Here is a 72,089-nt window from a genome sequence, read left to right on the forward strand (position 1 = left end):
TTCTTGACGCCGGCCGTCGGACGTTCGCCGCCCGACGAAGTTCTTCGCTCGGGCGCCGGTTATTCGCTTCATGTATTCCGGCCTTAACGCGCACCGACAGTGAACGCTTCGGTGGTCTCAGCACTACGACGCCTCGATGCCAGCATTCGAAGGGACGCTGGCATCAAGAAGCACTACCAACGCCACCTAGGTGGCGTTCACCGTACTCAGCACAGCGGAGCGTGGCCTCCGCAATTAGCTCTGAAAATGTTTCTGAAGTTGATCGCGGAGGCTGCAATTACGACGCGCTGTACGCGCTGATTTGACTCGGTGACGATTCAGTTACGTGCTTTGTCTTGCGCGTTGTATTAGTGTGTCAGTTACGTGCTTCGTCTTTCGCGTTGTGCTAGCGTGTGCAGCGTAGTGCAGCTTCCATATGCACGACGGTTGCTCATGGTCATCGACGTTGGTAGTCGTGATGGAGGAGACGTGCCACCAGGCGTCAGCGTGGGTGCATCAACGCCTAAGGGCGCTTTAGCCACAAAACAGCAATAGACATTATATATCAATGTGCAATAAACATTACACTACTTCTGTGAAGACACGTTTCACTTTCGTGTTCTATACCGATTCCTATATAAGAGGGATCAACCACATTTTAACACGAAAGTGTTTTATTCCGGGGTCCACCAAGACTTCACTGACGTATTTCCGTCACGGAAATACGTCATAGAACATAATACAAAGAAAGAAACCAGAAGAAAAAGTTCCACAAACATGCAAAATTTAGGAATCGAACCCACGACCTCTCGGTCCGCGACGATAGATCGCCGAGCGTTTAACCCATTGCGCCACAAACGCATTTGCAGAGAGCTACACAGACGCGCCTTATATATCTAACACTCCTCCGTGTACCCGCGCTCTTGCTCGGGGCGGTGCCGCCGCCTACGAGCAGAAAAGAGAAGTACTGCATTATGACACTAAAGCCCGGGATACATGGAGCGAACTTTCTCGACGAACTTCACGCGTCAAGTAACGACGCGGCGACACGACGCAGGATGTTTGCTGTGTTGCAATACATGCGGCGAACGCCGCCGCGCGTTGGCCGCCGTGTTGGCGGCGGTCCCGGCCGCCCGCTTCGAACTGAATTTGGCGTTGTCCTTGTAGAATTCACTTAGTTGGAAGCAAATGACTGCGTAAACGGCTTTCGCTTAGTCTCAGGCCGCTTCGACGACAGAGTATTATGGATAACCTTGAGTAGTTTTCGAGATCGCTTCTCGTTTCGAACGCGTCTAAGCCTAGCGAAAGAAATATCCGATGCCAGCGCCATCTATCGGGGAAGTCGGGAGATAGGCATGACGACAGCATGTGGCCTCTGAGATCAGAAGATTTCTGTTGAAGGTTGTTGTAGAGAGCTTGCACTGCTTGTCTGTTTCCTCGCAGATCAGCGGATATGGGATGTACAAATACAACGCGATTCCTGAGAGATCATACTAGGAACTACTCAATCGGTGCAGAGACATGCAGACACGGCAACACCAACGCGATTGCAGACGACGCGAAAAGGCGCGCGCGCGCGAAACACCAGCATGCATTGCGACCGGAACTAGTGCCTCCTGATTGGCTGTCGTCCACCGCTGCGCGCTAGACGCTTCCGGCGGCGGCGTTCACCCGACGAAAATGTTTGGACAGGCAGATCGGCTGCGGACGGCAAATTTCTTGACGCCGGCCGTCGGACGTTCGCCGCCCGACGAAGTTCTTCGCTCGGACGCCGGTTATTCGCTTCATGTATTCCGGCCTTAACGCGCACCGACAGTGAACGCTTCGGTGGTCTCAGCACTACGACGCCTCGATGCCAGCATTCGAAGGGACGCTGGCATCAAGAAGCACTACCAACGCCACCTAGGTGGCGTTCACCGTACTCAGCACAGCGGAGCGTGGCCTCCGCAATTAGCTCTGAAAATGTTTCTGAAGTTGATCGCGGAGGCTGCAATTACGACGCGCTGTACGCGCTGATTTGACTCGGTGACGATTCAGTTACGTGCTTTGTCTTGCGCGTTGTATTAGTGTGTCAGTTACGTGCTTCGTCTTTCGCGTTGTGCTAGCGTGTGCAGCGTAGTGCAGCTTCCATATGCACGACGGTTGCTCATGGTCATCGACGTTGGTAGTCGTGATGGAGGAGACGTGCCACCAGGCGTCAGCGTGGGTGCATCAACGCCTAAGGGCGCTTTAGCCACAAAACAGCAATAGACATTATATATCAATGTGCAATAAACATTACACTACTTCTGTGAAGACACGTTTCACTTTCGTGTTCTATACCGATTCCTATATAAGAGGGATCAACCACATTTTTTGTCTACCTTCGCGGTAGTGCGTAGTAATTTCGTGGAAAGTCACCATGCAATCCCTCGCTGAACCCAGGTCGAGGCCTCCCACCGCCAGGCTGACGAAACCTCGGGCATAATTGTGGGCAGCCTCATTTCCTGGGTGCGAGGAATGTGCCTTGACCCAGATGATTTTGAATCTGGCGATCAGGTGATGGATATTTGTTTAGAATTTGCAAGGCCGGTTTCTGGATTTTGTCACTGGCAAAGTTTCTAACTGCGGTTTTGGAATAGCTAAAAATGATTTCCGTGGTGGTGCCATTTAAAGCCACAGCTATAGCTGCCTCTTCTGCTTCCTCTGCATGCATGCAACAAATTGTAGCTCCGGAGTGGGCCTGACCTTGATTGTTGACTATGCCTATAGAGAAGGCATCTCGACTTGGGTATTCCGCAACGTCGACGTGGACTATATCCTGCAGACCCGAGTAGTGCTTATGTAGAGCTTTAGCTCTTGCTCTCCTTCCGTCTTTGTGATGTTCAGGATACATGTTTTTTGGTGCTGGGTCTACCCTTAAATTTCTGTTGTACATTAGGGGAAGTTTACATATTGAGGTGTGTGTGGACCCATATCGGATCCCCAGGTCCTCCAGTATGTGTCTTCCTACTTGAGTTTTGGATAGCCCCTCCAGTTGTGCTAGCCTGTGTGCCTCGACCAGCTCCTCTAGGGTATTGTGAATTCCCAATTCAAGGAGCTTATAATTGGCCGTGTATCTAGGGAAGTGAAGGGCTGATTTGTATGATTGTCTAATTAAGCAATCGATTTTCTTCTTTTCAGCCGGGTAGAGGTGCAGGTAAGGAAGGGAATATACTATGCGACTCAGGACAAAGGCTTGGACAAGTTGCCTGAGATCAGCTTCCTTCATGCCTTTATGCTTGTTTGCTACTCGCCTAATTAGCCTGTTTGTTTGGCTAACGCATCCTATAATTTTGCTCAGGGTGAATGCGTTCTTTCCGTTGTTTTGTACGCGCATCCCCAGGATTCTAAGGGTCTGCACCTCTTGTACGTACGTGCCATCTACCTTGTACGTACTGCCTTGATGTCCGGGTGAGGTGTCTTTGCTCGTGGTTGAGCCCTTATAATCACAAGTTCTCACTTTTGGGGGGAGCCTGACAGACCTATTTGAATCGCATGATATGACACTCGGTCTGCTTCTGCTTGTAGTGTTCCCTCTATCTCACTATCACTTCCGGTATCAGCCCAGAGGGTCATATCGTCAGCGTATAGTGAGTGTCTCAAACCACGGATTGTGCTAGGTGCAGTAGCTAGCGCTACAAGAGAGATGTTAAATAGGAAAGGGGATAGTACTGATCCCTGTGGAGTTCCTTTGCTGCCAAGTTGCAATATGGAAGATGCGACGGAGCCTAGCTTGTGTTCGGCAGCCCTGTAGGAAAGGAAGGCTTTGATATAGTTGTATGTTTTGTGTCTGACATTGAGTTTCTCCAACGCAAGCATGATTGCCTCATGCTTAGTGTTGTCAAAGGCTTTTGTTAGATCTAGGGCTAAGACAGCTTTAGTTCTTTTTCTGTGAATAGGGTGTAAGACCTCTTCTGAGAGTGTTAGCATGATGTCTTTTGTTGATAGATTTCTTCTAAAGCTTATCATCGTGTGCGGGAAGTAATTCTTGTCATCCATGTGGCTCTGTAGCCTGTTTAAAATTACGTGCTCGAGCACTTTGCCTAAGCAGGAGGTGAGAGATATGGGCCTGAGGTTCTGCAAACAGAAGAAGAGAAAAAACAACTATACGACACTATTTCCACAACGCTGGCTCCTACCAGAGATCTTGGTTTTAAAAACGATATTCGAGCTTCACGCGTAGAAATTAAATTAAGTTTTATTAAAGCGTAAACTTTCTTAGGTGAGCTTTCCAGCCCGGTCTCTCGAAACGCGTATTGCCATCTATCTGCACAAAAATGCGCAATTTACAAAGTTAACACATTTAGTCGTTATGATAGTGTAAATCTAGATGATTGGTAGCTTTTTTAAGCGATAAGGAGCAAGTTAAAGCAAGAAAATAAAATGAAAACAATCCTGGCTCTTCCGTAATCGAGAGTAGATTTAAGCATTAAATTGCTACCAAGTGGCGTGTTTTGCTGTCTGTGGTGCCGCCGCCTTCAACAGCTGTTCTTCTTCCAACAGCGCAGTGCGCTCAGCGTCTGTCGCTACTTTTGAAGCAAAGCTTTTTAGGGCTAGGCGAAAAAAAAAATCACAGCATATCCACGGGGTGAATGATGATGAGTGGGCGAAGCTCCGGAGGGAATGATCGGATCTCCCGCTTAAGGGGACGCTAGCACAAACGCGTTAGAAACGTGCAGTACTCTCTAGTAAGGGGGAGAGGCCACAGCGTCTTACGCAGCCGTTTACACATGCCGGAACGTGCACCGCGTTTGCCGACGCCATCACATGACTGCTGAGAGAGTATACCCCCCGTATTCATAAACGCTCTTCTTCTTCTTCTTTCTGGGGTTTTACGTGCCAAAACCAGTTCTGATTATGAGGCACGCCGTAGTGGAGGGCTCCGGATTAATTTTTGACCACCTGGGGTTCTTTAACGTGCACTACAACGCAAGCACACGGGCGTTTTTGCATTTCGCCTCCATCGAAATGCGGCCGCCGCGGCCGGGATTCGATCCCGCGATCTCGAGCTCAGCAGCGCAACGCCTTAGCTGACTGAGCTACCCCGGCGGGTCCATAAACGCTCCTCGACTTGAACTTGACTTGCCACCGCCTTGAGCAGCGCGTTCGAAACGCGTTGAAGGTAAGGCGGAGAGGCCACAGCGTCTTACACCAGCTTCTTACACGGGCCGTAACGCGCTAGCACAAACGCGTTAGAAACGCGCTAGAAACGCGGCCTTTCGTTAATGTTGGGTATTTATTGCCATCGTGGTGCGTGCGTCCATGTCCGCTTCGTGGCGTAGTGGGCTAACGCCGCGCGCTCGGAAGCGAGGGGTCCCTGGTTCGATTCCGCGCTACGGACACAACTTCGGAATTTTTTTTCTCATTTTTCTCAGACTGGTTACACACTACTACTACGACGAGGGACGAACGGGTGCCGCCTTAAGGAGCTTCGTACCTAAATAGCGTCTGTGCATCGCCTGTCCACAGAAAGCTATCGTCATCAGGATTTACTCGAGCGTCGTCGTCTTCTTCAGCAGCTGGCTCATTGGCGCCCCTCAGGTTGCGCTCGTGCTCGTGTTTGGCACGCGCTCTTGCCACTGCTCTCACGTTCATCAGCCTCCTCCTCTTCCACAGCCAGCTGTGTTTCCGCTCATCATTCCAGCGCAGAATTTCACTTCTATGCTGTCGTCGTAATGGGGAGGACGCGTGTATGGAGGTATGAGCCATTGCCCAAGGGGGTATGAGCCATTCATTGTCTTACCGTAACGGACAGAGTTAATTGTGAAGCAATTTATTTAGAAAGAATCGCAAGATGGCAGTGGCCGGCGAATGCTGCTAGCCAGGTCGCCGAACAAACGCCAGACATCGAACGCAAGCTACAGCGGCGGACTGCAGGCATACCGTCAGTCACGTCATCCTCTCCGTCGCAGCCTAAAGTCCCTAGATATTTTTTTTTTGTTGCTTTCTTGAGGCAGCGAGAAGCTTTCAAGCACCGCCGACGAATCTCATTGGTCGGCGCTCATTTCGCCAGACATGTTCTTCCTAATGCTGTTCCTCCGCAGTTACTTGCACGCTTCTGCGAGCAAAGTTGAAGGCAGGCTGAAGACGCATTATAGTGAGCAGTGTCTCTGTGCACGTTTCTCCTTTTTGCTTTTCCTTGTGCGAAGGATTTTATGCGGCCGGCGCGACCACAGCTAGAAACGCAACAGGCATCGTATTGCGCTACCGCAATACAACGCGGCAGGCGTCGCCATAAAGACAAATTTTGCGTTTGGCCTCAAGAGTGCAGTTATAATCCGTTTCTTGTGTTCATATTTGATAGTCTGGCCCAATGCCTGAAACTTATATTTGACTCATGCTGTGCAGCAGTGGCCGTTGGCGGGTGGATGCTATCTACGCTGATACGCCGCTTCAGGAGGTTTGGAAGAACATGGTGGTCGACGGAGGTAGAGATCGCTACTTAAGAAAGAGCAGGAAATCTACGGACTTTATCGCAGCCGAAAATGTGCGTAACCTCATTAAGAAACACAAAGACGTAACCAATAATTGAGAAATACTTTAACCAACCATCCGGATTAACCCAGTGATAAAAACCGGGGCCGCACGTTTCAGCTGCGCTGGTTAACCATCTGTATGGAGTGCTTGGGCAGGGATTTTTTAGGGGCGAAGCACCTTAGGGTCGAGCCTTGTCCCTCCCTCGTCGCTCGTCATCCGTAGCTCTGGTTTGCATGGAGTCCGCTAGGGGCGCTGCGATACACAAGGGCGTTCGTTGCCGACGCGCTCTCTCTTTCTCTCTCGTTCCCGACGCGCGCTCTCTTTCTCTCTTTTCCGTAGCTCTGTTTTGCATGGAGTCCGCATGGGGCGCTGCGGTACACAAGGGCGTTCGTTCCCGACGCGCGCTCTCTTTCTTTCTTCAGCCATGGATGATAACGGTGTCTTCTGATAACGGCGCGCCCGCTATGGATGAAAAGGCGAGAGTGGCGGCTCAACTACAAGCGGAGTCGAGGGCTCGCAAAGCTGCTGCAGCACGGCGACGCAGACAACAAGCGGACCTGGAGCCTAAGGCGCTGGAAGCTGCAGCAGTACGGGAATGCCGGCAAGCGGACCTGGAGCTGAGGGCTCGCGAAGCTCGCGCTTGAACCGAGCATCGGCGCCACCAACCTCAGGTAGAGAACGCTTCCGGCGTTTTGCCGACGCCTCCCGCGCTCTCGCCGCCTCTGGGTTCGCTTGCCGGCGTCGCCATGCTGCTGCACTGATCACAAGGCAACGTACGGAGGACCCACGGTTACCCGAATGATCCCCCGGTGCTTCGCCCACTCATCATCATTCACTTCGTGGATATGGTATGGTATGATAAAACTTGATTATCGTCCCTTGGAACGCGCGTCAGCACGTAGCGGGCCGCTCCCACGTCGGTACAGAAAGGCCTCTCTGCTGCGTCGCGGGCCCACTGCATATCTGTGCTTCGCGGATATGCAGTGATTTTTTTCTTGTCGAGGACCACTCACCAATCATGGACCGCTGGAGTTCAAAAGAGCGCAGGCAACCCTGTCTCGGCGTCAAAAAATCACCACCAAGTGTCATCATCATCATCATCAGCCTATATTTTATGTCTACTGCAGGACGAAGGCCTCTCCCTGCGATCTCCAATTACCCCTGTCTTGCGCTAGCGTATTCCAGCTTGCGCCTGCAAATTTCCTAACTTCATCATCCCATCTGGTTTTCTGCCGACCTCGACCGCGCTTCCCTTCTCTTTGTATCCATTCTGTAACCCTAATGGTCCACCGGTTATCCATCCTACGCATTACATGGCCTGCCCAGCTCCATTTCTTCCGCTTAATGTCAACTAGAATATCGGCTATCCCCGTTTGTTCTCTGATCCACACAGCTCTCTTCCTGTCTCTTACCGTTAGTCCTAAGATTTTTCGTTCCATCGCTCTTTGTGCGGTCCTTAACTTGTTCTCGAGCTTCTTTGTTAACCTCCAAGTTTCTGCCCCATATGTTAGCACCGGTAGAATGCAATGATTGTACACTTTTCTTTTCAACGACAGTGGTAAGCTCCCAGTCAGGATTTGGTAATGCCTACCGTATGCACTCCAACCCAATTTTATTCTTCTGTAAATTTCTTTCTCGTGATCAGGGTCCCCTGTGAGTAATTGACCTAGATAAACGTACTCCTTTACAGACTCTAGAGGCTGACTGGTGATCCTGAATTCTTGTTCCCTTGCCAGGCTATCGAACATTTTGTCTTCTGCATATTCATCTTCAACCCAATTCTTACACTTTCTCGGTTAAGGTCCTCAATCATTTGTTGTAATTCGTCTCCATTGTTGCTGAATAGGACAATGTCATCTGCAAACCGAAGGTTTCTGAGATATTCGCCGTTGATCCTCACTCCTAAGCCTTCCCAGTCTAAGAGTTTGAATACTTCTTCTATACATGCAGTGAATAGCATTGGAGAGATTGTGTCTCCTTGCCCGACCATTTTATTGATAGGTAACTCTCTACTTTTCTTGTGGAGAACCAAGGTTGCTGTGCAATCCTTGTAGATATTTGCCAAGGTATTCACGTATGCCTCCTGTACTCCTTGATTATGCAGGGCCTCTATGACTGTTGGTATCTCTATTGAATCAAATGCGTTTTCATAATCTATGAAAGCCCTATGGAGAGGTTGATTGTACTGCACAGATTTCTCGACTACCTGATTGATGACGTGGATATGATCCATCGTAGAATATCCCTTCCTGAAGCCAGCCTGTTCTCTTGGTTGGCTGAAGTCAAGTGTTGCCCTGATTCCATTGGAAATTATCTTGGTGAATATTTTATACAATACTGAAAGCAAGCTAATGGGTCTATAATTCTTCAGTTCTTTAACGTCTCCCTTCTTATGGATTAGTATAATGTTGGCGTTCTTCCAGCTCTCTGGTACATATGAAGTTGTGAGGCATTGCGCATAAAGGGCCGCAAGCGTTTCCAGCATGATATCTCCTCCATCTTTGATTAAATCTACTGTTATTCCATCTTCTCCAGCAGCTTTTCCCCTGGTCATGTCTTTCAAGGCCCTTCTAACTTCAGCGCTAGTTATAGAAGGAGCCTCTGTATCCGGTTCATCACTATTTCTAATGAAAGTAGCTTGGCTGTTTTGGGCACTGTACAAGTGAGTATAGAATTCTTCCGCTGCAATATACACCACCAAGTGTATATTGCCCTATATCAGCCTTTTGAGCTCCGCTATTCGAAATGACAAATAAAATTTCAGCGTACTAGCAGTTACAGCTTGAGACACATTGTGAACAAACATGCGAAAGAAATCGGTACCAATATTTTTGGTAACATGTTTGGGCAGTAACTAGCGCGTGTAATGCGGTCCTGTATAAAGGGTTGGGGGCCAGAGACCGCATTTTCTTATCTTTTGACTGGTTGCCCGGATGATATCGTTTTATTCTCGCAATGATGCCCGGATTTATCGTTTGAGTGCCTGGATATTCTCGTTTTACTGCCCGGATAACGGCACTGGCTTTTGGCTCAAGTTCACTTGAAGGTTTCGGGCAACGGGAGCTAAAACATTTCATGCGTATAAGAGAATACATATAGAGGTACATAGGCTCCTTAGAAAATGCATGGGGAAGCTTATAGTAGGGGTGGACCAACTAAAATTTGGGCGGGGTCAACTTGAAATTTGTGGGTAGGCTAACTTGAAATATGGGGTAGCGATATTTAAATTAGTGGGTGGGCCAACTTGAAATGTGGGTGTGGGCCTACTTGAGATTTTGAAGTGGCCCAATGTTCAACTGAGCGCTGCAGAGAATTCTTCAAGTTATCGATGGATTGGAAAACTCTATTGATTAATCAAGGGAGGGCAAAAGGCGAAAAGGGAGCGTTGAGTGGGAGGGAGCGTGTGGGTGGGTCCTTACTCCAAGACATCAGTGATCCTGGCTACCCTCTGCGCCTGGTCCAAGAGGCCCCTTTCAGCCTCCCACTCCGGCCGGGCGAGGAGGATCTCCCACGGCTCCCTACTGTAGGTATGTATCTGAGGCGAGTTTGCTTCCTGTGGGTGCATTGCCACGTCACATGTGGTAGTGACGACGGCCATGCACCACGCCATGGACAAGCGTCGGCATGTTTTGTGGGATTCATGTGGTATGCTCTTCCTAATGGGGATAGGTGTGTGTTTGTATTCTTCTGTATGCGCGGGCTTCTTGTACCCCCAGCTGCCGGTACGGCTGGGGAAGGCGCTCTCTTGTGCGACATTGGTGTTCGAGGGTGTCTCGCGTCGTAAGGGGACTATCTTGGCAAGGGCTGTAGTTGCCTGCTCGGTTTGCTAGTTCTCGAGCTAGGGTGTGTGCCCTCTCATTTCCTGGGTTGCCCTCGTGTCCAGCTGGACACCATATGATTGCATGTTCTTGGAGTGTGTCGCCTATGAAGCTGAGCGCGATTCGTGGCAATCTGCCTTGAGAGTCGGAGATAACCAGTGCTGAGTTTCCGGCGCTGTCGCTGTGTTTGATTGCCATCGCAATTGCTGAGGCTTCGGCAGTGGCTGTGCTTGTTGTGTTTATTGAGGCCGTTATCTCAGTTCTTTTTCGTTGCGTGTTGCGAACTGATACTATGACATGTCCTCTGGTGGTCCGAGCGGCTTCCGTGTATTGCACTTGTTGATTGTTCCCAAAGCTTTCGATAAGTTGGCTCGGGCTTGTCTTCTGCCTTTGTGGTATTCGGGATTCATCTTCTTTGGTATCGGTGTGGCTTGTATTTGCTTTTTGATGTGGCTTGGAATCTGGTGCATTTGTTCGCTGCAATATTGTGGTCTTACAGGGTATCTTAGTTCAATCAGTAGTTGTCCTGCTTGTGTGAGACATAATCGTTCCGTCTGATTTATCAGAACTGCTGCCTTGAGCTCTTCAAGTGTGTTGTAAACTCCTGTGTCGTGTAGGCTTTCATTTGAGGTGTTCCCCGCTAATCCTAGGGCCGCTTTGTACGCGCTGTACCGCTTTGTATGATCTGGTACACCATCTTGGGTTCTGTGCGATTTAGGTTTTGATAGGGTAGAGCGTATGTTATCCTGCTGTTAAAACCTTGAACGAGTCGTATTGTTTCGCTTTCTTGCAGGCCTCTCCCCTTCTTTGTTATTCTTCCAATTAGTTTCTTCCAACTATTTGCTTCATTGTCATTTTCAGAGTCGCGATAGTGTGATCCACTCGCCTGTCACTTTGGATCCAGAGACTCAAGACACAAATCTTGGTCCTTTCTGGAAGCGTGCTGTTTTCTAGTTGGAGGTGTAGGTTTGGCCTGTTACGGTAGTTTTGTCCATGGGCTCTGATCCATTCGGACTTTTCTGGTGCACAGGCCATGCCATATTCTGCCACGAAGTGTTGGACACTGTTGATGGCTTCTTTCTGGGTGCTGTCTTTGTGGCCTAACGAGCCTTTAGGCGTTCATAAGATATCATCCGCGTAGAGCGCGAATTTGAGGTCTTGGATTCGATGTAACTTTCTTGCTAATTTGTCCATGCCAATGTTAAACAATAACGGCGAGAGTATGGCTCCCTGTGGAGCTCCCTTGTTCCTTAGCTTGGGTGATCGTATATCTTCCAATCCTATCGTAGCAGTCCTGCCAGTTAGGAAGGATTTGACGCAGTCAAAAATTTTCTTCCCGCACCCCGTTTTTTCTAATTCCTCCATGATCAGATTATGATACATAGTGTTGAATGCGCTCTTTAGGTCTGACGCCACCACTGTTTTCTTCTCCAGTCGCGACGTTGTTAATTTCTTCGTCTCCGGGTCTGAGGAAAACATCAGTGTGTCGCAAGATGTTTACGGAAGCCATGCATGTACAGAGACAGGAGGTTGGGACTTTCGATATAATCGGTTAACCCGATGAGTATCACTTTTTCAAACAGCTTCCCGAGATATGACGTAAGTGAGATTGGCCTCAGGGTTTCAATGGTTTTCTGTTTTCCCGGTTTAGGGATAAGGGCTATGGTTGCTTCCTTCCATTGTTGTGGAATCATACCAGTTTCCCATATGTCCATGTTGAAGTAGTCGACTAGTCGTCCGAGTTGCTCATGGATGAGGTTGCGCAGCATTGCGTCGGTGATTCCGTCCTCTCCGGGCGCTGTGTTTTGTATGATGTCCTGTGCCGCTGCGTATTGTTCCGCAACCGTAACGGGTGCATCTAGAGGGTCGCTTTGTAGCTGAAAGATTCGACGCTATCACCCCCTGTTTTGATGCATTTGTCCCTGAGGGCTTGGATCAGTGCATCGGTGTTACATTTGTATTCCCCTACTAGGGTGTGTATTGTTCTCGCTGTCGTCAATTTTGGAGAGTTCATGTATATTATGCTACATATGATAGCCCATGTTTTAGCGGTGAACGCTAAACATGGTAGTGAATCCCAAAACTGAAGTCAATTTTCTGCTTGCAGCTGTCTGACATACACATTTGCTTGATCCGTTACGGTTGCTATTTTTGCCCTAAGTTTTCTGTTCATCCTCTGTGTAGTGGGGATGAAGCAACGGACGCAGCAGTGGGACTCTGTCTTGGCTGGAGGTGCGAGCATAGATCACGAGCTGCTGACGCCGGCTGAGACTTTGTGCCCGTGGTGCAATACTTCCGCCTGCCGTCCGACGTTAATAAGCCCCCTTCCAAAGTAGTGGAGGTGCTGGGTCTGCAAACCTGGAACACCGAAGTCGGCTGCTACCACCTGTCCCGATAATGTCTGAGGAAATCACCCAACAAGGAAGGGGGTTTATTAACGTCGGACGGCAGGCGGAAGGATTGCACCACGGGCACAAAGACAGTCTCAGCAGGTGTCAGCAGCTCGAGATCTACCCTCGTACCTCTAGCCAAGACAGCTGAGTCTGTTGCTTCATCCCCACTACATCTGGTTTTTCCAGCGCTTGGTTAAGCTGCGCCGTCCCTCCCACAGGTGGAGCAGGTGTGAGTCGTCTACAGAGGTTTTCACGTCAATTGATATGTTTCTTGTTGTGGCTTTGTGAGCCACATTGAGTTCCTTTGCCCAGTCCTCGGCTGTGTTGGGGGGTGTTGTGGACATTGAATATTTTCTGTACGCCGTCCAGTTTGTGACTTTCGCCTGCTTTGGTGGGCGTTTTAGCCGGGGTGTCATTGAATGGCTAATAACATAGTGGTCACTACCGACATTTCGTCTGAATTCCTCGATCGTCCATTCCGCTATGTTTAGTGTGAAGGTTAGGTAGGGGTAGGTGCCCCCGCACATGCCATTTCCTAGTCTAGTGGGTGTTAGTGGGAGGGTTACTGGTTCTAGATTATATAGGTCTGTTTTTATACAGACATATTTCTACAGACTCTTCTACCACGGCCGAAGGCAGCTGCCGTAGACCACGGCAGTATACTGTGAAAACTTTTGCCGAAACGTTCACCTTCACCTATCGCACCTCAGCTTCAACGAGTCAGCTATTTCGCGAGAAACAAAATCAATGCATTCGCACGTGCTACAATTTCACAAGATTGACAACCCATACATTGTGCTAGCGAATAATTCTGGGCTACGAGAATTGCATGTTTACAAAACCATGTTATTTTAAAAATGTACCAGATCTGGAAGAAAAATGGTCTGAAACAAATAAAGAAGTCAAAGTGCTGTCGCAGTTGATATCGGCTTCAGCGCATAAATAAATTGAAACACACAGCAGCTCACCCAAAGCGTCAACGTACAGTGTATTAATTCGAAGCTGACATTTCATTGTGCGCTGCAGGAGGTCGCGGGTTCGTTTCTTGGCTGCAGTGATCGCATCCAAAAATCAATAGCCTGTGATGGAAATGTTCTACTGACCTTTTCGCACACAATGTAGTGCATTCTGCATTCATGTGCTACCATATTTATTACTTTGTTGTGGTAGCATGATCTACAATGCTCAATATTTTGGTGGTATTGCTTAAACAGTTGTCAAGCAACCAGTAGAACTGTAAACCAACTTGGTGTGACAAAGAATGTTCTGAATGAAACAGAAATCTAAAAGCGCTTGATGAATCGGTTGTGCTCATCGTAAGTGCGCATAGTGCGTAGCACACAAATTGATAATGATGTGAAACGAAGGATTAGTGGAAGTGTTAATTATGTGTCATGTAACAGTGGTTCAAACATACCTATGAGCGGACGGTATATGCACAAGTTTTATTTTTGATTTATTCTTTTTTTTAACAGAACAAAGGTGCGCTCAACAACACTTCTTTCTGTTCAAAACACTGTGCTATATTACTGGACCATCCGCTTACCCATTGGCCCCGTCAGGAGAATAGCGTATGCTATCAAAGAAAGTGACAGACAATTAAGGAAGCCATTAGATATCCCGTGTTTTTCCATATGCTTTAAACGTTTATATCAATTGACCTTAAAAGGGCAGGTTTTCGTGTCATGGTTAAGTATTTGAACACACGGAGCGCAAATGCACTGACCAGTAATATGTTGTTGAATAATTCTATACTGTGCAAGCCTGCTGGCCGATCCATGGGACAATGAAACAGGCCGGCGTTCGGAGCCAAAAAATATTTTATATATATGAGCGCTTATATAAATTCTTAAGTTTGTCTACGTCTTCTAAGCTGTGTCTATTCTCGCCTTTTAAAGGGCGCTTCATGCGGATGGGGGTTTGATTGCCACCTTTAGAGACAGCATTCCAGCAGCAATGGGATTTCTCTAACGAGCTTTGAGGACGCATGTTTGACAAACCGCAACGCAAACTAGAAAAGAGCGATGGAAAGGAGCACTTGTGTAATGACCCTGCCCTTCGTTCTTGTCGAGTTAGCGCTGCTGCTTGTCAAATATGTGTCCTCAAAGCTTGTTACAGAAATTCTGTTGCTGCTGGAATGCTGTCTCTGCAGGTGGCAATCAAACCCCCTTCCGTCTGAAGCGCACTTTAATAGACACAGCTTAGAAGACGTTGACAAACTTGAGAATTTATATAAGCGCTCCAATATTTAACAATAGCGTTCTTTTTTTTTTGTGCCTCCGCACGCCACCTATTCCATTGTCGGCCAGCCGGCTTGCATAGTGTGCAATTCACCAACAAAATTAAGCCGGTCAGTGCATTTGTGGTCAATATGTTGAAATATTAAACCGTGACATAAATCCTGCACCCATAATATCGCTTGATATAAATATTTAAAGCATGCGGGAAAACACAGGATATCCAATGCCTTCCTTAATTCGTGCCGCCATTACCCTAGGGATCACCGCATGGTCGTAGCTTACTGCTGGTATCACCGGCGCCACTACAGAGTAGTACGGTACGACGGCGGCGTTTTTTACCGCTCTTCATTACTGCAGAATCTTCGGGATCGGCCGATGAAAGCGTTCATACAGTTAAAAGAAAATCGCGGGTAGTTCCCAAACAACTCGGTCTGAAAATGGTTGTTCTAGCTCCAATGTGAAGCCCCATGAAGGTCTGGTGCTTATTTTTTGAAAGCCACGTTTCTGCAATAAACCTTAGCTAGAAGTAAACGCAAATCCTGTGATCTTGTCTCGTCGTTTATTTCGCGCTACTGCTTTACCCTTCTTTCTTATCACTTAATGAATGCTTCTTCAAACTTATTGCAAATCTTCTGTTCAATTAACGAGTGAAAGTGTTGGGCTGCAAGCAAAAACTCCTTGGATTGCCACAGAGTTCCCCATCTGCATCGAAGCTGTAATTTTCTAATAGTTATTTAAAAACTAATCAAAAGTGGCAGCTTCGCCCCATGGGCAGAACTTTGATAGCGATAGTAAAGTAATAGGCAACTACACAAAGGAAGGCCTGTATATTTATCAGCGGTATATATCGCAGTTAACATTATCTCACAGATAAATTACTGAGCATGCTGTCACATGTGCACAGGCCAAATGAACCCACCTAATCAACGACAACGAACACATGCTGCCACAACGCGAGCATTATGAATAGAACAGGCAGCTGGGAGCGAACGCTGCGTGCTGCCTCTCGCTACAGCGCTGGTTAGGTTAGGTTAGGTTAAATTAGGTTATGTTAAGACTTCGAGATTGCGCAACCTTCAGCTTTACAAACGCAGAAACACAGTGCACAAGAAACCACCAGCCATCTAGACTCTCCCATTTTTAACCTGCCGCACATTATCAACAGAACAGGACGCTCGGATCACGTATGCGGTCATGAGGGCCATGCGAAGCCGCGACCCGGCTCGAAGAAAAGATACGCGTCACCTGTCCCTCTCACGCACCCTTGATTACGTTACCGAGCGTTCACATCCCCGCCCCCTCTCCCCCATGGCACGCACTTGATCACATTGTCCTATAACATTGTGCGCGCAGGAAGATGGCGCAAAACAAACCACCAAGCATCTCCCCCTAGTATACGCGTGTCCTCACACCCACAGCATACGGCGTACAGGGTGCCATAGAATCTTATCACATTCGAACTCTATACAAACATTCAAGGCGATGCCAAAAATTTGCCTGGTTTGTCTCTCAATATGCTGCCACAATAAAAGATTCAAAGAGAAATCATTCGTTGGTCAAAGTTCGACATTCCACCTTGTGCTTCAAAGTTCTATTTCATCTCAGCATGGGCACAGTTGAAGGTTATTGTTTATACTGTCTTTCCTCCTTCTAGGGATTTGTGATTGGCTCTTTGTGATCAATTGTTGCCTTTGTTGTTCTTAAACCGCATATCAGAGCTGTTCTTCTCCAGACGATTCCAAATGACGTGTCGCCAATCTGAACTTTGTTATGTATTTGTATTTTTTGTATTTCAACGTAAAGATTTTCCCCTACACTAATTCCCCCCATGGGTGCTGTAAATAAATAAATAAATACTTTAGCGAATATTAGGACTGCACTTCAGTTCAATTTATGCTTTTTAGTTGCAAGGTAGTGTTTTGGAAATTTTTAATGTAAATATCATAGTTTGCGTACTTCAGCCATTTGCATCTATCTATCTATCTATCTATCTATCTATCTATCTATCTATCTATCTATCTATCTATCTATCTATCTATCTATCTATCTATCTATCTATCTATCCATCTATCCATCTATCATCTATCCATCTATCCATCTATCCATCTATCCATCTATCCATCTATCCATCTATCCATCTATCTATCTATCTATCTATCTATCTATCTATCTATCTATCTATTTAGCCTCTTACGCTAACCCATTGTTCACCTGCCTGGCCCATTAGGTATGTGCTCCTGGTCGTGATGTCGAAGTGGTTGTTCCATTGTTGTCATTCCAGCTTCGTGATCTTACTCTCGTAATGCCATCATCGTCACGGCTTCTATGCCGACCCAGTAGCCTAAGTTGTCTAATAGCTTAAGCCACTAGGTACGGGCTGTTGCTGGTGATTGCGCCATGTCGCTGCATCGTCGTCATTCCTGCTTTGTCATCCGACACTGCTCGTGCCGTTGTCGTCAGGCCATTGTCGTCATGTATTCATCATGAATTCGTTGTCAAACAACCCTAGCGGTGTCGTGTGCAGTCCTCGCAGTTGGTAATGTCTGAAACATGCCTGTAATGTCACTTCCGCCGGGTCTGTTACGGCAGAGAAAAGGCTTCGAGATTCGATTCAAGTAATTGCCCGGGGGAGCGCCTGAGAGGTGCAGACAAACACAAATGCCCAGTCCTTTCTTGACAAACTATGCAAGTAACAACGCAAAGTGCTAATTTGAACAGTCCGGGCAAGAAAAGGCGAACCTAGCTTCTGCAAAATTTGAGCAAGAACATGGCTACGGTAAGGGCGAAATGTTATTTTTCTGCAATTTTAGGGCAGAAAACGCCGGTCCGTTGCCGACGGTGCTCCCAGCAAGAAACAACTTAAGAAAGCGCCGTTTTACATGATCTTTCGAGCTTTGAATTGCGATAAGCAAACATTTGTATGAATGAGAAAAATGTAGGAAGCTTGCACAGCCTTTGATGACCTGAAACAGCAAGGAAAATGCTTGATGTTGCTTGCACCCATCACAACGTTGACGCGAACACATGCCGGTAACACACACAATAGCGGATCCAGCGCGATTTCATCCGGGTTACTCGGCGTGCTGCCGCTAGTAGTGCACGTGACTTTCAGAAAAGTTTCATTGTGTCAATATAGAGTGCGGTTGGAAACATTACGGAAATTAAAGCACGTTGAATTAAATATAAAATACGGCACTTTTTGATCGTGCGATACATTAAAGACATTAACGCAAGATGCTTTTAATCACGCAGTGCAGCTATGGCGGTATGTATGCTTCCATTGATATACAAAGTTAATTTATTTCTTCAGTGCTTTGTGTCCGTTTAGATACTGTTGAGAGCCTGCAAAAGGAAAAGAAAGAACTTGTCAACCACAATTCTTTCAGACTTCATACATACATGTATATATATGGAGAAAGAGAGATAACAATATTGGACGCTTGTCCGGAACAAGAAACATCTAGGCGATAATAATTATGTAACATCATTTTTCTATAAACGTCTTCTGTCAGGAAATATAATAACTTGAAACAGAAAATAAATATCTTCTTGGCAAAAACAGTGTATAAACCCCTTGCGCTTTCTAGAATGGTATGTGCTTTCTAGAATGGCGAGTAATATCCCAAGCCTTAAAAACGCGGTATGTTTGGCAGCCAGCATACAACGTTTTACGAACCAAACGCGGCATCGAAATTTATGCGCAGGGCGCAATCAATAGCCTTTCATAAATGGTTCGGTGACCTTGCCGTTACAAAAAGAAATACGGCAGCACTCATTTCCTTATGACTATCGATAGTATTGCATTAGCATTCGAGAAACGTCGCGACGAGCGTGACAAGGATGCCATGACGAGAGTCGGGTCATGAAGTTAGAATGACGACGACGGAGCGACCACGAAGACACCACGACGGCATTACGATGAGGGTATGACAACGAATGCCAAGACTATGACTGTACGACGACGGCACAATGACGACAATGACGCGACAACGTTATGAGGACAATGGGATGACGACGAGTGAATGACGAGAGTGGCATATAACGACGACTGCATCACGAATGCTGCATAACGAGGATGACGTGAAGACGATGGCATGACAACACTCGGATGTCGGAAGTTGAAATGACGACGATACAATCACCACGGCTGCATCACGACGGCGGTGTGGAAACGAATGCACGACAACTGAATGACGACAAGTGCGTGGCGACGATGGGATGACGGAAAGTCGAATGGCAAACTTTTACGGCGTCCCGACCACGAGCACCATGCCTAGAGCACATGCCTATAGTTATTAGACAACTTGAACTACTAGGTTGGCGTAGAATGTGTGACGACTCCATGACGAGAGTGAGATCACGAACGGGGAATGACGATGATCGAACAACCACGACGACATCACGACCACGAGGACATACCTAGTGGCCCAACTGGTAGACAACTCTGGCCACTGGATGATCGGCGTATGAGGATAGATATATTAGACACATAGATAGATAGATAGATAGATAGATAGATAGATAGATAGATAGATAGATAGATAGATAGATAGATAGATAGATAGATAGATAGATAGATAGATAGATAGATAGATAGATAGATAGATAGATAGATAGATAGATAGATAGATAGATAGATAGATAGATAGATAGATAGATATTTGGTGAGCCACACTTGAGAAAAATAAAGAGCGCCGAAAACCACGTCGACGGAGAAACACAAACAACAGAATGGGACCGAACATCCAAGTGAGGTTTATAACAGAAATGGAACTGACTATTGACCCGCCATGGTGGCGTCGTAGCTCTGGTGTTCCACTCCTGAGCCCGAGGTTGTGGCCGCATTTCGACAGGGGTCAAATGCAAAAACCCCCGTGTACCGTGCAATATGTGCACGTTAAAGAACCCCAGGTGGTCAAAATTAAGCCGGGGCCCCCACTGCGGCATGCCTCACAGTCATATCGTGGTTTTGGCGCGTAATATCCCAGAATTTAATTTAATTATTTTATATTGGAACTGACTATAGCGATGGGGCCCGTCACTGTAGCAATAACACTATAATGACGGCTAATAGCAGCCGATGCAGAACCTGTGTAATAGCCAACGCTTCCGTCTGGTTTCATGGCGCCGCGGGAAAGCGTCGGGTGTCGTAATTGCGGAGTCCTGGGTTCAAATCTCGTTGTGGAATGTTCGCTTTTAAGGGTTGCTGCATTTTAAATGCGATAACGCTAAGGGCCGTGTGTCGCAGAATATCCAGAGTCGGCGTCGGCGGCGTTGTGCGTTAGAAAAAAAAAATAATCCCGAAACACGCCGGCTCTCCGAGTGGCACATACGCGTTACTGAACTAATTGAATTTCTCAAAGTAAAATGCCGCAGAAATTTTGTAAAGTACAACTTGCGCACATATAATGGATAACCGATGGATCATTAGACTTACGGAATGGATACCAAGAGAAGGGAAGCGCAGTCGAGGACTGCGGAAAGCTAGGTGGGGTGATGAAGTTCTCCTGGCAAGGGGAGCGAAGCAATCCGTTGCGTAGCTCAGTGAGAGGGGGTGGGGTCCTTAAGAAGATGCCACTTTAGCGACCGCAGACCAATGAATAATGACGTGTTCTTACGTTGTTAGTGTGCACCCCAGTGAGACGCCCCCCTAGCTCCTCCTCCCTTCTATCCACTGACTAGCAAAACTCTGCGCACACTGCATGTGATGGAATAAAAAGGGGCCCCCTCAATTTAGCAGTAACGGGGCCCGTCAAAGTAGTGTATATATACTATTATGTCGAGCCCCCCTCACCATGGTGACTGCCGACAGAAATACCAGCAGTTATAACATTTTCACAGACACACACACAAAAAACGAAAAGATCGAGCTTGCGTACAATATCACGTATCATTTGAGGTTTTGTTGGAATATTGTTCATTATTTCATCCGGGCGAGCCATGGCGCACTAGCAAACCTATTACTAGCTTTGCTTAAGTGAAATGCTTATGCAATTTGGCACTTATGCTTAGATTTAGCGTTTTTAATAGTTCGGTGTTATCAAACAAAAGCCCACGCGTGCACACTCCTTGCAATGAACTTCTTAATCCACTCTATCCATTGTTTACTTTGATTTTGGATGGTGTTGCCTAGCTCTGTGATTAAAACATTCTCACGTCTGTCTTACGCAGACTGAACTAGAGCTTAGCGGTTCTTCGTATACCCCATCTGATATGCAATATTGCATATGCAGTGTGTGATTTATATTGCATATTCATTGCATATCCCGTGTGATCAGCTCTGTTTCCAGCATCAGGCTTCTAGTTGCCATATTGTGTAATAATTACGATTTTAACAGACAGATTCAGTCGCATTACAATTGTGTGTGCTAGTGCTTTTGACGTGGCTGTGAATAAAAAAATTATAATAATTGCTGACTGAAATTAACAGAAAGCTCGAGAACAAGTTAAGGACCGCACAAAGAGCGATGTAACGACACATTTTAGGCCTAACGTTAAGAGACAGGAAGCGAGCGGTGTGGATCAGAGAGCAAATGGGGATGGCCGATATTCTAATCGACATTAGGAGAAAAAAATGGAGCTGGGCAGGCCATGTAATGCGTAGGATGGATAACCGGTGGGCCATTAGGGCTACAGAATGGATACCTAGAGAAGGAAGCACAGTCGAAGTCGGCAGAAAACCAGATGGGATGATGAAGTTAGGAAATTTGCCGGCGCAAGTTGGAATCAGCTAGCGCATTACGGGGGTAAGTGGAGATCACAGGGAGAGGGCTTCGTCCAGCAGTGGACATGAATAGGCTGATGATGATGATGATGAAATTAACATTGCAAAAGCAGTATAAAGAAAACAGAAGCGAGCTGAAAATTCGAAATTAGTTTCCGATGTCGTCCGATATATAAAGGAGCACGGGATGAGAGCGAACAAAAGAAATAAGCGAAAAAAAAACGAACATAAGTTACGATGAGACTCACGATATGGAAGTTCTCATATAAAAAAAAATCATGAGCCATTCTACTCTGTGAAGGTGGATGAGCAGCAAAGCTGTTTGGAACACGGCGGAGAGCACACGATTTGCGTCGCCTTGCATGGCGAGCCGCTTGCGGCTGGCCTCTCGGGAACGATCTTCATCGGTGTTTGCCGCACGCAGCCGCCGATTGTATTCTCGCACCTGTTCTCGCCGTCGCTATTCGGAGGCGCGCTGCTTCACGGGAGTGCGCATTATACGCGACCTCCCCATTACGACGAGAGAAGTGAAATTCAAAATGGAGAACGGCAGCTTGTTTTCCATTTTCATGCCGACAACGCTCGACGGAGCCGCCGCCTCGGGAGAGCGAAAGGGAACTAGACGCGCATCAGCTTCGAACGACGAAAAGAGACAGCGGTGTGAACGTAGACATGGCCGACGCGGGCTGCACAGCCGTAAATATTTGAGAAATGCTTATTATCGACCAGACAGCTACTGATCTTGAAGATACTGCCTATTGATACCTAATGTATTCAAAATGCACATCCAAGTAATGAGATGTATACGGTTTTGCTTAGAATGAAGCGAGTGTGCTTGAAATTCGGGAGCTGAGTTTTTGCTCACGCGGATCTGTTGATGGACACGAAAAATGCATAGAACCCTAGCCAGAGACCGCTTCGCTGTGAAAAAAAAGATATACACTAGTAAAGACCCTACAAAAAAGGTGGAGGATAGTGGAGGATCAAACAGTGCTTTTTACGAAGCCACCAAGTGGTGCGCCCAGTCGCGTACTGCACTGTCAGAAAGGGTAGAGTATATTTTGCGGGATAAGGTAGCGTAACATTAACAGTGGACGCATAGCAAATGTTTGTTCCGCTTTTACTCAGAGCGTATTTGCTAGGAAGCATGATATACAACCGCGGCTATTGATAAAATTGGAAGTTTCCTGTAACGGGTGAAGCGCAGAAAGGAATAGCGGGGGTAATTAGTAGTGCGTTCGAGCTTCTTGAATGGCGTTCTAGCAATACGCATGGCGACAAGTTGGCTCGACGTAACAGGCGAGAAAACTGCTGTGGCGCCGTACAAACGGCATCTTGGAAACTGCACAAAGTGGCTCACAACGGTGACGTGATGAGCACCGCCACCAGCGGTGTTGCAGGACGTCGCACTTGAAGGCCTCCATGGTGGTGCGCGAAGCGAGACCGACGGAAACCCATGGAACTTAGTCAGTGCTCAATGGAAAGCATAGACAGTTTCATCGAAGTTTGTTACCCGTTTATGCTGAGACTGTATGCGCACGATGCATATGTATGCACATGCATGCACATTATTCACATTGCATGCACGACTGGGTGGTATATGCAGACAGAGGATCAGTAGGCAACGCAGTCTGTGTGCGTGCAAAACTATTGCCAGCATCGGAAGGCAGAACGCAGCCCCTGTCTCCATAGCGAAGAAGGTTGAGCGGACGACGACGCTGCACCCATTTGCCTTGATTTCTTTCGTATAGCATGACGCACTGCGCTGCTCGTGCGATTCTCAAGACCTAGTATTCCGATTGCGGGCAGCGATGCGTATCGGGACAGCAAGGCAGCAGCGACGAGGACGCCTACAACGGAAACCCGTCTCAAGCGTCCGTACACTTGCAATCGTAATAAAATAAATAAAATGACGGATGTGAGCGATCCCGAAACTGCACATTCGATTATGAGAGACCCCTTTAGGTGCCTGTTAATAAACAACCAAATGTTATCAAAATTATTCCGACTAAAGCCCTATACTGCGACAAACGCGGGTGTCACGGCGACCGATTTCGTGAGATATTTCCTTCCAAAATAATAGTTTCACACAGGTCACCACATTTACAATGCCTAATGCATTTCATAATCTCAGGAACGTTGTTACTCCGATTGAAGCCTAGCTCGCTTAATATGTCGAGTTGGCTGTATGCCTGCGACAAGCAATTCTCGTAGACAAAGGAAAAGGCTTCACGTACCGTATTTTTACATTTCCATTCTCACTACCCTTTGCCTAAGTTATCATCCAGGCCTTGTGGACGATGCCCTGATCAGCATGCTGGCCCAACTGGTTTCCCCCGTCCCCACCGGGGCCTCGTTGGGGCCCTCGTCCTTGACCAGCCCTAGGCCCTTGCCGCTGTCCAGGATTTGGCTCAGGAATGGGAAGTGCGCAAGAAAATGAGGGACCTGTGTTCCTGTAGTGGACAAAAGGACAGCAAAGGTAGCCAGAACGGCTAAAAAAGTGAAACTAAGAACTTTTGCCATTCTTAGCAGACGTCCTCTTCCGAATGACACGGCTTTCCTACGCAGTAACTTATATTCGCCTTTAGACAATGGTTACGTATAAATTCGATTTGTCATCTCCTACCTTCGTTTTTTTTATCTATTCTTCTGTTGAAACTCCTTCATTTTCATACTTTCTCGCGGGCAACACGAACGGTATCGTTTTTCTCCACTGACTACACACTGCTCGGTGTCAAGCATTACGGAACAACAATATTAACAAGCATTACCAGTAATTACGCTCTACCAGCCATAAAATAAACTACCGTCTTGATGAGCAACAAGAGTACTAATAAAGCGGAGTTGCAAGGGGCTGCAGGGTGTCGTAGTACTTTTATTTTGCCTTTCTTGCCCAATAATTTTAAGACTGCCTGAAACTCAATAGGTGCCTATAGTATAATTTAATGGCCATTTACAGGCACATCTCCTCGTACATACAAAAAAAATGCGTCAGAGTATTAGGCCTCTAAAACTTTTCACAGTGAGGCACTTTGTTTGAGCAATTATCAAGCAAGTTTAGATTCGAACATGTGGGTGATGGTCACTTAGTGTGGGCACGATTTTCAGAGCATGATGGACCTGCACTGTTGGTTGCAATTTCCATATGTAATTTTCAAGAGACTGATCTGAGTATAAATGTTAAAACGGGTGAAATGACGGTTGATTTCATCGACATGCTCTTTTCTTTTGATGCACATGCCATCTGCAAGTGCTTTCTGAATGTCCCAGCTATGTGGCTTCCTATTCAATAAATTGTCAAGTGTTCCGGAGGTTCTTGTAGTTAATTTTTGTGTTCATCACCCTGTCTTTGCTGTACTTCGTTTTTGCTATTTTTAATCTTAAGGTTAGCTTGTTCTAAATATTTTTCAACTGCAGTAGCAGGGCGGAGTCATGAGAGTTTATGTGATAATAATATTGTTGTATTTTCTTCCATTTTATAACTGAAATTATAGGATATCTATGGTTTTCTTATCAGTCTGTGGCACTATACTTTTTATGAGTCAGAAGGTTGCTTCAGGATATTGGTTTAAAATATATTCAGAAACCTTTTTGTAGGCAGCAGTAGTTGTGGAATTCAGTGAATATTTCCAACTCTCCGCTTTAAATGCGTAGAAATCTTTTGTAAGGATTCATTGTTTATGGATTCCGCCGTGGTTGCGTAGTCGATTTGGCGTAACACTGCTAAGCACGAGGTCGAGGTATCAGACCGCGGACGCGGCGACTGCATTTCAATTGGGGCGAAATGCAAAAACGCATGCTTAGCGTGTTTTTGGAGCACGTTAAAGAACCCCAGGTGATCGAAATTAACACTTATTACTTATTAATAAGTAAATTATCCAACACCTCATGTGGCAGACTGTGCGTGACGTATATATTAATTCCCCGCATATTTTACTGTCTCTGCTAATACGTTCACATTCATAACCCTGAAAATATGGCGGCATGTCGTCCTTTCTTAGCCGCGCTTCAGTGAGTACTATGACTGGAAATTTTCTGTCTAGCGATTTAAGAAAATACTTCAGGTCGTATACCTTGTCGTTTAGACTTCTTGATTTGAGATGAATTAGCGAACATTGTCCGTATATACTTCCAAGTTTCTTGTTAAATTCCAATAGCAGTAATCAGACTACATCTTGTGTTAACATATCTGTTAACAAATAACAAGCACTCGACCAGCAGCATCAACAGATGATGTTTCAAATGCATAGTCACATGGCAACACTGACCACTTCCGCCATCTTGCTGACGGCGTAGTATCGTGGCGGTGGTATGTCGCAAGGCTCGACCATAGTCGCCATGAGGTTATTCAAGACTCTAAGATGTCACAATCCTCTTCATCGTCCAAGTAATGAACAGCGAATTTCGCTCCGCCGCCACAAGCCCACTAGGCCACGCCAGCGGGTTTTCGCACTCAATTGGACAACGGTTCGTACGCCAAGCCTTGTTTTGCGACAATATGCGCATTGTGGACTGAAAAATATATCATTCGCTCTCAAAGTGTCGCGCGAAGTCTTTTAAACATCCAATATTTGCCTCACAATGCCCCAGATTTGTTGCGTTCGCATAAACGAAAACGAAAAAAAGCAATACGTCGCATACCTGAAGTTCCAGTAACCCTGCTGCTCATCGAAGCTGATAATCAAGGTCCATGCATGCAGCTATTGAGAACTGTTGTTGCTGGGTTCGCATTAGATTCTCTCTTTCGTCTGTGCGAACTGAAAGAGTTAGTCAGGCTGGACATGCATGTACTGCTAAAACAGATGAAAAACCTTATCACAAAATTGAATATCAGAACTTGGTTGCGTGCGCTGCTTTCTTCCGTTCTCCGCAACATGTATCAAGTTTTCGCACGATAAGGCACTGCACTTGTTTTCTCTGGCTTGCGTTTTGTTTCCCAAGCCATGACTGTCACGTCTGAACGCGCGCTAAATTTTAGGGCTCCCGCTCTGCATACAGGCTGCAGCAGGTCCCCCGAACAAGTGCGCGCCGATAAAAAAAAAAAAAAAACACCTGGCACCAGACGTCTCGGGAAATCTCTATTCTTGCTCCGTAATCTCGACCAAAGTGTCGGCCAAACACGTGACCCAAGAGGTCACGTGTTGGGAGGTCAAGTGTTCTGGCCGACATTGTGCAAAGGGCTGGCTTCACGGAGCGTTCGCTTGCCAAGGCTGGCTGCGTGACGTCATGCTATCTCCTAACGTTTTCCTTCCTCTATGCATCCATGCATCCTAAAGATGGCAAGCAGACGCTGAGCAGACGACACCGCGTAGATGAATCCATCTCGAGGGGCACTCAGCCTTCCTATCGGCTAAGGAGCCCTGCAGCTTTCCCAGTGCTGCAAGGAACTACTGAGATGGAGTAGAGAAGCGTAGACGCGCACTCACACTCCACTCAATCGGCTTTGTAAGGGGAGCGAAGGAAGCGATATCTTCGTCCTGCTCCAGGCAAGAGAGTTCTGTGCAAGCGCACTAGCTTTCCCGCTAAGTGGTTGTGTGGAAATTGCTAGCATATGCCGTTCCGGTAAACGTTCAGCTCAAAGACTATATTGCTGTCACTCCACCGCGATTACACGCCCCCCATATGACACACAGCAGAAGTCTTTCGATATCCGTTTTTCTCCTTTTACGGACTTGCGCGTGGTGGCATCAGGACAAGTTGAAAAGTGCGAGCCAACTTTTCAGCCCCTTACTTAGGGAGAACCTGTTTTGCCTCGAACCTGAAACTGGAACGGCCGGTTTTCGACACGACCACTAGGTGGCTGGCCATAACGTGGAGTCGCGAGTAGGATGCTCGAAGCTACTGCGGTTTACTGCTCCACAAATATGGGCCCACCATCACCGGCAAAGACAAGGGCATTCTTACGTTGTTTGTCTTGCTCGGACTTAAGTGGGTTGCCTAGTTTACAACGCATAAAGTTGAAAACATTGTCCGGCGAACCAGATTCCGAACATCGTCCTATAAGGAACGCGCGTCCAGGTAGAACTATCGAGCCTCTGCATCATAACAGCACAATGAGGAAACCAATACATAAAGAACCTTGGTAAATGCATTGAAAATGAGCCACTGCTTCATTGAGACTATGATATATGGTACATAGAACACAATATGTACCTCAATCAGTGCATTAAGCAGTTTCACTACAAGCAGTGTCAATCGAACCTCAACCCTCGACTAAGGTGTATCCCAGTCATTTCATTGAGCATTAGGCAACAATAGAGAAATATTTAAAATCATGGTTTACCTGTGGAAATCATCCAACATTCATATATTACAATTTCGGCGCGTTACAGCGGTGTCACTTATTCTGGCTGGTCCTTCAATAATAAAGCTCGCAAAAACAAAACAAAAGAAAAGAAAACGAGGTCGCGGTACACCTTGTCTTCTTCCGCAAATAAAATATGCCGGTGTCGTCTTATACATCGTCCTATAAGGAACGTTTGTTAGAATACAAAGACCGCTGGGACTGTACATTTTCAGCGTTGTGTCAAGCAATGAGAATAAAGCGGCGTCTAGATAAAGTGTTTGCTATCATATCGCTTTAACAATGTGTCATTGTTGGTTCTTGAATTTATTTTTACCTTTTCAATGTCTATGAAATCTTTTCGCAATGTAGCGTTCTATGCCTTCTAGATTTGTGGCTGAATAACAACATGCTTGCCCGCAATATAACACCTGTTTGCAAATGCCCTGGGCGGCCTGCTGCCAACGACCGTATTCCAATAAATCGCTGTTGCAGGTTATTTTTAGTGCAACCGAAGTACACTCGCCGAAAGACGTTCTTGGTTTTATGCTGCAGCCCTAAACGCAATTTCCAGATTGTAAAAAAGTAATAATGGACATGAAATAAAAATCCTGCGCTTGGGTAGTTCAAACCCTGCTCAAATTCTGCGCTTGTGTAGTACAAATCCAGCGCTAATGCAGCTCCACTAACGTGAAACCTGGGGAAGTGGGAAGCAGTGATGCGCCGGTGTTTCCCTTATGTTATTCTTGTGCTATTCTTGCACAAGTGAGGAGGAATCAAGCGCTTGTGCAGTGGTGGGGCCCTCTCTTGTGCTGCGCTGGTACCAGACTGGGGTTCCGGAATCGATTTTCACGAGTTTATGCTAATTCTCCAATATCCCTAGCTCATACCCGCATATCCAATGCGGGTATGCGCCACACGTGATTTTATTATCGTTATACGTGACGTAACTGACAAGCATGTGATGTTATTGATGTCATGACATATCAGTCATGTTAGTCATACATTCGTACCCTTCCATGCAAATTTTGGTGTATACCAAGTGAACGATACGCGAGTTTTTGTAGTTCTTGTTTTTGATGGTGACCACAACGACATGACATCACATTAGATGCCGACAGCCCGGGCTCCTAAAGTTCTTCGCACTTAAAAGCGTTCGCTGAGAAGGAAGACATGAAAAAGCTTACTGCGAACATGAGCACAACAATCAATCAAGCCGCTAAATTTTCTTTCACATGGTTGTTGCGCAAACTTCATTTTGTACTACACCAAGTTTTTGCAAATAACAGCGCATACATAAATTCTCCAATTTGTCAACATCTTCTAAGCTGCGTCAATGCTCGCCTTTCCCAGTGCGCTTCATGCGGCCGGGGGTTGGATCGCTACCTGCAGAGACTCGCATTCCAGCAACAACGGAGCTTCTCTAACAAGCTTTGAGGACACATATTTGACATGTAGCTGCGCTAACTCGACAATACTAATGGCAGTATCATTACACCAGCGCTTATTTCCTTAATTGTTTTCTAGTTAGCGCTGCTGCTTGTCAAAGATGAACTTCCACAAATTTGCCCAATTTCTTACTGCATGAGGAAAAATCCAGACAGCCTAGGCTGTAGCAATTATTCCGGAACCCTGCACTAGTATATTTTGGGCATTACACAGCGCTAGCTGACCTTTGAATTCAAGATTTGCACGTGACAATATGCCAAAACAGGAGGTAAAAAAAGGTATGCGTGCTTGTCAATTATGCAGTGCAAAGCTGGGCATACTAAACGCGGTTTAGAATAGAAACAAATCGAAACCATTGCGTTCAACAACACCTCACTGCTCAGCTGAATTTTTTTTTGTGCCAGCGTAAGCGTTTTACGGAACGGTAAAGCACGCTGGCGCTGTGCTTTTTTGTGAGTGTTGCATTGAGAAAGAAAAAAAAAGTGAAGCGGTGTGAAAGTGCCCTTGAGAGCACGGAATATGTAACGATTGTTCGTTTCGGAAGATGAGACAATGTAACCCCCCCCTTTTTAAAAGAAACGTTTTCCTGTAAACATGGCCCGAGTACAAATTGTATGTAAATTGCTGAGGAACAATGCACTTGCCTGCAGTATAGCCCCTGATACCGAGATGTTTTCCTTCCAGCTCCCAAACGTTCTTTTGCAGTAAGCTAATATTTCAAGTTTCTCTCAATTGAATCAAAGCCGGTGGGCTTATAAAATATTCCATGTTTATTTATTTCTGCAACCCTGCATGCCACAAGTACCTTTCTAGCTCAGAACCTTCCAAACCCGCGCCAGAGGGTATGCTATAAACATAAGCGTAATAATCGGCAGCAGCAACAATATTTATTAATGTGAAAGCATTATGTGGCTCATGAGGAAGATCGGGCGTTGTCTGCGTTGGCGTGGCCACGATGGTCCAACATGTGAGCCAATTGAAGCAGTTGATGACGCCAATTAAGGCAAAGTTAACTAAGGGAAGGGTAGTTAGAGCAGAGTGATATATGCGAGGTTAATTAAGGTAGGTTTGATTAAGACAGAGTTCATTACGGCACACGAACCCACAGCCATTGATGGGAGTCGAGCTCACGACCATTGTTGTTAATTAAGGTTAAGTTAATTAAGGCAGCGGCCCTTTACAAGCAATGCCTCAGGACTTCAAGTTTACCAGAAAGCTGGAAGAACGCCAACATTATACTCATTCATAAGAAGGGAGACGTTAAAGAATTGAAGAATTATAGACCCATTATCTTGCTTTCAGTATTGTATAAAATATTCATCAAGTTAATTTCTAATACAATCAGGCCAACACTTGACTTCAGCCAACCAAGAGAACAGGCTGGCTTTAGGAAGGAATATTCTACGATGAATGATATCCATGTCATCAATCAGGTAATAGTGAAATCTGCGCCGCACAATCAACCTCTCTATAGGGCTTTCATAGATTATGAAAAAGCATTTGATTCAATAGAGATACCAGCAGTCATAGAAGCACTGCGTAATCAAGGAGTACAGGAGGCATACGTGAATACCTTGGCAAATATCTACAAAGATTGCACAGCAACCTTGGTTCTCCACAAGAAAAGTACAGAGTTACCTATCAATAAAAGGGTCGGGCAAGGAGACACAATCTCTCCAATGCTATTCAATGCATGCTTAGAAGAAGTATTCAAGCTCTTAGACTGGGAAGGCTTAGGAGTGAGGATCAACGGCGAATATCTCAGCAACCTTCGGTTTGCAGATGACATTGTCCTGTTGAGCAACAATGGGGATGAAGTAGAACAAATGATTGAGGACCGTAACCGAGAAAGTGTAAGAGCGGGGTTAAAGATTAATATGCAGAATACGAAGATAATGTTCAATAGCCTGGGAAGGGAACAAAAATTCAGGATCGTCAGTTAGCCTCGAGAGTCTGTAAAGGGGTGCGTTTGTCTAGGTCAATTACTCACAGGGGACCCTGATAATGAGAAAGAAACTTGCAGAAGAATAAAATTGGGTTTGAGTGCATACGGCAGGCATTGCCAAATCCTGACTGGGAACTTACCACTGTCGTTGAAAAAGAACAGTGTACAATCATTGCAATCTACCGGTGGTAACATATGGAGCAGACACTTGGAGGTTAACAAAGAATCTAGAGAACAAGTTAAGTACCACACATAGAGCGACAAAACGAAAAATGTTAGGCCTAACGTTAAGAGACAGGAAGAGAGCGGTTTGGATCAGAGAGCAAACGGGGATAGCCGATATTCTAGTTGACATTAAGAGAAAAAAATAGAGCTTGGCAGGCCTTGTAATGCGTAGGATGGATGACCGGTGGACCATTAAAGTTACAGAATGGATACCAAGAGAAGGGAATCGCAGTAGAGGACGGCAGAAAACTAGGTGGGGTGATGAAGTTAGGAAATTTGCAGGCGCAAGTTGGAATCAGCTAGCGCAAGACAGGGGCAATTGGAGATCACAGGGAGAGGCCTTCATCCTGCAGTGGACATAAATATAGGGGGGTGGGGGAAATGCGTTTTTGCCTACGCCAGCCACCACCTTACCACTTCAAAACACAACTATTCAGCTTCTGAGGATAAGGGCCTGGTACTGATTTCGACTGTGCGTGAATTCAGGCTTTAAGCGTACTGATGGCTCTTTGTAGGCTTGACTATCGCCACCGTTTTCAAAAAATGCAGTGGTTGGGGTCACCCGGAAGGGAGGTTCTTTGTCGGCCTGTCGATTATCTGCGCCGGGCCCCGTCGTGGTACAAGCGGTCGGTAGTACTTCGGCGTAGGGCACACAAAGACGGGCGTAGCCCTTTAGAGACACACATAGTCGATGACCCATTCAAGTTTGGGGTCCAAGTTGTCTAGTTTGTCAGGTCTGTGTCGTCGCACAGACCAAGACACGGCACATGATCACTTGTCAGTTATCCTGATGCGACTCTGGATTTGTAGCCAGCGTTTTGGCGTCGAAGATTAGATGAAGCGTGTATGGAATTCCACAACTGCACGCTCACCGGTAGAAGCAGCCTTTGTCCAGAAGGACCACCAGGCACAATATCACCAAGCAGCGGCAGCAGGCACTCGGCGTGCCGTATCTAACAATGTCATTGTCGGAGTCCCTGTGTGCCTATAGTTCTTATTCTCAAATCTTATGGTGTCGAGTTTTTCGGTCAATTGGTTAGTGGACGAGGGAATCATGTTGTGTTGGATTATGTTAACATTGGTTTTGCAATTGTGCTGTTGTTAATGGCCATGCAGAGGGAAGGAGGGGGGACACAACCATTAAACGTCTTTTCAGAAAAAGTAAGTTTCATATTGCAGTGTCAGTAACGTTAGCAATAGGTACATATCAATTAAGGTCACACATTAACGCAATGCTTCCTTATGTTTCCGAAGTTTGGCTGGTGGTGTACCAGTGAATGTGCAACTAAGCTATTAAACTAAGGTGGGCAGTGTTTGTGTTATTCCCACGTTTACACATTTTTCCATATTAACAGACATTTGTCATTTAATGCCGCAGTCTGCTAGCCTAATGCAGTAGGCGTTGAGGTTTAGCTGATCTGAAAATCAATTTTTTTTATTAATACAATCGTTTTCGAAAGGCTTTGCACGGCAGTAAATGTTCGCCATGATATTATTTATGAAGACTAGACATCTTAGTGGCCTCATTATGTGTCCTTGAGGAACTCTGAACAATTAAGAAATAATGTGACCATTTTTTGTCTTAGTAACAAATTGGGCAACGCGTGCTGTACTTTTTAAGTGCATTACCATTACACACCAAGATATGAAAGCGACAAACACGATTTTAATTTGCATGGGTCAGTTTGAAAACTATGCGATAAACATTGAAACGTGAAGCCCGGTGTTAAAAGTGATGGTGACCGACGTATTTAAATACATAAGCCGTAACAGAATGGATGGATGGATTAAAGGATGCTATGAGCATCCCCTTTGGAACGGGCTAGTGGGTTGCGCCACCAAGCTATTGTTATTTTGCCCAATGTGTTACCTATCTCGAAAAAAAAAGGAACGCAAAGAATTCGCGTCACTGAACTTTCTCTGGACCCCTATTAGGAACTTTGTTCTTGTACGTCTCCGTTGTTTTTTGTCTCCCTACTTCCATCAAACTTTCAAACGCCTCTAACGAATCTCTACTGTGAACACATTTACTGCCCCCCTGCGCTCGTTGAACCCAAGGGCTTCAAGGAGGCCAGAAGAGCCTAAATCGACGGCTGGGCAGATATCTTCACATTCTAATAGAACATGCTGCATCGTTTCCCTAGCTTTACTGCAGCAAGCACATGCTTCTTTTTCCTTGTTGTACCTCGCTTTATAAGTGCGTGTTCTTCGACGGCAGCGATATAAGTAAGTATAAGATATAAGTTTTATAAGCGCGCATTCCTCGACCGATATTCGACGGTAGCGCTACCCGGTGGGCACAGCTGGCACCTGAATCAGAAAGGTATTTTTCTTACCGCTAGGTGGCGATCCATCACCTCCGGATTACACGACAGCAAGAAAAAGCGAAGGAAGCGGGGAGGGTACAATATTTTCTCAGAAAACAGGTTGGCGTAGAAAAAAGAAAAAAAAAATGCCTTCGTGACGCGAACAATCGCGGCAAGAGTACAACGGCTCGAGAAGCTGACTTGTCGTGGCAATAATGGTACGCGAGAAAAGCAAACGTATGCACACTGTCCGCATGGGGGCATCAGGAAGTTCCGGAACAAGGTCGGAATTATAGCGTTACAGTTGTGTCCTTAAAAATGCAGAAATGAGGTTGACCAGAATGCAAAGTATATAAACAATCCTCCTCCCCCCTTCTCCTATGTAAGGCGCATGTTCTTGGCGCTTATAGTAGAAAATGAAATTGCATGAAATTGGTATCCATCGGTATCCATTCTTATAGGCTTCTTCATTGGGCGAGGAAGAAAGGCCGCGCGGGGCCAGCCTTTCCTCCCATCAGGCTTGTGCGAGCCGGCGATGCGTAACTTGAATGTGTTTCCATCGCGTGCTACGCAATGATTTGGAAATATTTTAGCTCATTCGTGAAACTTACCTTATGTCTGTTCATACAAGGTCTTTGAAGAAGTGTGCAGCCTTTCTGCGTAGCAGTAACTATAGTATGCGGAAATTTTTCTTTGCTGCGCAAACATATGTCCCGTGCATCATTATGCCGCGGTGTGTGTATGTATGTTGTGAACTGTTTTGACTGTATCGGTTTTCACTCGACGAAGAAAACCGGTGTCTGTGAATTTCCAGCGCGAATTTGAAAATGTTCTCACTATCAGATCGTTTGGCGTGGGAACTAGAGCACACGAGTGCTCAGCCATGGCCGACCTAATGCAATCCCAAAAAATTGAAGCACCAATCGTTATAAAACATTTGCATCAACCACTGGCAGAGTTCTCACGCATTATAAGTCTAGTAGACCTGAAATAACTACGCTATGCCTACGTTAGCCTACTGCATGAGGCCAGTGGCGTTACTCGAGACAACGATCACGGCTGTTGGTAAACCAGCATGGTACATATAAGCTATGTGCTTCGGCATTGCCTTTTTTCCCCGAAGAGCAGTAATATATCCTAAGAGGATTGCACAAAAAAAATATCCGAGGGCTACTTGCGAGGACACAATTTCCGTAAAACCGGTGAGTGCTTGGTAGAGGACGGGATAAACAAGACCGAAAGAACAAAATTTGTTTTTATCTTCTTCTTTCTCGAAATAAGAAAACAACAAAAAAGCATACTGGCTAACGCCGCAATAAGACCTCGCATGGCCTAGCCGCCTGCTTGTACCATAAAAAATACCGCATAGAATATTGTATAGAAATGCAGTATAGAAAATACCGTCTAAAAATACTGTATACAAAGAGCACCGCAGCAAGGATGCCGCACTTACCACCATTGTTTCAGGCAGTGGTTACCCCGGCGATGTGCTACGGGCCGTTCAGTTCCAGCCACCTGTTTACCTGATGACGCCTCTCCAGAATGGCCTTCCTCGGTGTGCCCATTGACGCATGGTTCCTCCCGGATCCATTCCTGCGACAACTTTCCGTCTTCGCCTTTTTCACCTCATGCGAAGCCACTTCGCCCATGCTGGAAGCTTTCCAGCGCGCCCTCTCGGGCCAATTCAATCACGGGTTGCCTAGAGCCATATCCGGATGAAACCATCTTTTTGTGCTGGAAACATGGGCGTGGCTTTGCCTCACCTGGAACTGCCACAGCAGGACAAAAGCGCCAGTCGGCAACGATCCACTTGGGGCTCGATACCACAGCAACGATGCCGAACTTACCACCGCTGTTGCTACAGGTAGCCTCGTATTAGGTCTAGTAATGACTGCCTTATCGGGGTTTCGTGCCTACCACAATAATTTGATCCATTAAACAGGTGTATCGTTCTTTTACATCGCTTGCGCTCTTGTTTATCTGGTATACTGCTTATGCGTTCCGGCGATGTGAAAGTAAACCTAGGTCCCATGAACAAGGCGGGTGCAGACGCGCTCGCTTCAAGCCATGAAAACTTGATGAAGGGCAGGCTAATTTACTTGCCGAATTGCTACTGAATTAGGAGAGGTGTGCAGCCGCCAAGAATGAAATTAAGCTTCTGAATGCCAGAATTGTAGCTTTGGAAAGAGGCAGCAAATCCGCACAGCAAACACCCGATGCTGCCACAACTACAACTAACTTGCGCAGTGTTATTGACCAGTTGTCTAAAATTTCGTCTAGGTGTGATAGCGCTGAAAATGGTATTCGACGCTCTAACCTTCTGTTTTTCGGGGAGGATTGAAGATGCCTCTAACGAAGACTCGCTAGCTTCCGAACAAAGAATAGTACAGCCCTTCTCAGAGAAGCTTAAATTACTATTGCAAACAACCACTTCGAACGAGTTCATAGACGAGGCAGGTATACTATCGTGATCAATATGAGCCGGAACACGGGAGCGCGTAGTAAATAGCCTCGAACCCGAGTGAGCACGATACGCGGATGGCGCTGTAGAAAACAGAGAAGAAAGGAGGGACGCTCTTCCGCTAACTGTTGGCACTCTCGCCTCGCTAGCGCTGCTACGAAACGGCAGCTGATAGCGTGTCACCGGCTGCTAGCGATGATAAGGCCGTTATAGCACGCAGAGCGTGGCAACGTGTTGCCCTATAGTTCTGCGCAAAATACCTATCTCTATCTCTCGAGGATCATCTGGCATTGATACCGGCTTGATATTGTAGCGCCTGTAATATCGTTCACGCGCAAGCAAAAGTAGTATGTTTTTTTTTATAGATGGCTTGCACTGACGTCATTGTAGCCGCCATGTTGGTGCACCGACACGATGATAAGCTGGGTCCGTAACGTCACGTGAAAGCTTTCGATAAGATGGATTGGACTGAAGTGCTCGTAGTCGCCATGTTGGTGCCCCAAAATGGTGATAAGGTGGGTGCGTGACGTCACGTGAAAGCTATCAATACCTATTTTGCTGTATCCGGGTGCTCGTGAACGGAGAGAAGTCGCACGCAGCAGTGGGTTGAAAAGCTTTATTGGGCGCTTGCACCCCCCCCCCCCCCCCCCCCCCCAAATAGTAACAAAATTTGAATGCACATAAAAAGTACCCCATTATATTATGAGAGTTATAGCTTGCCCTTTTCTTGTGCGTTTGGTGGGCTAATAACAGGTCTTGGCTCCACCGGCTTGACTGACGGGCTCCATTTTTTTCTGGCAGAGACCCGTAGAGAGCATCGATTAAGGTTGCGTCACCTTGAAGATGTTTCCATTCTACTTGTATAGCTTCCGACAGTTCATCAGTAGTCGCCAAGTCTAAGGGGAGCCTAGAAAGGTTAGCCTTCATACGTGCCCAAGCATGCTGTACGATATTTATGTCCGCATCCTTCGCGCACGATTCATGGCTCGTTACCCCTCGTTCATTTAAAAGACGTGCCACGTCCTGTGCTGTGTGCACGGGAGACAAGTCATGTTGGAATAGATAGTACCCATCCGGGTGTGGACCATTCAATTCATACGGGATCATCTCGTACTCCAGCAATGTGCAATACGCAGCACCCGTAAATCTCCCAAAGATTCTTACAAGAGGACTTGGGCCGTCACGCGACTGAGCCGTCCACGCGTTTGCTGACGCGCGTCCACTTGCGGCCACCTCCTTGATTTTCTACGAACGTAAGGGTGTGTTATCCATGCGGCACACTCTTTGCTGCTGCTCCAAGCGGCTAGAGAAAGTAGATTTGTCGGAGAATATGAGATATTTCCAATCATCCAGCTGCGGTGATCGACAGCGAAGTTCTGACGATCAATTTTGTTCGCACCTGTGAGAAAGCGCTTCTGAGCGGCGATGCTACTTCGGAAGGGGCTTCCCTTAGCCTTTGCCGTACCGTGCTGTCACTTGCAATGGCCAGGTCGAGAGTACTGCGCACGTCCTTCGCGCCTTCAAATGACTTCCCATTGACTCCAGCAACAATTTGTAGGTCTTTGTCCATCGTCTATTGTGTGGCGCATCTTTAATACGTCCTTCACTTCTGTATGCTTGGACTATCCCGTTGACGGTCTTCTACTGGCAGCCTGTCAAGGGAGCAATGTTGCGCTGCGTATAACCTTTCTTTGACAATTCGACGATTTCTTCCCGCTTATGCAAATGCACTCGCGACATCGTTAGGCGCTGAAACAAAGATGCTTACTAGGCGCGGGCTGCCGTGGTCTACTTAGACGCTTTTTTCAGGAAACAAAAAATAAAAGAGGCGTGCCAATGATCAGCCAACACCATCTAGATACAAGGAAGGCTTCTGCATCATGGCAGGCTAAGTCACGCCCGATCCCTGAGTAGTTACATAGCATGATGGATCATTGGATGTGGCCACGTGGGCTGATATGAACTGGTATCATCGCTTGCGGTCGGTGACACGCAATCAGCTGCCGTTTCGCAGCGTCGCTAGCGAGGCGGGAGTGCCAACAGTTAGCGGAAGAGTGTCCCTTCTTTCCCTTTTGTTTTCGACAGCGGCTGCCGGAAATTGCCCCACGTCGGGTTCGAGGCTATTTGCCACGCGTTCGCGTGTTCTCGCTCACATAGCTCACGATAGGGCAGTGACAGTATATGTCGGTCAATAATAGGAAAATTAATTGTTTTAAGGACAAAGAAAACATTCTTACGTCACCACGCGAAATCAAAGGAACACCATTTGCTCGCAGTGTAGATTTATCCCCAGCTACACCGCAGGCAACAAGGCATGCAGCTCATTGCATTGGTGAAGACACAGAAAAAAAAACAGTTAAAGCTAATTGTTCGCAAGCTGCGTGTTCAAACTCATAAATGAATTGCTGTAACACTTCCGAACATATCACAATATCTGAGATGAGCTCTTGTTAATGCACTGGCCCTGAAGATATGTAAAACAGCGAAGTGCATCGTTATCACTGCGGTTGTTTTCGAATTTTAGTATACAACAATATTTTCATTTGACATAAGACAGTCATCTGGAAAGCTTTTACTGCGCAGTACACGAATGGCGGGGCATTGTTGCACTCTATTTTATTGTATTTCTCTAAAAAAATCTATCCATCTTTGAGGAACTCACATACGCAGAATCTGTCATGAAAAACGGAAAAGTCGTGCGGCAGCAGAACTACAGAGAGTGAGCGATGTTTCGCTGGTGTATGCTATCGTTTGGATTCGCATAGAATTGCATCCGGATTTGAAAGAACAGATTGATATTTTGGCACTTGCAAACCATGAGGAGCTTGAGCAGTCGGGTTCTTTTCGCTGCGTTGGCCATTATTCTTCTGACAACAGAACATGCAGCCCGGTCATATGCACTTCCAAATAACGAGAAAACCCATCCCCTGGAAGGTTCACAATATGGATCCGGTAAGAATATCACGCCAGTTGTGCATCCAAACATGTATCTTCACTAAGATACATTGATAAGTGTCTGGATATACAGGGTGTTTCAGCGAGCACTTTCAAAATTTATTTAACGTTGTCTGTGGCAGATATCCCAATTATAGTTAATGAGCTGCTCTACTCGAAGAGGCCGACATTATTTCCACAAAAAAATTGAAAAGCATAATTGACTAAATAACAAAAATGCACTAATTCGGTTTTTATTGAATTAACTAATGGCCCATATTGCAATTTACAAATTGTAGCGGTGGAGTTCGCAAGGCGGATCCACTTGAAATTATATCTCAGGAAGACACCAGTTTCGAGATATTATTTCCCGAACTTTGCGGAGAAATGCATTGGCGTTCCAGTTACTGTTGTGCTTCAATGCATCAAGCGACGTTTTTTTAAGAAACTTACTTGAACGCCAATGCATTTCTCCGCAAAGTTCGGGAATTAATATCTCGAAACTGGTGTCATCCCGAAAATTCGCTTCTAAGTGAATCCGCCTTGCGAACTCCACGGCTACAATTTGTAAATTGCAATATGGACCATCAAGTACTTAGTTAAAACTTAATTAGTGAATTTTTGTTAAATATTCGATTATGCATTTCAATTTCTTATGCAAGTAATGACCGCCTCTTTGAGTAGACCAGTTCGTGAACTAGAATTGTGCTATCTGCCCCAGGCAACCTTTAAGAATTTTTGAAAGTGTTCGCTGAAACACCCGGTATATATATTGAAGCAGTACAACGTGATATACTTCAGGTATACAAAGAACAAGTTCCCTTTCGACGCAATACCTCTATTGAAGGAAAAAGTGCACTGCATGAATTGAACAGCGAGCAAGATCTTGCAATTAAACCTGCTGACAAAGGAGGTGCAATAGTGATTGTGCACAAGAATGACTATGTTAAGGAGGCCAACAGACAACTAGCTGAGTCTTGATTCTATCAAACACTTACATATAATCCTACTAAAGATTTTAAACTCGAGATCAAGGATAGAATCACCGAACTTGTAAAAAATAAGAAGATGGATACAAAAATCGGCAACTCTCCAATACTGCTCAATCCCGTAGCGGGAAGATTTGTTGTCTTACCTAAGATTCATAAGAAAACAACCAAAGCCGACCCATTGCTTGCGGTGTAGGCACTATCACTGAAAACATATTGCGCTACGTTTACGTAGCAGAATATACCAAGTACATTTTCGTCTTTCGTAAAGGATACCAATCATTCTCTTTCTGACATCCTCGACTTAGAAGTACCTCCTGAATGCTTACTCATTACACTCGATGTTAGTTCGCTGTACACAAATATCCCTCATTCTGATGAGATAAGGACCGTGCTATCACCATATGAAGACTCGGCAGCCGCTAAGCCTGTTGACTGCTACGCGCTACGGACACTTCTTAAGTTAGTTGTCGAACTAAACAAATTTGAGTTTGATGGGGTGCATTACGTGCAAGTAAGAGGAACTTCAATGGGAACGAGAATTGGTCCTAATTACGCCAATATTTTTATGGCTGTAGTGGAAGAAGAATTTCTAGCGTCTCGCAGCTAAAAGCCACTCTGCTACAAGTGTTTTATTGAAGACATCTTTATGCTGTGGCCTCATGGGGAAACAGATCTCCTAAAATTTGTAAGGGACTTCAATCGTCCTCATCCCACTATTACCTTTTCTCACAACTACTCGCAGGACAGTGTTAACTTTCTGGATGTAAGCGACTCACTCTCTGGAGGCAGATTAACTAAGAAACTTCACAGGAAGCCAGTATTTGCATTTCTATAGCAGTCATGTCAGACACTGCAAGACGGACATTCCGTACAGCCAAGCCCACCGCTTTAACTGTATATGTTCGAGCAAAGAAGATTTCAGTGCTAATTGTGCGCTAATGAAAGACGTCCTTGTGAAGTAGAAATACCCGGAGCAGATAATGATGATGCTGTAACCAAAGCTGCCAAGACTCAACCGTGCCGATATACTTAAAGCTAAACTACCTAATAGTGAACAATGCACAAATTTATTCCTTACCCACTCAGCGTCGATGCCGACTGAAGGTCCCAGCTTTCCTTAGAAAGCGCCATAATGTCTTGCACAAATCGATCGCCTTAAGCGCATATTTGTAGAACCGCCCCGTGTCGTGTATAGCAAAAATTAAAATTTACGCGATACTTTGATAAATCCTAGCCGTGGCATAGGCTGTATGCTTTGCAACAAATCGCGTTGCCAGGTTTGTCCTCACATGAGGACACAGAAAGCAATCAGTACCGCGTCAAACTTCATTAATACAAATCCCGGAGACGTTGACGTAAGCGTCGTGCGTTCTGTGCTGTCTCTGTGACGTAAATCAGTTAGATTTCTCCGACGCTTTTGAAGTTCTGCATTACCACAAGTTTACTTAGCAAGTGCTGAGGTGCAAGCGAGGTCTAGATAATGTGGGCGAGTGAGAGAGGTAATCTATTTTTCAACATTTAGTTTGTTGCCGCGCAGGCACGAGGACACGGACATAGAAGGCACACTAGACAACGCACAGCACTACGACTGTAATTTATTCAAACGCCGAAGGACTCTAGTCCAAGTCGCCGCTGTGAAAGTCCAGCTGGGTGCTCAATCTGGGTGTTCATTTTGAATGTTTAAACCTGTTTTGGGGTTGTTATAGGCCTCAGCACAGGCTAGACGTGAGGTCCTATCTCATCTGGTGGCGCGATCCAGCCCCGACAGGCTTTAAAGTTGAGGGTAAGTGGGGTGTTTGGGCGATGAAAAGTAAGAGGAGGGTGAGCATTTCTTCGTTGGCTTGTCCCACTCTTTCCTTCTAATCCTTCACGTGATTTTGTTCGTGCGCCTTCTTGCAGGGCTTGCACCCAAAGTTTCTCACAGCTGGGCATAAAAGGATGATTAATTTTCACGACTAATGTTCCTTAGGGACCGTCTTCTTCAGCACTATTTAGCTGACACTTCTTATTCATCTGTTACCCCACATTTTGTTCTATCAGAAAAACTACTGTACAAAAACTATGCTTCTTGGTAACAACTTAGCCGGTCACACTGCATAGAATAATGCAGCAAATGTGGAATTGTTCTGCTCGGTAAATTACATGATTTTTTCTTTGTTTGTTTAGACTGTTTTGTGGCCCTTCACTTTAGAGTTGTAGCGCTTTTATTCAAATAATTGTATGCACTTCTTTTGCACAGATCATGGGAAAAAACACACACCACCCCCACCACGGTTTGGAGCAGTTTTTCCAGGATGACATGTCTTGCCACTGAACGCGTTTTCAGTACAGGATACCTTTTGACCAAATTGACGCACAAAATAAAATAAGAACACCTCTTGATCGAAGTCTGTATTTTCCCATTAAACGTTATACAAGTCAGAAATTTACCAATGACTCTGCGGTACGTTTGTGTTCCAGCTTTTAAATACACGGCCTGGGATATTTTCATACCGTTCATGGTAGCGAACAATGACGTCGTAAACAAAACAGTCTGCTTTCTCATTAGCTTGAACCAAACATATAAAAATTACCTAAAGCATATCTGCAGCTTTCACTGCCTGTAGCTGGCGTGGCTCTACTCAGCATGGTGGATGTTAAGTTGCTCGCGATGCTGTCATAAGGCTGTAGGTTTGCAGAAATGCTGGCCCATTACACAGCAGCTTTCCTAAGATATGTGTTAGCGAGGATACCATGGAACCGATACGATTTTTTTGTAACTCGAGAAACTTCAGGTATGTGCATGAATTCAAGTGGGATAAACACTTAGGTGCATAAAATTGTAAACGCTACAAACGAGGCTTGTCATCGTCCTGGCCGGCGTGGTTGTCGTCCTTGGCCTTTCCACTTGCGCAAGGGTTAGCGCGAAAAAAAATTACCTTGTGCTTCCGCGCATACGGTCGTTCCATCGCACAGGACAGGGACGTTCCCACGAAGAAGGAGAACAGTGACCGGCATGGAAAGCACGAAGACGATGCTTATATTCATAGAAAATGCTTTTGGCTTCCTGGATCGCTCTGTAGTGTCCTGATTGAATCGAGGTGGTGGTAGTTGTCATTCTTAGTTTTTTCATTCCAATAAACGGGTTTGTCTTGCTTTCTTTGTTAGAAATATATTTATACGGCAAGCAGGCACCACCTTTTTATCCCTCAAGAACTGCTTTTCGCACCAAAATCTAGCACCTCCAAATATATTGCCCTAGCCCTGTGTTACAATGGGCCCATAATCCGGCATGGCACTGGACATTGGGTACCGGGTTTTGCAATAGAGATGACGTCAACAAGTGTAGTCTGCAGTCCAGAAGTGAAAAAATAAGACCATATGTTCTTAAAAGTATAGAACGTTAGACACACCTACAGGCAGTAGAACGGCCCATGCTTGCTTCGGCCTTGCATATTTGTTTCTTAACCTTGGTATTATTTGTGGAAAGAGTCAATGCTTACAAGGAACAGCACATATATGTGGTGTTGTTGTTTTGGCAATTGAAAAGCAGGTAAGCCGGAATCTGCGCATTGTAGCAGATTTTTGAAATTGACTACTTCCCTCAATGTTGTAGAATGAGCCTTGAGTCATGAAGATGAACCCAAACGTGAATTTAACATTGCAGAATAAGTGCAAGGAAAGATACTTCTCAATATTCTTATACTGCAGCCATAAACCAGGTGCCATAATATTGTAGTATAAAGTGCATTTCTTTCTTCTGTGCTTGGTATGTTCATTTGAACTGCTTTTAACCTTGTACCCTGTAAAAATGAAGAAAAATAAGTATAAACAGCAATACAGACTAGGGATACAAATTTTTAAAGAAGGTGCCTGTTCTCCAGAAACTCCTTGACTTTTTTTTTACACCGAAGCTATGTTTCAGCAACTTCAAATTGGTAGCTCCAAATAAACAAGTGAATGAGTTAATAAAAAAGAAACTCTGCATGCATCGAACGCTTTCTTGAAACCTTTTCTCGAAGGTGTACTGTTGGAAGGTTGTCCAAGGTCATATGACATGCAGCCATCATTAGAGCGCTCTTCTCAGCATTAGGCTGTGTAAATATTGTCCACCTTGATCAATTTTTTTTATTCAATCACATGTGTGAAGGTTACGCTGTCCCTACAAAGAAAGATTTGCGCACCTAATGACAAGTATATGTAGCGAACAACAGTAAGTATTGACAAACCGTTCCCCTTTGGTATAGCGTATCCAGATCGGCTCCACACCTCTTGTTTACTTTCCTAATAGTGACGACATCATAGGAAGTGGGAGAGGGTAAGGGGGCGGAATTTCAATAGATCTTATTAGATGGCAAAAATTTGAGAGGATCAGCGCCAATAGAACACAGACTACGAAAGAAACATGAACTGTTTGTAAAGTGTAGATCACCATAGACATAAAATCTGACGCATTTATGACCTGGGCACATCACCTTTACAGCAGCGGGTCTGGTAGGCTTGATGATTGCCAGAATATTTTCACTTTTGTGAATATGCCTTCTTCGTAAGATTTTTTCTTGTGCCAAAACTTGTTCGTAAGTTCTCATATTGAGTTCCACCCGAGTATTTTTTCTGAACCTTCCTGTAACGGTTCTCAGAGCATGACACACGGACATGAACACACACGAAGAACACAACAAACACATTAATAAACGGAAACCACTGCACAGCATCCCTGGTAAATATAAGTATTCTGACAATTAAGCTGTTCCTATGCTTTTATGGGCATATCGTTTAGGCAGTACCTTCTAACAAGTCAGCAATGAAAATTAATTGTTATTCAATCATCATCATCCCCTGCCATCATACCCCGTTGTCATTGCTTCATCATCATATATATAATAATCGTTAGCCTGGCATAATTATGCCGTCATGGTCTTACGATTGCCGTCATCTCATTCTCGTCATGACATCGCCTTCTAGCCACCGTTGTTGTGCCATCATCATCGTTCAATTGTCATCATTCTATTGTCATCCTTGCTTCACCGTTATGCCATCTTCGCAAACACTTGTTGCAGCCATCACGCATGCTCGCATTAGAACAATAGGACAACTCCGCACCTTTATACCTCATAGCTAGCGACAGATAGTCATCGCCCGATGGTTTCACTCAATTTTCAAGCACTTATTTAGCCAGCATCCACTGTGTGGGTGCTGGCTGCTCTTTCGGATGATGGCCCGTTTCCAGAGGTAGTGCAAACCATGACGGCTGGACTCGGCGGTCATGTAAGTGCGGACGCAATCTCGAACAGAAACGAATATTCGAGGGGCAGAATGCATGCAGATAATGTAAATTTCCTAGATATACTTGAATGTGGCGCTAAATACATTTCGTGAAAAGGGGACAGAAAAGAGGAGACAGTGAAGTGAAGACAGTCGCATTTTCATGAAATGGATTTCGCGCCACATTCAAGTATATCTAGGAAATCTCAGCACCAACTTGCCCAAGAAGAAGTTCTTTTGGCAGAGAATGTAAAATCCCGGAAGCTCTTGGATCCAGAAGAGAGCGACGCTGGGGTAAAACTTCCAACGTGTTACTCCAAGGGAATTAGGAAGCATATTAAGATTTGTCTTTGCTGCGACTTGCAACTTAGTCTGAACAAAATCAGCAGCTATATTGATATATATTATCGCGCCTGGATAACACTAGTTACAATTGCATATAGTGTAATCAGCTGGCCACCGAAGTCCGTACATGAAGCGGTCACAATTGGGCCTCGCAGAAGTCCATGCTCCAGAGATATACCACTTCCCACATCAACAACGTCATTCGCAGGTGAGCGAAATCATCGTCATTGTCTAGCTCACATGGCGCTATAGTAAATCAAATGAGGACGGACGCTCTTGTCCTCAATACACAGAATGTGTGTGCCATGCCTTAAAGAACGTTTGTGAAGGCATCACATGTGAGGCTGTGCTGCACTGAGCCCATTATATATGGGACATATAATATAACACGCGTCTCAAGCAGTGCCCCAAAAATTACGAGCAGCGTCTATTTGTGGGAAGATTTCCACTATGGTATCTCCCAGCCATCCGATTGAGCACCGAACCATATCAGAGAGGTTCAAAATCATAAAATGCATGCGGCAATGAGAGAAAGCACCACATAACAGAAGTTTTGCGTGATACTTCGGTGCCAATTAGGCTGGATAACTCTTCGATACAAATACGGGTCAAAAAGAAACAAACGAATACAAATACCCGGCCACCCTGGACCTTAGGTGCTTGCGCAAAAAAAAAAAAAATGTATTGGTGTCGGCCTATATCTTTGACGTCAAAATACAAAAAGCGTTAAAGTTGTGCTTTCTCGGGGCTGTTGCGTTGAGAAACCAAAATTATAAAGTGTCAGAACATGACAATTGAAATGGTGTTTGTCCAAGTATGTCTCATTGTTGAATAGCGTAATTCTTTTTGCAGCTTTTCATTTTCATCAAACGTTTTCCAAGTATTGCGTTCTAAGCCCCATATATTTATTGCAGAGTAACAATGCATTTGCCTGCATTATAACATGTGATTGCTTGAGTTCTTAGCTACCGGCTGCTAAGGATTGTATTGCGATAAGGCCTATTGCTGCAAGTCATCCTTATTCTAACCGAAACACACAAGCAAAAACATATTTATGCTTTAACGCGGCAGCTCTATACGCATATTGCCTATTTTAAGATGAAAAGGGGAAACCATAAAAGTGTTGCGTCAGAAGAAACGCGCGCTATAGGGCACATAAGAAAAGTATACAGTGTGCTGAAAAGTTAGCAGCCAATTGAATTTCAATAAGTTTGCTGCCCAAGCATCATGGGTAGTTTTAGCGATGTTAAACGTAACTTTTACAACTGTGCGCCTAAAAAAGGAGAAACAAATAAAGCTTCGACTTTCGATAATTTTTTACACCTGGCTTTATTTTGCCTGCATTTGAACGAGCGGTCCCTCTTTTGTGGCTTGACTTGGACTTCCCGCTAATAATATGTTACAAGAGCTCCACTGAAAAAAAAAAACTACGCTGCATGATACTACTACAAATAAACAGGGAAGTAGAAGAGCCTATAAACATTGTTTAGTAGGAAATCGGTATGCTCCCGAACAGGGCTGGTAAAATCATTTTTGCATTGCTTTTAAGTCCGACATTTAACTGATCATTGACACGGTTCACTACTGTTGCCATAGTTAAAATTAATATAAAGTAACAATCTCGAAGGACGTACGTTGCATTTAATATGTACTTAAAAAAAAAACAAAGAAAAAGGCACAACTATCGGCCCACCTTCCATGAAACCGGTTTTTAGACACTCTTCTTCGTCTTTACGCATGGCTGCAGTTCTCTTATTTATGTATTTATTTACTTGAAGTGGATTTTAAATACTGCTATACCAACAAGGCATAAACCAAAAATATTGCAATAATTAGAAAGAAAACAAAAACGCTGATAAAACATATACACGTTGATTCAGGGATCACTTTTCAAAAATTTTCAAAGGTTGCCTGCGGCAGATAGCACAATGTACCAAAAGGTAAAAAGGGCAGTTGGTCTGCAATTTTCTTATTGTTATCGCACCCTACCTACTTTCGCCGCGTCGTTTAGAAAGTTTATGAAGTTTTCCCACCTTCTAACACAAGTGTTAAAGAAGTGCGCACCCCTCACATGGGGCCGTGAACAAGCCAACTCCTCTTCCATTCCCAATTGTTTGGTCGCCACTCTGACCCATATGCCCGCACTGAAATTTGCACCAACGTCACTGGAGGAGCAAGTGGTGCTGTTCATAGCAATGGCAAAACGTTTTCGGTCGTCACTTTTTTTATTCGGGTCAGCTTTTTTAAGCTATAACTCTGAAGGCTAATTATCGGCGTTTATCCACGAATATACAGTATATACAACGAAAGGCTTTCGGAGTTTTTTTTTTACCGAATAAGTATTCTGGTTTTAGCATTGCCTCTATAATGAAGCGACGTAAAATGACTGAAAAGAAATGGATAGTTTATTCATCAAACTGGAACAGAAATGAAAGACCACGAACACACAAGTAAAGCGATTGAGCTGTAGAGTTCACACTGCAACCGTATATTTGCCTTCCGATCAAATCAAGATTGCCAATTCTGATTATAATAATTATAATAACCACACATATGTTTCCGCATGTTTTCTTCTTTAATAGGCGCGCTCTCTTTCCTGTTTATCACAACTAAATTTACAGAATGTCCTCTCAACGTTTACACTTCAAGCAGGATATATAGCTAAGGACGCGGAGTGCCTCGGTGCCTAATGTTTGGCCAAACAATCCAATATGATCGCCAGACAACCGGCCCCACTTCTTTGAGGTCAGTGCAGTGCAGATATTCACACAGCTCTTTCTGCAGGCCTTGAATCACGCAAGTTCCACACTCGCAGGCGTTTTTTTTGACCATTTTTTGGGGGGCAAAGCCGTTTGGCAAAAAAAAATTCAGCAGCATTACCGGGAAACAGCACAAAAAAAAAAACAAGAGAAGAAAGACGGATAGGACAGTGCTGTCCTGTCCGCCTTTCTTGAGTCGTTTTTTTTTTCGCGCTGTATTTGGTATGAAGCCACACCAACAAGCTCAAGTTTCGACCATTTTAAAGTAAATGCAGTAGATTTTTGATTTTTATCGTTTTCCTATCAGCTTAAAATAAAAACGCGGAAGACTATAACCTATAAGAGAGGCTTCATGGGGGGCGGGCAGTTTTAGCCACGTGGGCGATTTCACCTGCGCTTCCAGGCGAGGGGGGGGGGGGGGGGGCAGAGTGGTACGAGGTTTGGCGTCAGCTGCTGAGGTCACTCCACGGTACCAGCGTGTGTGACGGGGATCACTACTCCTGCAAGGGGCCAGGGCGTCACGTCGAATCAGTAAGCTGGATGTGACGCTCCCTTGGGCCTTGTAGCCGATGACACTGGGAGGCACGACTTCCCCGCGACGAAGAGCCGCTCTCGCCGTTGGTGGAACCAATGCGTGCAAAGAAGAGCGTAGTGCCGTGCAAGACGGTGACGATGGCTACGATATGGCGCCAGAGTAGCGCGCGTCTTCGGTATGGAAACGGAGCACTGCATGAGCTGCATGGCGGCTTCTGTGAGTCGTGTCCACGTTGCACCCACGCGCTGCCTCTCCCGATTAGTGAGGCGGTCGCGCCACACTTCGCTCCGTTTGCAATGTGCCGCACAATACAGATTATCTGTGCCAGCTACGCTACTCACAGCTTTCTCTTCATAATAAAAACTGTGTACCTGTATTATCATAATACAAAATATTGACACGCGAAATGAAAAAAAAAGGTATAGAGCTGCGATCAAATTTCGCATTAGGGAGTACCGCAATCGTCGGGCAATTTTTTAATACTCCAATCATTTGCGGAAAGCTTTGAATGGCAGTGAATATTCACCGTGACGTTATTTAAGAAGACCAGAAGTCATAGTGGCCTCATTATGCATCAGTGAAGAACTCTCAAGAATAAAAAAAAATATTGTGATAATTTTTTTGGATAACAAAATCCATGGCAATGCGTGTCACACGTTTCGCGTGCAGTATTGTTACACAACAATAAATAAAAACGACTAGCTGATTTCAATTTAAAGTATCAGTTTAAAAACTGTGCCAACTATATCGAAACGTGGGAGGCCATTTCTAAAACAATGCTGTCGCTCTTGCAGATTGGCACCTATGAACTCACTCGAGCTTGCTCCCACTCAGACTCATGGGTTGATTTGAAACAGGGTGAGCCACAGTATGTCGACTTATGAGTGAGTTTGTCGACCGAGTGTTGCAACTGCGCCGTAGCATTTAACTCATTCTTACCATATGAGGTAGAGCACTGCACGGGGCGATTTTTGCGGCCCGGGCCCGGCCCGGGCCCGTTTTTACATTGGGCGGCCCGCCCAAGCCCGATCAAAACTTTTATGGCGAGACCCGGGCCCGACCCGGGCCCGGAAATAATCTACGTTACCCGCCCGGCCCGGCCCGCCACCCCTTTACCTTAAGCCCGAGCCCGGCCCGAGCCCGACTAGAAACCGGCCCGAACCCGGTCTGAGACCGAAAAACACATGTTTTTCAGAGTTGAGAAGCCCGAGAATAACTCGCAGAAAGCCCGAGCCCGGCCCGGGCCCGCGTCAAAAAACCTGAGCCCGGCCCGGGCCCGGGTCAAAAAGCACACGCCGTGCCCGAGCCCGGCCCGAGCCCGTGAAAAAACTCCTCTACCCGGCCTGGCCCGGCCCACGGGCCGGGCCCGGGCTTTTGGGTAAGCCCGAGCCCGTGCAGTGCTCTAATCTGAGGAGCATTGTTAGGGGGAAGCAATATTTATGTTTATCAGGCATTCAAAAGGGTCAGAATGTCTTTTATGTATAGTGACAATGAAACACCAACCTGAGAGAACTTACAGAAAAAGTGAGAAACACAACGCCAGCAGCGAATTGTGACTGAATACATTTTCTAATTGCTTGATATTTTTTACAGTGTAAGGTATAGCAAACATCTGAATAAAACAAAATTGAAGATATTCAGTATGATGATCAGAGTTTTATTCGTCTTATTGAAAATACATGATCAGCTCTAAGCAGGGAAGTAATTTTTTATAACTGAAAGTAACAATCCAAGAACGTTCAACTCAAGCACACTTAGGTTTTATAGAAAATAAAATAAGTACAACGGAGCAACGAATCTTTTAAAGCTTCTCAAAAATTGTCTTACTTAAAAATAGCCCATCAGCTGTCTGACTGACTCAGTATTATGTAGCAGACTCACTGACTGAGTAGGTGCAGTGAAGGGCTCCAGACTAATTTTAACTACCTAACCGTCCGTAGTGTTTAACTACCCACATTCCCGGCCTTTACAGTATACAAAATCGAAAGCTATATGCGTACAGAATAAAACACTTACAAGAAAGAAAAAAAATATATATTTTTGGTGAGTAAAGTGGGTGATCGCTTTGAATATCACTCGGTGAGTTTCAAACAATATGTTCTCCCTTCAGTTCATTGTGTTAGTGTGAAATATAGCTTCACGATATTTTTCCGCCTTATCGAAACACAGCTTCGAAAAAACATGTGCCAAGTTCTTTTATTTGCGCAGTGCTTCGAGACAGTTGTGCGATATGCAGTGGGATTCCCCGAACGCTTCATCTCACCTGAAAGCGCATTGACTTAATACGACTGTCAGCTGATCAAGAACTGACTGCTGGTAGAAATGTCAAACAGCAAATCGGTACGGAAATAAAAAAATTACGTGAGAGAGCTTGTCGAATAAATACAAAAAGATATTAGAGAGCAAGAGCGACATTTTTTTGTACTTTTCGAAATTCACACAGCTATCTTCAAGTGCAAGCTGCAACTGTAAACAAATTTTGTGCTTGCGAACAATGACGAAGAACTCTAGCTTTGGCATTCTGGTCATTCTGGCCATGTGTACCTTTTTTGCAAGCATAAAAAAACACAGCAATTCATCGCTTTATCACTTGGTTTCTCCGTTGCAGCAGTGGTGAGACCACAATATAAGACAGAAAATTCGATATCCGATGGATATCCGATGCAGTGAAACGGATACAGCTTTCACAAACTGTTCCCGGCGGAAATGGAAGGCCTCCCGGTAATGGTGCGTAAAAGCTGTTTGGGACCTTGACAAAGCTTAAACACCCTGTTTTATTACTCCCGCAAAAGAGCCGGTGTCCTTGCGTTGTAGTGTGCGTTAAAGAAGCCCAGGTGGTCAAAATTAATCCGGAACCCTCCATACGGCGTGCCTCATAATCAGAACTGGTTTCGGCACGTAAAACCCCAGAAAGAAGAAGATACCCGGGGCAGCGATTGCGCATGAACTTGATGGAGAACAATGATGAGTGCATAGACGCGTTTCTTCGGTCAGTTTAGGCACTGCGATAACCTCATGAAAACGGATTTGAAACGCTATATGCTACATACGGCCTCATATGCGCTCCGTTTTTGCAAGTAGACCCTTTGACGTAATTATAGCTGTTTGTGTCTTTCGCAAGACCAGCTGATTATGTCCGACAGTTCCTGGACTTTGTCGTCAATCCCATACCTAGATCGATGTGTCTAATGTGGAGTTCTAGTTGGAAAACGCACGGTGACAACACAGTCATTATTAACGGCTATATTGGCTGTCTGATTGGGTGTCGAGAACTAGTTAGCGTGTTTTTTAATGTATACCCGTAAACAAAACCCGGACAAAAGGTGTTTCTGTGCTTCTTGAAACGGAATGCCTTTTTGTAGTTTATTTTTTCAGATATATAGTGATTATAACGCTTAAAGAAGAAATTGAACCATAGCCTGCAGCAGCTACTGCAAATGGTGTTGCGTTGGTGTCGCAAGGGGGATCCTGATAAGAAACGTGTTCTGCCCATGAGTGACCAACAAAGCTGTCGCTTTATAGACCGTAGGCATCAATCGTCAAGTACAGATGACGTGGTTGACGTGGAATATAGTGGTCTAGATCGACCAGTCACTCCTTTTTACCACTGCGCAGGCATGTGAAGCTTCCAGTATGGCTTGTTCAGTTGCTTTCTGCTGCTGATGTTCTTTAGTTACTCTCTGAAGGTTCAAGGTGGCACCTATTATACTGTGGAGCATGGGATGGTTTTCTTTTTTTCTACGTTTATAAAAGCGCAACAAACCATCATCATCATCAGCCTATATTTATGACCTCTGTCTTATACCAAGAGATCTGTGTGCAAACTATGAGATCCATAAAAACGCCTCGGAATTTAAAGCTTTCCAAAACACCATACTTGTAAACATTGCAGAAAAAGAAACCTTAATAAACTAGAAAACATAAAAATGCATAGCCTGGCCATGGGTGATGTCTTACAGTGTAAGAAGGTGTTGTGCCCAAATAGATTGAATTAACAAAGAAGTAAAGCTATGCAGTTCAAGTGCAAAATAATTGTGACTGACATAAAAGCAAACTTTGCATGTAATTTTCGCGTTATACGGTGATGTTTAGAAGTGTTTTCAAGATTAGAATATTGATATTAGCGCGAATAATAATTTATGTTGCTGACATGATACCTTCTTTAGACTGGTCACTTGTGGCTAAATTTTCAGTTGCCGGTTGAAATGTTGCCACGAGCAGGACTGATATTTTAAGCATGCATTACAAAATTACGGGTACAAGGAACACACAAAGCAGCACTGCCCATGGAAGACATCCAGAGTGGCAAATCGGCTTCCTTTTCACTACTGTATGAAACGCTCAGACCTAAAGCGTCTCACAGCACATTATCAACGTGTACAAAAATTAAGCCACTACAATCAGAAGCATGCTCCATACTAAGCTCTCAGGAATGGTGAAAATTAAGACTGATCGACTTAAAACCATTTGACGCTGCTATAATTAGCCATACGTGTGTTTTGTTTTGAAATTGGCAAGGGGAACGAGGTTGTAGATAAATATCGGAAACAGCTGCACACGGTCGAAGGACAATGACTCAGACAACTGGAGTGCTGACTCACAACTGAATGTTTTCTCGCATACAAGATTCAGTACACAAACACACAGACAAGCGCTGCATACCAGATATACAAGGCGCATAGAAAACCAGGCCAATGATGAATTTGACTGCCCTGATTTGCAAGTTGAAGGACATATTGCTCTCACATGAGGCAGAGTCTATGCATAAGGTGTGCGTCAACTAGTTTCTGTGTGCTTGGTTCAAATGTTTACATGGAACGTTAGTTTTCTGAAACAGGACACAGCAATGGCAATTTTAAAATGTGTGGCCCTAATTTAACCTGCTTTTTTGACATCAGCGTAGCATATACCGAGGCGAACGTTACGACAGTTCCCCGGTTGTCTATTGCACATTTTTTTTAACGGTAAACATATCACGTAACTGGGCGACTCCTTAGATTAGGTGGCTGGGTGACTCCCTAGACTTTCCTTTATTAAATTGGCATGTTCTCTCAGGCAGTCGCTGATACAGCTGCGTCTTAGGGCGATGTATCAGGTGGTACACAAGGGAGTAATTTCGTACACTAAGATATGGGCCCAGTCAACAAATTTTAATCTGTGTTTCTTATCACATTTCCATAGGGGCCCTTATATAGTGCGATGTTCACAATAACACTTAATGAAAGTCGACGCTTCGCTCATTCTTGTTTTATATCGTCCTGTCTTGTATGGTATCTCTCTATCTTCAGGTACAGTCGTCATCAATATAAAAGGGAACAGTAATCGTTTTTCTGAACGACGATAGCTCGCAATACGTGGTTTCAAATCGAGGAACTTGATACATAACCGTAGGCTTAGTATCATTGGACACTTTTATCGAGGGCATGTGCGGTATGCCCCTATGGGTGTTTGAAAAAATGAAGGTGTTCCCTTTCTATTGATGACGATTGCACCATCGGGCCCATGCCCGTACTCATTAATAGGAAATACAACTGCCAGGTATGCTTGATATGACACGTGGTTTCGATGCCAGCTTAGCTGTTACAAGATTAGCAATTTTACTTAATTGATTCTTCACCGAAATGTCTACTCAAACGCTTTATGTTTAGTAGCGACTTTCTTTACACCATACGCCTCATTCTATGTACATGCAAGATAGCCGCAAATATTTTTGAGGTGTCTCGCATTCCTTTATTTGGTTTACTAGGCCTTCAGGAACTAAACCACCAGTGGATTTTGTACAGATGGTCTCCTAGAAACAACTGCAATGTAGCAGAAAACTGAATTAGTAAGATGTTGCCGGACTTGTTTACCCAGAACCTCCATATTATTGGGTAATATCTTTTCTCGGCAATTTCGAGTGCGTCAACGATTGACAATAAATTGGCTTGGCCTCTCTAGTGTTCCATTGCCGAGTATACGGCGTAATGTGAACACTAGCTTATAAATCTACGAGGTGGTTTCATTAATGGTAAACAAGCTAACCTAGAAGGTCGATTTCAATATTTCTAAACAACATACCTGGAGAGCCTAAAGCGTTGATTATTAGGTGCACTAAGAATATGCCCACTGGCTGTTCAAAGTGTTGCTATAGTGCATTTTTACTATGAAAGCTAATAATCTTCTTCTGCCATTTGGACATTGTTTCGTCAAGCAGAACTTCTCAGATCACGCCCTTTCAGGGTATTTACAGACGCACCGTGCAGCGCTGTGTGTAGACCCTTTCAATTAGAAGAATTTAAAACTAGTCAGCTTTTGACTCGCCGGAGAGCTTCAATGTTGCACTGTGCTGAAAATCGACGTTACAGACTTGTGTTATTCCCTTCCACAGGTACAGATGCTGGCCGTAATCAAGCATTGATTGAATAATGGAATATATTGATACATCGGCCGGGCCTGGCCAAACAGCACAAGACGTATGGTAATAATAAAGTATTTCTTATCAAAACTGTGGACGTAACGTGGCTATAAAGACGCCTAAGACCCATGACTATAAATGCGTAAAATAGATGTTATAAAAGCATGGCACTGATAAACGAGGTGTGACATGAATATAAAAGACATATTGCGAAGTAATCATAGGCTAACAATCTAAGGAAGTACAAGTCTAAAAAATCGACTCGTCATCCCAGCCCTGCGAACGTGGATGTCCGGCGAAGCTGTTGAAAACCACCACAACAGCTGAACCAGAGAGAAAAAGGAAGACAAAGAGAAAGAAAGAGAAAAGGAAAGAAAGAGAGAAAGAGAAAGATAGAGCGAGAAAGAGAGAGAAAGATAAAAATATGGAGAGAGGGAAAGAAAGATAGACAGAAAGAGAGAAAGAAATAAAGAGAGATAGAAAGAGAGAGAAACAAAGTCACCACGAAGGTCACAGAAAGAAAGAGAGAAAGAGAGAGGGATAGAAAGAAAGAAGTAGAGAGAGAGAGAGAAGGAAACATAAAAAAAGAAAGAGAAAGAGAGAGAGACAAAGAAAGAAGTCACCACGAAGGTCAGAGAAAGAAAGAGAGAGACAATAGAAGAAAGAGAAAATAAAGAGAGAAAGAGAGAGAGAATGAAAGAGAGAAAGAAAGAAATAAAGAGGGAGAAAGAAAGATAGATAGAGAGAAAAAGAGAGAGAAAGAAAGAGAGAGAGAAAAAAAGAAATTCACCACGAAGGTTATATACACACACGCCAGCTTCGCTTACCCCCATTTTCTCGACAGGGGAAGTGCTGGTGATTGTTTAATGCGAAGGCATTATATGGCCCATGAAGCGGAAAATTCGGTGAGCGTCTGGCGTTAACATCCGATGGTTACAAAACCCGCGTGACCCAGTGATGACGTCACATTTCCGGCACTCCGCCCGCTGTGGTTCGCACTGCGAAATTCGGCGGTGAACAGATACGGCGTCAGACGGACGCCGTGGCCCACATAGACACAAAAAATGACTGTGCCCAATTCAAAAATTGAGTTGACCCATGTTCAAAACCAACCTGGCCCATACCCAAAATTTCGGTGGCCCAACCTCATGATTGACTTTGTCCAATTCGAAAATTCAGTTGACCCATGTTAAATACCTACCTGACCAAAATTGACTCGGCCCACCCCCTAAATTGTGATTTTGCGCAATTCGAAAATTGAGTAGACCCACGTTCGGAACTGACCTGGCCCACTCCCAAAACCGACCTGGCTCACTCACAAAATTGACTTGACCCACCCCAAACATTGTGATGACCCACCACGAAAATGGGCTGCCCAATTCGAAAATTCAGTGGACCCACCTTCAAAACCAACCTCGCCCACTACTAACATTGATTGTCACAATTCTAGCACATTTCCAAGTGAAAAGTATCGCGCGGAAGGGTCTTATTGCTTTCGCATTCAATGCACGTAAGGAGATTTACGTGCATCTGTAACTTTTTTCTCCGTGAGGACGATGCCGCGAAAAATCCCGACCAACTAGAGGCTAACAGCTTTGATGTTAAAGCTTTGGTAACGCGTCAGGGACCAGCGCATTTCTCGAAGTTATCATTCTGTGCAACGTCATTTCCTGCTCGCGGACCTTCTGCTGTTTTAGTAGGAAGCATTATTTTCCGTGTCAAGCCAGCTTTTTGTGTCCCGTCGTTTTCTTGGGTCAACGAGCAGCCAACAATAGCCAGTTTTTTTTCAAGGATGAGAGCAGCGGGCGTTTAGGTTAGCAGTGGCTCGCGGGAAGACGGGGTGAACCGCCAAGCGCGTTGACTGAGAGTGGTGTCGATGCGCTGCCTTGAATAGAGGCGTAAAGTGAGCGTCCAATTTCCCTCGGGCTACATTGATTGATTCTGATTCTTTATTGGTTCATCACAACACATCTGATGGAGGCGAAGAAAAAATCCACTCAAGAATGGCATGAGGGAGTCCTTCGCCCCCGCACTGACAAAGACAGCAGCAGAGGCACAAGCATTTTGTTTAGATTGTCGTACACTTTGACGAGCCATCTTATTAAACACAACATTGTCATACACTTTGAAGAAACAAACAAATTAAACACATTGCAAATTTTTACTCTACACAGAGGGCCATGCATTAGCATACATCACTCAACATCAGCATCATAAAGCAGCACAACACTTGTATTCTGGCATCGTGTGTTATAGAGCGTCAGCTTTGAAAAGTTTGAAGGTTTAGATGCAATATTAGAGCGCTTGGTGCGCTCGCTCATTTGCTCGTTCGTTCGTTCGTTCGTTCGTTCGTTCGTTCGTTCGTTCGTTCGTTCGTTCGTTCGTTCGTTCGTTCGTTCGTTCGTTCGTTCGTTCGTTCGTTCCTTATCACTCGCTCGTTCCTTCGGGGCCGTAAAACACGAGGTAACTGGAAAACGACAAAACGCCTGTATGGCCGCTGGGACCCCAGCAGCTGGACGAGCGTCAGCGACTCATGTTGCAACGATTAAAGCATTACTTCGCATTTCGTATGTGAAAATTTTCTGTCGCGATTTTCCTTATTTATTTTAGCTTTCTATGAAATTAAATAATGACTTGCGAGTCAGCACTTGTATCCATCTTTCTTTCTCCATTGTTGCCTTCACGACTGAGCGGGCTGATATGTACAAAAAAAAAACAGGTGCCCTTTTGATTTCAGGTTTTCGCTGCGCTTGTGCATTACAATTTTCTGTATGCGATTGTACATGCGTAGTAGACATCTGCTCAGCACAGCGCATTCTCCAACACACCCATTTTTCGCTGCGTTTTCACAGCCACGAAAATCGACTTTGTCTGTCAATATTGCATTACATAGCCGTTGGCTTTGTATGTATTGCATCTCTATTGTGTGGCAAGTTTCGTAAGTTTGCTGCGGAGTTGCCATGAAGCATACGTGCAGCTCCATTACAAAATAGGCTTTGCCGCTGCTAGGTGTTTAGTGACATATGTTTCGAGGACAATTTTAACTCGTGCGATAAATAAAATTCAAAAGTGATCGTCTGTTTCTTTTTTCGACCATCTTTTCCGCTCGCAACAGTAAAGATTGTGATCATTTCTGATCTTTTCAGTTATTATGATATACACGTATTTTTTAAGCTTGAATAGTCTCAGTGACAGATTGAGACATGTAAAGAAAATATTTAAAGGCTCTCAGATGCAGAAAATAACAAACCAATTACCTGTAAACAAATCCGTGCAGAAAGCATCATTGACATCAGGGCGTAAAGGCTAAAGCACCATAACTTTTTGCACTTCCAATTTGCACACGCAATGTGTTTCGAAAAAAAAAAAAAGAATCAGCGCCCAAGCTCTCCTTACAGATGGTTAACCGTCGAAGCTGAAACGTGCGGCCCTGGTGTTAATCACTGGGTTAATCCTGACGGTGCAATAAAGTATTTCTCAATTATTCGTTACGTCTTTGTGTTTCTTAATGAGGTTACACACAGGTTCGGCTGCGACGGAGAAAACGACTTTACTAATGGTATGACCGCAGTCCGCCGTTGTCGCATTGCCACTTGCGATTCTTCAAAATCAAATTGCTTCGAAATTAAATCTCTGCGTCACGTAAGACAATAAATGGCTCATACCGCCGCAAACGCGGCCTCCCCATTACGACGATAGAGGAGAAGTGACATTCTACGCTGGAACGATAAGCGGGCAACGGGTCCAGCTGCGCAAGAAGACGACGACGGCGAACGTGGGAGCAGTGGCACGAGCGCGTTCGCGCGGTTGGGCCGAGTGGCGCCAACGAGTCAGCTGTGGAAGAAGACAACGACGCTCGAGCCATTGCTAATAAGGATAGTTTCTGCCTACACCCGACAGACGGAAGAATCGGTGAGCCATATACAGCTTCGCTGTAAGAAAATGATTCGGGCGAATGATCCCTGTTTTGTTGCCTAGTATTCTTAACAAAAGACCTTAATTTACCATCTTTTTTGCAGATATATTACTGAACGTTGACACTGTGTTACCCTCGTAGGCATATTTATAAAGTTACAGAAGTATTTTATTTCAAAAGTATTGATTATCTGTTTTGACCGCGTAGAAATATTTAGAAGGTCCATGTTCCAGCTTCCTGTCATAACACGGTTTAAATCATTGCTATATGCCCAGCTTTGGCACTGAATCAGAATTTGTTTTGAGATTCGGGGCTTTTGTGCCACTAGACTTCACGAGAAAAAAAATCCGTATCAATTTGCGAAACTTTCTTTTTAATGCTATCACGGAAGTCCATAGATAGAGCGACGAACACTCTCGGTAAATCAAAATTATTCATCAAGAACCTTATATAGATGAAAAAATTTTTATGACGCCGGAAGCCAATTTGTTTTCTGCCATAAATATTACGCCGCGTTCTGTCTTAGACCAACCAATTACATAATGGGATACATTTCCTTGAGGTCAACCAAAGTCAAAATTGGCTAAAAACGTCAGGGGCGAAAACGAATGCACCTCGCAGAGGAGAAATATATTCATTTCTCCCGGCATTCATCGCGGAATGTACGCGTGGTCCGATAAATGCGGGCGTTGGTTTGGATATTTACGCAGCAGAAATACAAATGTGGCTAGAATAATCCAAATACCAAAGTTGTATATTTTTATTATTTATTTATGGGCAATTAACGTACCCTCGATCAACACAAAAACAAGCAGTGATACTTGGACAATAAGTATGCGAGAAAAAAATTGTTTTAGCTGCAACTTCCTCAACTCGTATTTCTAATTCCTCCCTTCGCTTGTGTTTATAGCAAACGCTTTTAGTTCTTGCACTGCTAACCCTACAATATTTTTGAAATTGTATTTATTGCGCGTGTTCTTCAGTTCGAATAAAATCGTTTGCAGTAGAGTCCTATTGCAGTCCTGTGAAGCAGGTGGAGATAAGGGCATAGCAACGAAGACTGATGTTTTGTGAAAATGTATTGTTCCGCAATAATAAATGTCTTGTACCTAAACCTTGTTTTCGCTCTAAAGAAAAGTTCCCCAGAAAACGGAAAGCTACAAAAAGCATTAAAGTTTCAGCAATGACACCTTTTCCAAAGAAAAGTATAGGGAAGACAGTGTTGCAAGCAACAGCAGCCACCGCACGTGTTGGCACCGTCGTTCTCTTGTTTCCTAACACAAACAGCTTGAAAAAGCATAGCACGAGCGCTCTTTGACATGTGATGACAAAAACATGGGCTGACAAAATAGATTTGATTTCCCCACGAACGCAAGACTTTTCCTCTGCTTAGCCCTCATGAGCTAGATTTGGTGATTTGTTTTAACACTTTAATGACGGCAGATATAAATACCCGAAAACATTGCTTATTTCTATGTAAATGCCCCAAAAACATTTAGAATAAGCATACTCAACAAAAATATTTTGCAGAAACGTTTTTCAGCAATTAGGGTAAAACCCACAAGGAGAAAACTGGTAGCGAGCTTCTCCCAAAGCCACTTATGGCTTCATTTAGAATTTGTAGTGAGAACACTTGCCATACGTGAGCCATACGTGTACATTTTATACGCTTTACATCATATGTCTTGCACCACTGTAGCTGGATGCTCTGCATCGGTGTCTCCTTTGACCATGCTTCCAAAGAACGCAAGTCGCGTCCGACTCTTCTTCCTCATCGAGTGCTCCTGCTCTAAATCAAGAGATGACTCTTGTTGCCACTCGTTCAGTGTTAGTCGAAGACATTCAGCCAGTACCTTCGTACTCAATATCAAAACTCATGAAAAAAGATTTTATGAAGCGAAGCTGTATGTGCTAAGGCTGAAACACCCGTGGTCTGACCACAGAAACCCTCCGGCGGAAATAAACCTATCGAAAAACCCTATCCAAAATACTTATCGAAAACTTATCGAAAACTGGCGTCTCGTTCACTTGGTATACACCAAAATTGGCATGGAACGGTACGAATGTATGACTAACATGACTGATAGGTCACGACACCAGTAACGCCACAATTCGTCAGTTACGTCCTGATTAACGAAAACAAAATCACGTGTGGCGCATACCAGCATTAGATATGCGCGTGTGAGCCAGGGACAAGAAAGAGAGAAAGAAAGAAAAAAAAAGAAGGAAAGAAAGAAATCACGTGTGACTCATACCGGGGCTGCACATGTCAGCTTCGCTGGTTCACCATTTGTACAAGATGCATGGGTGGTGATTGTTCTTTTTTTATTGCGATAGCAATTACATGAGCACTTCAGGTGCATTTCCAGCATCGTCATCGCCATGTTGCTCCGTACAAAGTCTAAGTGCGACACGATCGTAGCCACGCGCCTTGAGCTCTCTGCGTGCTGGGGTGAGCCGTGAATGGTGGCTTGATCTCGAGCGCGCAAGGCAGGGAGCGCGCCTTCTTCCATCGGGCAAAATACACCGAGGGGATGGGGTGCGTTCTACGCCAGCGGTGGCCGTGTATGGCGCAGCTGAGCGCGACCGCGCTGGCCCTATCTTGAAAGCTATCTTTGAGGGCGCAGATTCTAGGCACGCCGAGGGCTCAGAGCGTCGTGTGCGCTGTGTTCTCGCCGCTTATTTGCGTTGAAGCGAGAGGCATCGCGAAGGTCAATTCGCTCGCTGGTGCCGCCGCGCTTCCTCAGGCCAGCGTTTTGACCGCGACTGTTCGCGGTCATCGAGTTAGATGTGTTCGCGTTTGACTGTGCGCGCGTGACACCATGTTGCCTGTCATTCAGTGTTGGACGAAGACATTAAGCCAGAACGTTTGTACTCAATACCAGAACTCAGTAGGATATTTTTTTCTTGTATGATGCCTGTAGGCAACACTAATCAATAAAGTGTTAGCATTACGTTCTATGCCTCAAAAACTAAAATAAAAAATCACTTTCTTAGATGATTTAGAACTACGGATTTAAGAGCTTTGACACCGATGCTTTCCCACTAAAGCCCATGCAAGCCCATTGCATTTGCAGGAAAATACAACAGCTATATAAGTTTACTTCTTCAGTTGGCAAAACAGTCTTACAGGTAATATTTAGATTAGTGTCATAAAATATTCAACCCTATCATGGTAGGGACAAAATGTTAAAGCTGTCCTTGTAAGTACCGAGCGCGGTAGAAACACTCTTCCTCGATCATCCCCCTGTTTCTTCGACAAAGAAAACGAAAAGGGCGCTGTAATCTTAATATCCTAGCTAAACGGCTTTAACTGATTACAACAGTGGCATAGTATAACGTATATAATCTTTTTAATTAGTTATTTACTTATACCAGGAAAAAAACACACAACGGTAAACGAAAACATTCAGTGCCATTCCAGTCTGTGAAGGTGGATGACCAACGAAGCTGTGTATGTGGTGATTGACAGTTGACGGCGAAACGTTCCAGGTTTGCGGGATCGGGGCCACATGGACTGTTCGCATTTCATTTCGCCTCATGGTCCTGGCGTCCGCGGCCCGCTTCCCGGGACCAGGGCGGATTTTTCTTCAACTGCGAGGCTTTTCTTTCGAGGAAACCGTATGGGTTTCCTTTGTAACAATTGCTACGATTGGGTTGATGTCTCATTTTCCCTTTAATTCTTGTGCTTGTGAATGCAAAATTCGGCCCAGATGGAATCATCATAGCTACTATTTCCGCACAAGTTGTCAAAATGACGTAACGTTGAACAAAACGAAGTTGAATGTTTATAAACATGCTAATGCCGTATTTCCTTTGGATGTATAACAGTGTTCTGAAATCCTGAAATTTAATTCTCGACTTGAACTTATCAGCAGCTTCGTGTTTTTTTATTGTTGTTTCAAAATTAATTGATACAAATATGTGTACCTTACTGTACTCAAGTCCAGCAATCTGGGACATCGACTACTGCGGCGAAGCCGACCCTGGGGCGATTCGGTTGGCGTAACTCTAAGGGAAGCATTTTTTAAAAATTGATTACTGAGCAATGGCTCGTTTTTCGCGATTTGCACTTTAGGCACTAAATCCCGACAACGTTCTCACGGTATATGTCGAGTGTAGTCTAATTCCACTGGCTGGATTTTTTTCCTGGGGCACTTTTGAAGACCCATTGAAAATGCATGGGGTGATTTTTAAAATGTAGTTTGCAGCATAGTAAAACCTCATCCGCTAATTGCACTCTAGTGGCACATACTTTAGATCTCTCTATATATGTAGGTCCAGTTTGGTTTTAATCCGCTGGCTGAATTTTTTTCCTGGGGCGCTTTTGTTTGGCGACTATGCGGTAAAGCATCTCTACAGGGGCAAAAGATTCGTCCGCCGTGGAATTGATGGGAAAGAGCTTGCGGACCATATCAGAAATGGACACGAATGTGCAGCTGTGATGTATATTTGAGCCGTGACGTATAAGGAAAGATGATGGTATTAGATTCTGCAAAAAGGAGCGGGCCAAACGGCTTTATGGAGTGCCATTGAAGCGCGAAGCCTGGTTGCGCGCCCCCCTTTTTCTCAAGTTTCGGTGCATGGTAAAGTGTTTCATTTGGTATTTAGAAAGATAAGGTGCTTAGACAGATTTAGTATTAGTCAAATTTTTGACACAAAAGGACATCGCCAAATAGAGCACTTGTTACGTGTGTTTACGTGTAACTTGTTAGGTGTTTACTTAATGTGTGTTTAGCGCAATGTGCCGACAATGCGAAGGTTTGAATATTATCAGTGTAAAAACAAATTGAAAGGAAAAACTCATGATCTATAGTGCGCGTGACGGAACGAAATAAAGAGGAAAAGATAGTCCCCGTGTTACAGCGAAAATCAGCAGCTTCGTCTCGTTTAATAAACCATCCCATTTTAGTTTTAAATGCATAAGCATTTCTATGCCTACCAAATGAGAAATTTGTCCGTCCGTCACGTAAGACGAATGCAATGACTCATAACCACGTAAGGCAGAGGATACAAGCGCTTAGCGAAGTGAAGCGAACAGCGCATACATTCATTCAGATCACCCATACAATACACAGAACAGCACACGTTTCAATAAAGAACAAGTGCAAAACAAGCATCCGAACCATGAATAAACATTGCATGCTCCCTCAGCAATTGTAGTGGTGGTTTTGTAATAGCTTAGCTGGACATCCAGGTTGATAAGGACCGATAATAGTTCGTAAGGGTCGGATCGTGTTCGATAAGGTTGATAACGACCGATGAGGGTTTATAAGGGTTTATGCTGGTCGAATCAAGTTTCATAACATTGATGATGACACCGGGCAGCGTGGGGATTAGCAAGCGGCACAATGCTTGTGCATACTTAGGCAACTCCCAGAGGAGTTTCTACGTGATTTCTTTTATCAGTTCGGAAGTATAGCTAAAATCATGCGTGCCTGTTCAGTGTACACAAATCTGGCACGTTATACGCGAAGGTAAGGTCGTGAAGGTTTGAGAAAGTGGAGCCGCAACCGCTGAACTACACCGGGTCAATTGTTGTAGGGCCTGCTGTGAGCCACACGATTGCTTAGCTGAGCAAATTGGTAATCTCTTGAGAATACTTCTCGGAGCCCCGCTTTGTCGGGAATATTTCCTCTCGTAAGGTGACTCTTACAATGTCCTCATAGCGCAACAAAACACTGGTCTAACGATCGTTCGGACATGACTAACCTGATTCCGGGCTTTTAAATGCAGTCGCACCAAATCGCTTGGAAATACGAAGGAAACATACATGCGTTTGTTTCTCCACAAACTCAGTCGTACTGTGGGGAAACAAGCTTCTAGTTTATGGCAGCGGTATTTCCCGTACACAGCTTTTTTTATTATTGTGAAAGCAGTTATATCTACACTCCAGGCGCATTTACGCCGACGTCATCCGCGTCGCCTTCGCTGTCGCCACGACGTTCGGTGTGAAGTCCGACTGCGATAACATCGCGGCCGGATGCCGTATGTTGCCGGTGCGCGTGGAAGCGTGCCAGATTCATCTGAGAAGCCTGGTGGCTCAATTTCGAAGGTTATGAAAAACGGCGCACAACAATGCCTCAAGCAAGCACGTATCGCTGTGTATTGTGTGTATTACACGGACAAACAGGTGCACGCAGAACATCAACTCACCACTCTCCCGTTGCACTAAATGCTGAAGAAATTAAACATTCACTGTTAAGATCACCGCGTACTATCGTCAGTCAAAGCAAACAGCAGAGAAAGCCTCGCTTATTCGGCTTACCACACTGAGTCGGATCCACATAATTTTATTGCGATTGCAAATATATGGACACTCCAGGCACATTTCCGCCGTCGTCGTCTACGTGATGTTTCGTATAATGTCCAAGTGCGATAACATCGTGGCTGCGCGCCGTATGGTATGGGTAAAGTGAAAGCGTGAGAGGGTGAGCAAAGAATGGTTGCTCAGTCTCGCGTGCGCAAGGGAGGAAGGCGGGGGAAAAAGCGCTCCGTCTTCCATCGCGCACAAGGCCGCAGGGAAAGTGGGGGACGTTTTACTCCCGTGGCGGCTATGTATGGCGCGGCTGAGCGCGGCCGCGCGGCCCCGATCTAGAAAGCGATCTGCGCTGGGTACAAAGTCTAGGCGGGCCGATGGCTGGGACCCTATAACGTAAAAACTATTCCGATCTGTTTTCCTTCTAATCACCGGATGTCCAATTTACGTAACCGCCAACGCAAGCATCGGGCGGTGACTCGCAGCGTTGTTTGAGAAGGCTATTGAAACGCTCTCCTATTTTATAGGAGGTCACTGCATGTTGTTTGTTTTCAAAAGGAATAGCATTCTTAACATATATTTCTTACCTGATTGGCTGACCAAGGGCGATGAGCACGCAGATGTGGAGGGGGTAACGTGGGGCCGGGCTAGCGCAGTGAAAGTAGATAACCTGATGACAAGGGTGTTGCCGGCGTCTGCGTTTGCCCTGCTTCTTCTTACTTAGCTTTCGGTGTCTGCTATAAAATCACGTCGGCGTGCAGCGGAAACGTAACAATGCAGCTAAAACGAATCTTCAGTGAAGAACATTTGACATAGCGATGTCGTTTTCGTGCGGAAAGGTCTGGACAACCATATAATGTCACGCAAAATTTTTAATATAGGCAAATAAATCCATTCTCCGCGGCAGCTCCGACTAGCCAGTGCCAGAGCGATCGGCGGGTACCCACCTTCTATTGATGTCGGAACGGGGCAGTGTCCGGCTACTAAAAGGAAAATTAGGTTTTGATCGGCGTAATAATGCATCTTTAATGCGTACAAGCCACCTTGACGCAGTGATTTTTCACGGTTTTTGGACGTCAGGTGACTGACAGGCGAAGTGGACGCAGCCCGAAAACTTTTGACCAATTGCGGATGGCTGATGGTAAAAGGCATAGAATCAAAAAATAATGTTTTTCTCTTGTTCGGTCTCACATGCATAATTAGTGTGCCACGTCATATAAGAGTGAGTAGCTCTCGCGGTTTTTAACAGCGGAGCTGTTTAAGCCGAGCTTTGGTCCGTAACCTGCGGACAGAAATTGTGGGCCGATCCTGGCGGTAGTGCAGAAAGGGTCCAAGCGCAATGACACATACCTCTGTGAACTGGCGAAGCTGAGCCTGGTTAAGTCTAGCTAAGCATGGTTGGGACTACTTAAGCTTAGTCTCATCGATAGACAATCGATAGTCAACCAGCAGCTAATCGATAATCGATAAATGATCAATAAATTCCGGAAAATGCTGGAAATGACTTGGTAGTGCTTAGCCTAGTCCAAAAGCCATGCCAAGCTAGGTGCCCATCAGCTCCGCTTTCTCTGTAGCATTGAGCCTCCCGTGAAAGCTACGCTAATATTTTTCCTTTACGTTGCGTGAAAGACAAGTGAAGTTGGGCAATCATGGAGGCCTGATTGCAAAAATAGAATAGAAGCAGTTTGGAATAGCTTTTCGTTAAAGTGCCCCTGATGCCTTCGTGTGCGGTGTATTCTCGGCGCAATTAGTTAGTGTTGAAGCTAGAAGTAGCACGATGGACAATTCGCTCGCTGTTGCTGTCACTCTCCCCCACGCCAGCGTTTTGACAGCGAGTGTCCGCGCTTATCGAGAGAGATGTGCTTGTTTGTGATTGCGCGCGCGTGACAACGTGCAGGTTAATTTAGTTAGTAAGCGAATGTTTACAGCCGTTTATGCAGCTGATAAAACGACTAACCTTAGTTTGTACAGCTGTCTAATAAATTTCTGTCGCAATCAGTGATTCGCCTGTCGGGCGAAATTGACCTTATTGTTAATATTATTGTAGTTAATATTATTATTACTTATTACGCTCAAGCCAGGGCGCAATACACATACAAGTTTCGAATACAGGCGCAGTTCTGTCTTCTTGTGACTGAGTGCCGATAATGTTTTTCGAGCAAATGGGGCACAGCGTGTCGTTTACAAAAGCAGCTTGGCGTCTGCCACTGCGGATACGGTGGCATAGACATGTTGTAAATCCGGTTTTCTATTGGATGGCGCATATCAGCACGCAGAAAGAGAATTTCGGGTGGTGGGTCGATTCCTGTTGGAAAATGGATATATTCTCTCGCGCAAGCCGTTGCTTTAAAAGTGAATCCAAAGTACAAGTGCCCAAAAAATGGTGGTATTAGGTAGTGTGCGCTCTTTCCCGTCTCATGTTGTTTCTTCCTGTTTGTTTTGGGCAGCGTCTCAATACATTAAGATAAGGTCACTGTCTCGTTCGACGGAAACACATAAACATTTTTGCAGTAGGTAGAGTCATCTGCGTTCGGCGTTCTTGGAAGTAGTCCCCTTCCGAGGTGATCAAAAAGCACAGTGCTACTTCATCTTTCTTTTCCTTTTATTAAACGTGCGACATTTAACGGTAGTGCGCGAAGGCGAGTATTACAAGCTTTTGCACTGTAGTCGTTTTTTATTGAAAGTTGCACACGTGGCTCCACTCTCGTGCGGCCGAGACGTGGACTGTCAGAGTATGGTCATTCATCGGACAATGACAGGGCTACACTTTCGTTTTCCTCGCCAAAAAACCGTCCCACCCCTCTAGTCGGTCAAATAACAGTCATAACCTTACCACAAACAAGACAAATTGGCTTTGTGCTTTTGAAAGCGGATAGTGAAAGTCTATCAACTCTTTGTCTTTGGATCTTAGCACTTGCTTTCTTTCAAGCCCATGCTGCCCTAGAAAAAAGTCGGTAGAATTTTTTTTTCTGGTTACAATAAGCATTCTCAATATGAAGTAGATAAAATTTTCGACAATATTCGTCTTCTCCCGCAGTGCGACGTGTGTGGCGGCGTTGTGTAGAGATTCGGGGACAAAAACGGTCAAATACGATATTGAGCAGCTGATTGCTGCACTCTCGTTAAATGCTAAACGCTTTTTGGGTGGCGACACCATTTACACACCCTTACGTTGTCATTTTCTTGGCACATGAAAAATTTGTGCTCTTCAAATGTATGTTCCACGGTGTAAGTGCTGCATTGTTTTGCTTCTTTTATTTAATGTACTAAGCTTGAAAATGCCGCTAGTCAGACATAATAGAGCACAGGGAAAAGGCCCAACTGCACGCGGCGTGGTCTATCCTTACAATAAATTCGCTAACGAGACAGATGATGAATCCAACTACAAAATGATATCTCGCACCAAAGGAATGTGGGAAAAACCACTAGGACACACTAAGTTCGACAATCTTTTTGTTAACAGGTGATTGAAGGGTGACGCAAGGCGACAACTGTTGCATATGATGGCGTGCATACGACTAGACCATCAATAGAATAACATGACTTTAGTGAACCAAGAACCAATATGCAGGTCATGCGGTAAAACTTTATTATAGGAACACATTTTCAGCATTGTTCGTACAACTCAACGCTTGAAGCCTGTGTATATTTGCGGCGGTACGTATATGTTTTATTGCTGCATGGCCCACTTTGGTTATTAGCCTGCGTAACACCGTGACTAAATTTCGCTTCATCGCACGCACACTTAAGCCTTCTTGAAAACAGAACCAGGACGATTCAGTCACTGGAACAGCCTTTGATTTATTATCACACAGTCCCATATTCGCTTGAGGAGGATTATAGCAGGGAGCATGTATACACGCATTAAAACTTTTTTCAAGGTAACATTATAAGAAGTGATACCCAAACCAAACAAGATCTAAAACAGAGTAACAAAGCGCCAGGGGCCGAATTCACAAAGCTTTCGATCGTAAGTGCTGCACCACGATTGGCTGACACCTGCTTCTGCGAACAGTTTTAGCGTGAGAACGTTTTTGTGAATCCGGCCCCAGTATGTAGCATACAGTAGTTACCATGAGCCTAAAAGAAAAAGATTTTGAAATTAAAGGCGTGTAAAATTGTTATACATTATCAGGAATTTGGGACATCGCCGAACAGCGCCTCTAGCGGCCACCTCTGAAAACATACGCGTTTTCTACGGGGGAGCGTCGTTTTTTTCCAAATAACTAATCATAGAAGCCATGTTTTAAAATATTCCCGTGGAAATAGGCTCTTGGCGCTTAGCCCGAAATAACATGCAAGTGGTACCATTACTTACGGCAGAAAACTCGTTCCAAATTGCGGGCGAAGTTTCAATTATGGGAGTCTATTGAAAGCCAAAATTTTGGAGGCTTTTTGGCCAGTAAAAAGCAATTTGCGATGAACCTATTGCATTGACTGACGTATTCCTGGGGATTTATCAACTTCAATGATTTATCAACTTCAATGAATCAGCTTTCAGCTAGTTGCAGCAGCAGCTCTTGAAATGACAAAGAAGTCGTTCCAAAATCGCAGTTTGCATAACAAGGTCGCGGAATTTATTGTGGTACATATATAAACATAGTTTTCGCCAACAGCAGCGCTTCGTAGCGGCAGCCGAGCGTGTTGAACGACCACAGATCAAGATCATTGATAACCACGATCGTGAGTTCGCTGGTTCGAAGCCAGCTGTGCCGCGCTTCTTCTTATCACATTGTCGCTGTTTAGTTTGGCAGTTTTCTACCCGATGGCATATTCCGAATTGCAGGACATTTGGTTACGGTTCTTGTTTAGTTTCTTAGAAATACTGTGCCAACGTCTTCCTAAAAAATAGCTGGCTGATTTCGAGAACATGCGAACGTGTTTCCAAACATCTTTTGCACTTTAGGTATATTGTATTTTGGAAAATAAACGCAGGTAACGTGTTTTGAAAGTACGTTTCTTTCTTAAGGTGAATATTTATGAAGACATTACTAAGAAATATTTTGCCTTTTCAGCTACGTCTTGGGAAAGGCGTGTTTTGTGCAACTCTTGTGCGGCTTGAAACGTGCCACAAAAATAAATAGCGCCCAGTGTGTGCAAAAGACACAGAAGTAGAAAAGTTGGCTGCAGCCCCAGACGTAGTATTTTTACAAAGGAATACAGTTGAAGCTATTTGACTGAGTGTACTTGCATTATATCAAAGCAGAATTTTTGCGTATACCTGACCTTCAGTGCAAATGAAGGATATCCGAATTATTGCACAAGCGTGTTTGCTTAGTACAAACCAGTACCTCGAAACATAAACATTCTACCCTCAATATGCAGCGCACGTGTCCTATCATTTGAACCATTTCCATATACCTACACAAAATTCCAGAAATACTAAGTCTTCATATCCTTTTACCACAACTTACGCAGAGAAGTATTGGAAATTATGCGAAAAGATTCTGGGAAATGTTAATGTAGCCTGTCGTGTAAAATAGAGAACGACTCCAATCACAGACCACACCCTTTTTGAATTATGCCCACAAAGTTGTGCAAGAAGACACTGTTTTCGGCTACAATTACCGAAGTTGCCATATAGCATTCTGCTGTTCTGTTCTTGACTAACTCTATTGCTGAATCAGGTCACAGCACCATGATATGATTACTGGTGCAATTCTTTAGTAATTATGTGCGAATATTCTCCTACCCTAAATTTAACATGTTTGAATAATTGAAGAAACATGAGGAAGGACCGTGACGGTTTGCAGAAATGTTCCTTTATTATAATCGTTTATGACCCATATCGGTACAGTCGTTTTGTCATGATCACGCCAGCGTGCACTGAGCATCATTTATCATTTTGTCTACTGCCTATAAATAAAATACAAAAGTGTCGTTCCTTGTGTGTGAGTAGCACAATGGCAGCTGAACCTTTCACATGGTCCTACTAAGCCAAACCTTCCCTTTTCTGCCATGGTGCCAAAGGACATGTCAATTTCACACTTGATTTTCGCCCTTTCAGTTTCCTAGAAAGCATAGGGAGGTACACAAGACGAACAGGAGAAATTTTGAAGTATTCCTGAGATTTGAGTAAAATTTCATAGGCAATGTTATTATCCTTTATTTGTTTACAAATTTATTACACCTCATTGGTGATATTAATGACGTACTACATAGTAGTTCAGTTCTTATACTTAATACATCATGTCTGAGATGGCTGTCCTGAAAATTAACCAGGTGTAAGCATTGCATGACATTGCTTGGAAGGCCATTCATTAAAAATGTGTGCAGAATAAAGAAAATACAGTTGTTCAGTGGCACAGTCACCGTCAAAAGTTTACGCGGCCGAGATTCTGCGAATAAGTTCATTTTCAACGCAGCTACGCCCACAGCCAGTAAAGT

At 44.8% G+C, this 72,089-nt stretch overlaps 2 long non-coding RNA genes across 2 annotated transcripts; one reads left to right on the forward strand and one right to left on the reverse strand.

The window, feature by feature from the left end:
- Positions 1 to 18,152: 18,152 nt before the first annotated feature.
- On the reverse strand, positions 18,153 to 24,665 carry LOC125945517 (uncharacterized). Its single transcript, XR_007466961.1, has 2 exons — positions 23,890 to 24,665; positions 18,153 to 18,270 (listed from the first exon to the last, which is right to left on the reverse strand). It is a non-coding gene; the product is annotated as an uncharacterized LOC125945517 (long non-coding RNA).
- On the forward strand, positions 22,080 to 42,620 carry LOC119452859 (uncharacterized). The gene is made up of 3 exons (XR_007466962.1): positions 22,080 to 22,348; positions 35,328 to 35,724; positions 42,487 to 42,620. It is a non-coding gene; the product is annotated as an uncharacterized LOC119452859 (long non-coding RNA).
- Positions 42,621 to 72,089: the final 29,469 nt, after the last annotated feature.

This window comes from Dermacentor silvarum, chromosome 5 (assembly GCF_013339745.2).
Source record: "Dermacentor silvarum isolate Dsil-2018 chromosome 5, BIME_Dsil_1.4, whole genome shotgun sequence".
Taxonomy (NCBI): Eukaryota; Metazoa; Arthropoda; class Arachnida; order Ixodida; family Ixodidae; genus Dermacentor; species Dermacentor silvarum.